The sequence below is a fragment of the Alosa pseudoharengus genome, unplaced genomic scaffold (genome assembly GCF_046254945.1).
Source record: "Alosa pseudoharengus isolate Yale_2024_CS ecotype anadromous, Long Island Sound unplaced genomic scaffold, YU_APseudo_1.1 YU_APseudo_1.1_scf_2, whole genome shotgun sequence".
Lineage (NCBI taxonomy): Eukaryota > Metazoa > Chordata > Actinopteri > Clupeiformes > Clupeidae > Alosa > Alosa pseudoharengus.
The window spans coordinates 13832494-13893441 of NW_027468663.1; the positions used below are offsets into that span (position 1 = coordinate 13832494).

At 43.2% G+C, this 60948-nt stretch overlaps 4 protein-coding genes across 7 annotated transcripts; 3 read left to right on the forward strand and 1 right to left on the reverse strand.

Annotated features, from left to right (window-relative positions):
- Positions 1-7962: 7962 nt before the first annotated feature.
- Positions 7963-24347, forward strand: atcayb (ATCAY kinesin light chain interacting caytaxin b). Of its 3 annotated transcripts, none has more exons than XR_012988564.1 (13): positions 7963-8001; positions 11068-11174; positions 17092-17141; positions 17450-17686; positions 18585-18755; positions 19021-19123; positions 19468-19599; positions 19859-19985; positions 20294-20392; positions 20878-20913; positions 21360-21407; positions 21644-21690; positions 23249-24347. XR_012988564.1 is itself a non-coding variant. In XM_076293812.1 (13 exons), exons 2-12 carry the CDS (start codon positions 11098-11100, stop codon positions 21675-21677), a joined length of 1074 nt encoding a protein of 357 aa, XP_076149927.1. In that variant the 5' UTR covers positions 7963-8001; positions 11068-11097; the 3' UTR covers positions 21678-21690; positions 23249-24347. The 3 variants fall into 3 exon arrangements, 1 of the variants encoding a protein (XP_076149927.1); XM_076293812.1 differs by having other exon boundaries at positions 19859-19945; XR_012988563.1 differs by lacking the exon at positions 23249-24347 and having other exon boundaries at positions 20878-21407.
- Positions 24348-28240: 3893 nt separating this feature from the next.
- Positions 28241-31256, forward strand: nmrk2 (nicotinamide riboside kinase 2). Its single transcript, XM_076293813.1, has 8 exons — positions 28241-28411; positions 28521-28611; positions 29596-29644; positions 29853-30021; positions 30181-30252; positions 30448-30554; positions 30766-30851; positions 30950-31256. The coding sequence occupies exons 1-7, from the start codon at positions 28386-28388 to the stop codon at positions 30846-30848; spliced, it is 597 nt and encodes a 198-aa protein (XP_076149928.1). The 5' UTR covers positions 28241-28385; the 3' UTR covers positions 30849-30851; positions 30950-31256.
- A 7506-nt stretch (positions 31257-38762) lies between these two features.
- On the forward strand, positions 38763-42635 carry loxl5b (lysyl oxidase-like 5b). Its single transcript, XM_076293816.1, has 7 exons — positions 38763-39826; positions 39951-40059; positions 40326-40463; positions 40758-40911; positions 41274-41369; positions 41605-41720; positions 41816-42635. Exons 1-7 carry the CDS (start codon positions 38932-38934, stop codon positions 41820-41822), a joined length of 1515 nt encoding a protein of 504 aa, XP_076149931.1. The 5' UTR covers positions 38763-38931; the 3' UTR covers positions 41823-42635.
- Positions 42636-42854: 219 nt separating this feature from the next.
- LOC143133885 (uncharacterized) lies at positions 42855-60303 on the reverse strand. Of its 2 annotated transcripts, none has more exons than XM_076293815.1 (3): positions 58708-60303; positions 57349-58092; positions 42855-42948 (listed from the first exon to the last, which is right to left on the reverse strand). In XM_076293815.1, the coding sequence occupies exons 1-2, from the start codon at positions 59863-59865 to the stop codon at positions 57484-57486; spliced, it is 1767 nt and encodes a 588-aa protein (XP_076149930.1). In that variant the 5' UTR covers positions 59866-60303; the 3' UTR covers positions 42855-42948; positions 57349-57483. The 2 variants fall into 2 exon arrangements, with proteins under 2 accessions (XP_076149930.1, XP_076149929.1); XM_076293814.1 differs by lacking the exon at positions 42855-42948 and adding an exon at positions 52110-52903.
- Positions 60304-60948: the final 645 nt, after the last annotated feature.

The window sequence follows — 60948 nt, forward strand, 5'->3', positions numbered from 1 at the left end:
CTCCCCTCCAGCCACCTCTGCCAGCAGTCCACGTCCATCGGGCACGGTCTGCCTACCACATCATCTTCCTTCAGCCACCGCCACCAGTTGGTCCCCGTCTCGTCGTGGGGGGTAGGCTCCCCGCCCCTGCCTTCATCCATCGGCAGGAGACGAGATCCGCTCATCGCTGGACGGACCCGAGACGGGGCCTACGCCAAAGACTGTTACCTATTCAGGACTCTATCATGCTTGCATCCAAGCCGTTCCTTTACTAATTAAATTGTTAACTGATTCTATTCTGTCTACTGAGTCTTTCTGGTAGAACTAGGGTTAGGTAAGTCGATGGTCGCAGCGCTGCCTTGAAGTCTACGCCGTGACTAAAACACTGTCACAGGCCCGTGGAATTCTGAGGCCCCTAAGCCTGCGACCATACTCCAGGTCTTAAGAAAAAGGCCTCAGCTGAAAAAGCCTTAAGCAAGTGGTATGCTCCACCGTGAATATTTGCGCACATCAAAGACATGCGTAATTGACAATCGCAATTGTTGGGTAGCTGTGAAGATGTAATGTACTTTTTTTTTGTCTGTGCTTGAAACTACATTTGCAAGCTTAACAGAGGGAGAAGGTAATTCGCAATTCTCGCAATTCTCATCACGCGCCGTATGCGGACAGAGACACGGGAGCATGTCACTGCCTTTAGGCTGTCTTGGACTTTCAGGGGTCTTCCCGAGGCCCAGTTTGGGTAGAGCGCTGATTGTCCCTTTACTGTAAAAAAATATTTTCCCTTTTAGTCATGTTAACTTGTAATATTTAGCCAAGTAGACTTACATTTAACTCTGTTGTTCAGATAACTTATATATTTGGGTTTTAGTGGTGAAAACCAATGACACAATTGGTACAACTTATTTTTTCTTGTCATATCCACTTGTTATCATAGTTCACCTCCGTTTCACCTGCGTCACGTAAATGGCGCATGCGCAGACACCTAACCGCACCTCGAAGTAATTTTTCGTGAGGGTGAACCAGAGCCTGTGGTGGTGACTTCAACCGTCACTTTTCTGTCATGCATCTGACTGCAAGCTGTACAAACTCTGCCGTCATCATATCCAAGGTAAGAACTACAGTACTTTTGTATGCCAATTGAAAACTGGAATTAATTAGGAAAATACTGTTTTTATATTGTAGCATTAATGTTAACCAAAACCGTTTGTTAACCGTCATGTTAGAATTAGCTAACGTTTGCTAGCTAGCGAGCTAACATCGCTAACGTTAGCTGTTAATGTTAACTTTTCCAATAACTAGCTTTACCATTGTGTGAAATATCTGGAATGGTAGTAATATCATATCCAACAATAAGTCTGTCTGAGATTTCGTTATGGATGTAAAGTTTTAGTTTGAATGAAATGGCCAAGGCTATCAGGCACGAGTACGTTAGCTAACCTAGCTATAACTTAGCCTGCATGGTCATTAGGAGCCACTAAAGTAGGCTAACGTGAACAGGTTGTTGACCTACCTCAATATGATGCCGACAAGTCAAGGGATCTTTAGTTTGTGAAGGGTACCTATAGTGTTATATTTAGCCATCCTTACACCAGAAGACTTGACCAGATTTGGGTAAGATTATTGAAAGATTGTAGTCTTTTGAGTAAAGCTTGAAAGGGGGGCATTAGTTAAAAAACGCCAATCTTTCCCAAATCTTGTCAAAGTATTCTGATGTATGGGTAGCATTAGGCAAAATGTTCTTCATTCCATAGCCCTTATTTGGTTGTACCTGACTTGTGCCAAGGCATGTGTTCATTTAAGATGCATGTGAGGGCAGTAGTGCTTCAGTGATGGTCTTTTCATGTTATGTGTATTTTGCAATTTATTAATCTTAATTTCCCTCTGTTCCCTGTTTGCAGGCAGTGAGTTGTGAGGACTGCTTCCCTGAGAACACTGAGTGCATTCTGGAATATTCCAAATGTGTGCCACTTCCATACAAAAGAAGTTCGAATCCCGCAAGAGTTCACTCACCAGGTAGAGACAGACAGACACACACACACACATAGAATAGCAAATAACATTATTTGCATGTATTTGTGTCTGTTACTGTGTTTAGTTTATCCCCTTTTTTCATGTGTCTGTTTGTTGTTATGACTGTAGTGGGCTTCATCAACAGACCAGGGCAAAGTCGGTCTGTCCCGCTATTACAACATGCTACTTGACTATGTCTGGAAGCCATGGCTGCTGCCCTCAACATGCTGTAAGTGTTTGTGTGTTTTCAATGAGGGCTATGGAGTATGTCACTGTGCACACTCTAATTTGTTTGACAAATGTGCAATGTAATGCATTAATACAGAAACTAATCATCATTATTGTAGCTTTTTATAATAGGGCTTATTCACAAACACCGCCACGGCCATATTGTTGATATGACATTCCAGTTCTATAGACTATTCTATGTGACAATCGCCTGTAGCGCGTAGATTTGAGCTGAGCAGAGCACATAGCCTACGGCTTCATCTCGTCAATATAAGTAGATAAACGTATGGACCCATATCTAATAAACTCAAAAGCATTAAGTAAAGACCCGTCATTATTGTCAGCTGTAACTTACCCCGATATTTATTTATAGCCAGAAGTATCTACTGATATCTTTCTCCGCTGAGTTTGTTCCTACTATTTGCCACATGCTGTGCCGCTAAGACGAGCTGAGAAGGGCGCATCATGAATAAATATATAGCCTATAGGCTACTGTAAACGTTGGCTAACATTGCCTGGCCCACTGGTTAGCACTCTGGACTTGTACCCGGAGAGTTGCCGGTTCGAGCCCCGACCAGTGGGCCGCGGCTGAAGTGCCCTTGAGCAAGGCACCTAACCCCTCACTGCTCCCCGAGCACCGCCGTTGAAGCAGGCAGCTCACTGCGCCGGGATTAGTGTGTGCTTCACCTCACTGTGTGTTCACTGTGTGCTGTTTGTGTTTCACTAATTCACCGATTGGGTTAAATGCAGAGACCAAATTTCCCTCACGGGATCAAAAAAGTATATATACTTATACTTACTTATACAATATGTCCAAAGCACATCACATGAAGTTTAGCCATGTTTACCATTATGTTGGTGGTAATGTAAATAAGGTGTTGAATATATGCCAAACTGAGCATAATCATAATTTTGTTAAATCTTGTTTTCTATTGACAGAAACTGAAACCCTCACAAATAAAGTCACAAATCAAGAATTAACATTGATGGTGGCAAGGGTGCCTTCATAAGGTAATTTATAATTTTTGTTTGTACACCTGATTCACTTACCAACTTATTTTGTAATGCTTTGATTTATATCTTAATCAACAATAACATAATGTATAGCAATTGCTGTTTTATTTTTTTAGGTGCCATCCAGCAAGTCCCAGCCTGGAGCCAGAGGCTGGCACTGCACGTCAGATGGGGGAGGATCTATGTTAGGCATCAGAAAGGTGGTTTAAGCAAGAAGGCAAGAGCTTCTGCAGACAGTGTTGCAATTAGGTATGATACTTTTGGAAATTGATCTTGATGCCTTAATTTAAAAAAAAATGAGGAAAAATCCAGCCTTTAAGTACAACAATTTTCTTTGTGAATGAATAATGTATCGTAAATAAATAAGTGTTCCTTAAAGGTTGGATTTTTCCTCATTTTTTTTAAATTACGACATTAAGATCAGATGATTTTTAAATGTATGTGTATGCTAAGGTTATGTTAACTTATGAGCACAACTGTAATACATATCTCCATTACTTCTAACTATTGCACCTGACTTCTAGGCTGCTATTGTGGGTTTGCTTTTATTTGTCACACAAGCTGAGTTAATTATATTCATGGACAGGGTCAATTGTAACATATGCTTTCTTTCTCTTTTTACAGACACCTGACTTTTACTGAGTCCCTTTTCTGGATTGTTTTGGATGAACTAGAGTGGTGGGCACAGAAATTTTGTCGATGGGTCAAACATTCACACACTCACACTCACTCACACAACCACACTTGTGGATTTGTCAAGCAACAAATCTTTGTATATAATCTGTTGCTCATAGAATATGCTTAATAAATGTTGTCTTCTTGACTTGTACATCATGTTTACGTATATATTTTTGTATTACAAACCAGTTTGGTTAACACATTGCATAGCAAAGGGCAATTGTCATGTTCACTTAAGCAAGAGTTAGGACAACTTAAATTTTCAAGGCAACCAGGTTACTTATGTGAAAAAAGTTAGATCAACTTCATAAAGCTTGTTGTATTAAGTAAAATGTTTGGTCAATACAAATTCAAAATACTAGTCAGTACGACTTCTATGTTGTTAAGTTAATGACTACTTGAGTTGACTCAACTCAACTAGGTTAGTTGACATGATGCATAATTTAAGTTGCATCCACTAAATAGAATGTTGTGTCAACAATGACTCCTTAGTTGATGGAACAGGTCATATTTGTCAGATCAACTAGCCATCTCAAGTTGACACAACTTATTTGCCTCATTTAGTTAACTTATTGTATTATTTTCAATTAACTCAAAATTCCAAGGCAACCAGGTTACACACGTTTTTAAGTTGAATCAACTAATATTTTTTTACAGTGTTGATCATACATTAGGCCTATCACTAGATGGCACCCCATGGGTAGAAATAGCCCAGGAGCTGCAAGACTGCACATCAAGATGTTGCTCATTGTTGGACTATTCACGATTGAGAAATGTTTCTAACCCTAGCATCATAATAGGTGTAGACTTTGCATTGACTTTGAAGTCATTGTCCCAGCCTAACCAATCACATTGATCAGGGATTCCTCATGTTCCTACTTTACCTAACCTATTCAAACTGATAATAAACTACATCAGCAGTCAAGAAACAATGTGTTTACCATTGTGGTATACATTTACACATTCTTCCGACTGCAATTTTTTTTATGTTTGCAGGCATTCCTGCTACTGTTAACCACATCCACTTTCAACTTCATCATCAACATCATCCCATCTCGTCACTGATTGGTCTGCCACCATGCCACCATGAGGGAAGCGTAGACATATTGACAGAAACCAGACTAGTACAGTATCTCCGTGAAATAAAAACGCTCAAAGCTCAAAATGGGTTGCTACACAATGCAAATTGCAATGAACCATACTAGGTCTCAGATGTTGGGAAAACAAGCATTGTGGGTTGACACTAGGTAAACAAGGGCAGGATACAGAATGCAAAGACCTCGTGCCAGACACTACCTTAAATAGCACACACTCTGGTTGATACAGAAGGCTCAGACCTCTTGCCAGTATAAGCACCCCAAAAGGAAGAATGAGCCCACCCTGACCAAAATCCTCCCTGTCATTTTAGATTGATTATTTGATTGATTGGTTTATTGATTAATTGATTGATAAATCTGGATCAGATAGGGGTAAAATCTCACACATGGCATCTGTTATACTGCCATTTTAGGGTAGTAAATGGATGACTGCATTTACTGTATATTGAATACTTAAAGCAGGTTCCATACCAATGGTGATCACCAACAGGGTGATTCAGCCTGAAACCAACACACTGTCAGCAAAATAAATGTTCTTTCTATAAACAGATATATTAAATAATTGCATAAGTGATATGATCACAAACACATCTCAAAATGATTGTGCAAATGCATTGTGCACACAGGCTCACAGAGTATCATAAAGCATTGAGCAGATGGCTCTACAGGCTGCACTGCTTCAAAATAGGGAGAAAGAGATGCACTTCCTCCTTATTCTGCAGATACAGTGTGGTATGCTGTCTAGTCAGGGACGTAGCACAAGAACCTGGGCCGCTGCATAAGCAGTCCTGATGGGCCCCCGTGTTCCTCAACCCAGGTAAAAAAAATATATTCCAGACTTTTCAAGGGCCGTCTTTCCCCTTGGGCCCCTATAATCAGTAGTGGTTTTAGCCCCTGTGTCTAGTGATGAGTAAATCACTACTGCCACCTTGTGGCAAATTAGCATAAAAGTATACCAGTGCTGCTCTCAAACGGCACAATTTAAATATAAATTTTCCTGATTTTATGCTGATGTAACCACGACTAAAGTGTGTATTCATGACTATGTCAGATATTTTGTATAAGTAATAAAGTAATGTAAAGTGCAAAATATTTGTAAATAATGTTAAATATTTTTGCTTACATTTCCTACATCTGTGACATACTTGCACACCATGTATTTGCAGAGAATTTCAACAGCAAATATCCATGAGGAAGTGCAAACACTGCATTACATTCCCAGGAATTTTCCCTATGTTGTTTGATTGGGTTATAACAGATACTTTCCCCTATGTTGTTTGATTGGGTTATAACAGTCACTGGTTAGTTACATTCACTTTGTGTTGTGCGTCTGTTCCACATGGCTTCCCCTGATGAGTGAGGCTGAGGATGAGTCTCTATTAAAGTGAAAGCACTCAGCTGCACTGGCCATTTTAGTTCATGACCGACCAGCCCCAGGACACTGCGGAATTTGCAGACTGGTCTTCATGGAACCGATGTCTATTTTATATTACTACACATCAAACATGGCTGATCTTCTAATGACAGAAGAGATCCCTGTTACCCCATCTTGCCATCATTCTCTTTTTTCATGTTCTTCATCTTTTCTTCTCTTTTACTTTCTGATCTTCTCTCTTTTAAAACACTAGAGAGACCTGTGCTGTGGCAGCAAAAGAGAGAGAAATAATCATTAGAGTGCACATAATTTTGCCTTCTTGACAGGTAGTCTTTATCTATCAGCTCAGCTTCATTTGATAGTAACCTACAACAAGGCAAAGGAGCTATTCCCATTGAATGCAACATGCACATCTGCATCTTACTTCATTGGTCTTTACTCTAAGCTCACTAAGCAGTGGGTGTCATTTGGGCTCACACTATATCGTGGCAGCATTAAGACAGCTAAAAAGATGACATCATTCTTAATACAGACATCCCGTAAACAACCTCAGCCAATGAGGTGCAGGCATATTGAATGGTTAAGCCAATCAGAGGGCTTGCTGGGCTGATCACTGGGTCCCTCTGTGTGCTGCCACTGCCTAGAGCGTCAGGCAGCTGTGTGTGTGTGTGTGTGTGTGTGTGTGTGTGTGGGGGGGGGGGGGGTCTGATGGGAACTGAATGAAGGAGGAGCCTGTGAGGCTGGAAGAGAGAGAGACATAGAGAGAACGTGTGCACGCGAGAGAGAATCACAGGGAGATGCTGTTGCCAGGGAACAGGGAAAATGATGAATCGCCTGATGCTAACAGTTTATGTGTGAGCAAAACAGATAGACTGACAGACAGAGTGATGGACCAACAGACAAGCACAAACATATTGGCTTATGTTAGCTGAAGAAGAAAACAGAAAAATGATAATGTTAACCTTGTGAGAGACAAATAGTCAGAGAGAGAGGGAGAGAACCAATGAGGGATTGAAGGAGAGAGGAGAGGGTGGGAAGCAGAGACGTACCTCAGGTGGGGATTGCATAATAGCAGCAGAGCACAGCGTAGCGTTCAGCACACCACCCAGCCTCTGTGGGATTACTGCCTCCTCCATCACCACAGCAGCTGAGAGGATCGACACACACACAAACACGACGCAACGGACACCCCCCATCCTCCCCACCCACGTCCCCTACTTTAGAGATGGAGGACTGCAGGCTGACCGGCGAGCCGTCTAGGAAACATCAGAGCGGGCAGTGTGTCGCCATGGCCACAGGCTGAGGATGGGCATCTGTGGTGGAGAGAAAGCTGAACTAGGCGTACGGATCTGAGCAGACCAGCTCCCGTCCAAACGGACCCCCCCCCCCCACCACCACCACCACCTCCAGCCACCACCACTACCACTACCCCCTCCTCCAGCCAGCCAGCCACCACTTCCTGCCAGGGGCTGCCTGCTTTTGTCTCAGCGCGGGTGGGCAGAGAGGCACCAGGGGCTCCCCCCGCTACCAGCCGCTCCCCCCGCTACCCGCCGCTCCCCCCGCTACCAGCCGCTCCGGCGACGCAGAGGGAGATACGGAGATACGGAGCCTGAAGCTGAGGTGAGTCTGATCTCAATGTAAACAAGCTGCTGGATGCTATGTACTGTTATGTATGGGCCAGGCAAGAGAAGATGACACCAACTCAACATTTCGAAAGAGAGAGAGAGAGAGAGAGCGAGAAAGAGAGGGATGAAGATGAAGAGAGAAGCGAGAGAACACACAGAGAGGAAAGTGGAGGCAAAACTGAACGCCTTCACCCTCTTCTCTGGTCCGAGAGTTAATCCCACTAATTGGGTGAGCTGACGTAATGTTTTTGTTTCTCTGTCAGTAAATTGAGTGAAAAGGGGGGCTGGTGCAGACGGTGGGCTGATTAAGATGGGGACGCAGTGGGAGCATACTAGCCCACGTGAGGAGGCCTGCGTGCCCTCTCTGAGCAGCTCCTCATTTCACGCCACATTTGGTGCCTCTAATCAGGGTTAAATAGCACAGGCAGTTGTCCGATTCTGTTCATCACGAGATATGGATCTGTCATTTTCTAATGACCACTGGCTTCCATCTTTCTCTCTCTCTCTCTCACTTTCTCTCTCCTTTTTTTTCTCTATATCCCTGGTTACAATATAGTTTCTCCAATTGCGTCTCCTCACTATCAAGCTTACCAGTGAGCGCACACATCTTTGCTCGGTCCTGCACTTGAGGAATGTGGTTGTTTTTTTCTTGATTCCTGTCCACCTGTGAGCAATACTGTACATAAAGGAGCATCCCTTTTGTATTTCCACTATGAAATGGTGATTTTTAAGAGCGGTGTTAAATTGTATCTGATGTATGTGTTAGTGTGTGGTATGTAGGGTTGTCAGAAATGTGTGCATGCGCCATGCATGTATTTATTATGCATGTGTATGTTCATGTGCATTTCTGTGTCTGTGTATATGCATGTGTGTGTGCGTGTCTGTATGTATTATTGTGTATGAGAGAGACAGCATGTGTGTGTGTGTGTGTGTCTGTGTGTTTAATTGTGTACGTGCATATGTTTACATATGGGAGGGAAAGCCATCTGCATGTTGGTGAGCATGTGCGGCTGAACTGCTTACTGCTGGGCTGTGTGAGCCTCAGACTCAGCTGAGCATCTGCCCTGAAGTGCGCTAACATCTGCAGAGGCAAAAGCAGCTCCACTAATCTCCTGATGCCATGCTAACCATATACACATAGGAGTCATGCCTTATGGGTGGTGATGTGACTTATCTTTGCATTATCTAGGATATTGTAGGAACTTGCATAACAGAATGACCATAAAATACACTATGAAATGTATTCAAATACCTTAAACCTTAAACTACCTTAAATTATCCCTAAAACAGTTTAATTTGTTAAACAGGCCATTAATTTTACCTTAAATGGCATTTTAAGGCGTGACCCCTTAATCTACGTGTCAAGTCAGGGGTTCCCTTTATGTGTTGTGATTAAGGGGGTTATTAAGGACAATTTAAGTATCTTAATTATATTTTAAGGTGTTAATTCAGGGATACCTTAATTAAGGAGGGAAATTAAGGGAAAATCAAAAAAGTAAGGGGTAAATTCAGTAGGCTTCTCTCCTTAATCAACCTTAAACTATGCACATTTCTACTTAAAAACTACTTAATTATTAAATAAGGGGTCAAATGATTTCCATTGCAATTTCATCAGGTGCTATTACTGTACTGCTTGAATGTTGTCATGCAGTCATCTTATGTGGTATTCAGTGCAACCTCAAATGTCACCAGCGCAATAAGTAGAACTGTCTCTACTGTATTTTTAAATGAATGGTGGTGTTGTATTTGTTTGTTGCTGTTGTTAATGTTAGATACTATTTTTGGCAGTGACTTTTTGATGTCAGTGCAGCACAGGGCACGTTATTGTTTGCTCGTCCACCACGTGTTGGTCAGCGTGCGCCTCGGGGCTGCACTTTTACTCAGCGTGTGTTGCTCTTCCACATGGCCACGCTCACGCATCAATCTCATGCATCAGAACCGGCCCAGTGGCCACTGAGCAGCGGAGATTGATCCATTGTCTGACTGCAGCACAAATCAGGCCCCGGTCTCTCTGGAGCTGAGTGCTCACCGCTCTGCCCCAAATGCATTAAGCTTCGCTTCTGTGTGGAACAGGAGAATAGGACTGTAGCTGTTGTAACTGTTGGGGCAGCCGTGGCCCAGTGGTTAGCACTCTGGACTTGTAACCGGAGGGTTGCCGGTTCGAGCCCCGACCAGTAGGCATGGTTGAAGTGCCCTTGAGCAAGGCACCTAACCCCTCACTGCTCCCTGAGCGCCGCCGTTGAAGCAGGCAGCTCACTGCGCCGGGATTAGTGTGTGCTTCACCTCACTGTGTGTTCACTGTGTGCTGTTTGTATTTCACTAATTCACCGATTGGGTTAAATGCAGAAACCAAATTTCCCTCACGGGATCAAAAAAGTATATATACTTATACTTAGCTGCCCGAGATACCAGAGCAAATTAAGTGGTGGTGTAACATCTGGAATGAGTTGATCTCTGCAGCACTCTGATCAACTTATGTTGTTTAAAATAGACCTATCATCACCTTTCTAAAACAATGGCATAAGTCACTTTTCTTTCAGGTTTTTCAGAAAAAACACAAAAAACTTGGATTTAGTCACGATAAGTCGAGCAACGAGTACGAATTAACAGGTATGAAAAGGGACCAGATTCCAAAAATAATTCTGTGCACTGAATTACTGTCTGTATAAAGCGTCTTGTAAATAAACTACCAGTGCTTTTTCAAAGATCTCAATGTCTCGTTTTAAATGTCAAGGCCCTCGGAAGTCTACCAATGAAGTATGGAGCTACTTTGAGCCTCGTAACTGGTGTAAAACAGTGATTTATTTGCATGGCTAGGCTGATGCCTGAGGTACCCCCATTGAAAAACTGTTGGTAGCATCGGCTTACTAGCGCCAGATTTCTGAGTGCAGGGGACAGGCCAAGATGAGCTATGAGACATACGTTCACACTCGGTATCATGTTTCAACTAACTTTAAGTCAATATCACACCGGAATTCTCCTTTAATGGAATACTTTACAAAATAAGCAAAATAAAATCACAGCAATGTGAATCATCTCTCTCTCTCTCTCCCTCTGTCAGTGACCCCAGCCCTGACCTCCTGTGGAGGGTATGGGTACAGCAGAGGCCACCTTACGCATGGAGAACATGGAGGTCAAGGATGAGTGGCAGGACGAGGACTTCCCCCGGTAGGCCAACCAGTCAACCCATCCCCACTGTGCGTGTGTGTGTGTGTGTGTGTGTGTGCGTCCGAGTGTGTGTGCATGAGAGGGGACATAAGGGTTTAAACTTAACACACTCTTATGCTCACTCTTGTGTGTTTAGGACATAATATGTCTACTGTGGAAATAGGCATATCGTGCTCACCCATATTTGGTTGATACTTTGCAGATACAGTAGTAGCCTATTCTTGCATGGAGGTAAAATGAGTTCAGAAGTTCTGACCCAATGTATTCATTCATTAATTATTAGCTCCATATTGTTAATAATAAAACTTGTTGGAGGTGTGCACAAACGAACTCTACACTCACAATGCTTAAGCCATTGTGTCATATAGCTAAATACCAAACCACCAATAACAGACATACTATATGTTTATGACTGGTTGTAGTAGCCCAGGTAGCACGTGAGGTGCTCTCTGTCTCAGTATTACTCAGCACCTGGTAGTAAGAATGCATTTTACAACACCTCTGAGGAAGTTGTAAATCATGATAGAGAGGACTGCCCACCTACAGAATAGACTGAGACTTTTGTCTAAAACCAGGAAAGGGTGATAAAATGGAGGAGTGGAGGAGATAAAAGGACTGTGTGGGAGGCAAAGCTAACTCTAGAACGCTCAAAGTCCTCAAAGCTTGTTTTGAAGAAAAGGAAAAAAAACATTCAACAGCAAACACAGACAGTTGCATTTCTTGGAATCCCTTTCAGTAGGTGAGTTCACACAGAACAGACCCCACCACCATTAACACCATCAATGTTAACAGGTACTTACCAACAGACATGGGCAATATTTCAATTATATGTATTTAAAATATGTATTTAATTACTTTAGCGTATTTAGTAATTTGTATTTTGCAGGATTGGAAAAACTCAAATGTAGTTTGTAACAAAATACTTTGAGGGATTGTATTTAAGTATTTCAACTACTTAAATACTTCTCAAATAAGCCAAAATGTCATCACTCAATTAAATATACTACCCGGCCCAGTATAACCATGACAATAGGCAATGCTTATCATAAAGCCAAAGACCAGAATCTTGGTGAATCTGGTTTTAAGAATAGGCTGGGTGCCTGGAGATATCCTTTGGGCAATTCTCTATATTCAACTGTAAAGTTGACCTAAACATTTCATTACCCTTTTGGAAGAAATTTTGGAAGAAAAGCATGAAATGTTTACACATTTTCCATTTTTCTTGCTGTGGTATGCCACATTGTGACCAACTTAAAAGTGTTAGATCCAACTTTCTTCTATATTACGATCCCCTCTGAACATGTGTAAAGTTGAAAAAAAATAAAAGAAAAGTCAATTGTGGGAGCCAAAATTGTCAACAAAATGGGGTGTAAACCCAATTTGTTTGTTTATGTCAATTTTTGTCACCCTGTAGACCAGGGGCAGAGTGGGGCACTAAAATCCACCGGGAAAATTCGGACGGCACCCCCCCCCCCCCAACCCATCGTGCAAGGATATATCTGGGTATCATAGCACTCCATAGTTGCCTGTAAATTTAAAAAAAGGCCTAGCCTAGACAATGTCAACCTAATAACACAGGTAATTAAATAATTGAAAAAACAGGCACTTTGAATAGTTTTGTACAAGAACGATTAAAGTAAGTCTAAATAGGCGAGTTCCACAAACCATTTATCAGCCTGAGTGGCCCACTAATTAGTCATTAGGCTAGGCCTAGGCTACATATCAACATAAGACTAGCTTGTGCTAGTTTCAATAACGTCAATGCTTTAGCTCCTAACCTTTCTCTCTGCCTTCCATCCATATGTAAAACAGCAAGCAACCACGCAAATCCGTCGACTGTCAAAACTCCTGTAGCTTTCCTCGAACTTGATCGTTTGTAGGGTCATGCCATTAGATGAGGGGCCGCTCATTTATCCCCCTACATTTCTGTAAATAGACTTGACCTGCAATCGGTTCATTGGATAAACCAGAAACACATTCCCCATTCCCAGGAGGCTTTGCTCCATTCTAGTTTAGGCTTACGTTAATTTAAGTACAAACAAACAAATTAAATTGTCATTTTTTATTTGTGATGAAAGTTCTGTAACGCCTAAATCAGACAAAAATGAATTAAGATAAAAAACTAAGGCTAGCCTACACAAAAATCAGCATGGGAGAGATGAGTGTGCAGGGTAACCATGAATGACATATAGACAGTGAGCAAGTGGTATACTGGTTGGACTTTTTCCAATTGATAGTGTGAATCTCGGAGATTTTCGCGGAAGATTCTTAGTGCATCAGCCGAGTCGATGGCCGCGGACGACTTAATAACTCTATGGGCCGGCCAGCATCACGCAGACTCATCGGCCGGTGAAGCACCCGATTTTGTTCCCCATACAATTCATGTTTCCCCTCTCTTTACACGGAATCTCTAGTCGGTTACCGTAGCTGAAAACACGGAAAACGCAATACAGCACTGTGAATACGCACGATAACCTAGCAACAAGCAAGAACTTCAAAACAGTGGCGTAAAGGAAACAGGAATTCCGGGGGAACCAAATCGGGTGCTTCACCGGCCCACCGGGAAAACTCCCGATCGTCCCGATTGCCACTCCGCCCCTGCTGTAGACAACGTAAAGCCCCTTAGAACCCCTTAGAACATGTCAGGAAGTTGAAAGAAATGAAAAAGTAACTAGGAGCTTGAATTGTCAGGTGTGTTAAGTGTTACAAGACTACAATTTGAAAACGATACAGATAAGATACTGAGGGAGAATATTAGGACCACGGCATTTGACCCCATGACCTTGAGTACCTAATAGCTGATGTTCATTCTTACTATAGGACAGTATTAAAACTTGGATTTGACATGAGGATTTATGTAAGGAGTAACATCCTCTGAGTTGTCCTGATATGCATGAGAGTTCAAGAGTGCAGCACGCACATCCAAGTAGTTGAGTACTGGGTGCTGGACAGTAAGGCACAAGCAAGAAGAAGAATGTTGAGTCTGCACACCTGGTGTGTGGACTCAACGTTCTTCTACTTGCTTGTGTCCTGATATTCAGAAATAATGGAGACGGAGACAAAGACCTCCCGGAGTGGAATTCTCTCCCAAGTTAATTAATTCCGTATATTGGGACACCTTATAGGTTGTTATTCTGTTTATCCCCTATGTTGCCAGTAGGCATGCATTTATAGCACAACAAGGGAAATGTAGTTCAGTTTAAAAAGAGGCCGACCTGTTCAATTTGTTGTACTACTTTCATTGGTTACGGAAAATGATGGTGGGTAGTTTGCTTTGTTACAGTTGATTCCACTGTTGCGAAGCCTGCTTGTCAGTTCAATCATTGTTTACATTGATATGGGATGGTGATTACATTTTTTACCAGATCTACTTCATAGTGCCCCAATGTACAGAATTAATAGCCCCCTGCCAGCCAATCAAAAATAGTATTTATTGTCTCTTGGGGATACATTTTCAATAATATGCCTTGTTAGTATACCATGATTATTGTGTATTTTTGTATTTCCAAATGACCAATTACTTGTATTTTAATTAAATACATTTTTCACATCAGTATTTTGTATTTTATTTTGTTACATTTCATGAGCCAGTATTTGTAATTTGTAACAAAATAGTTTTTGATGTATTTGTGCCCACCTCTGCTTACTGCGTGTCAACCAAAATACATACAATTACCCTATCATGTCTGAATGCAGTTGTATCCTTGAGGTTTAGTATAAGAGATTATGAGCCTTTTCTCTTAATGTTTGAAGGGGTGAAGAATGATTTTGGATTGCATATGGCTGGAAAGTGCCTGTAACCAGAACAGCATTAATCATTAATCAAAATGAATGCAAGAGAGCTGCTTATAATGAATTAAAAAATAGCCTGTGTGTTCAGTTGATGTTTGTTCAGGCACTGAGGGATGCTGCCAGTTATTCAGAACTGAGGGAGGCCAAATAACACAACACTGATTATTATAGCCAAAGGGAATCAGCAGAGAACCACAATCCAATGTCCTCTATGCCATTTGTAATCAAACATAGGCGTAGAGCCAAGAAATGCCTGGGACTCAATATCAGGGAATGACGCCAGTGTTAGTTCTCTGTTCACACCACACAAGATGAGAGCTTGCCTCTGGTTTTCATCTCGGGCTGAGGCACATTTCAGAGGAAGACAGTGAGGAAGCCTCCTGAAAGGAGAAACAAAAGAAAGAAAGGGAAAAAAAGAGAAAGAGAGAGAAGGGAGGAGGATAGGATGGGACCGGAGGATTAGAAAATTAGCACTTTTCAGTGAGCGCTGAATTGCAGCATATCCAGGGGGAATGTGGTAAGCCACTCATTAGAAGATCACTCTCCCATGTCTGGCCTGATGCTCAGCGTGTGGCCCTGCTGCCTCACACAAGCAGACAGCATGTAGGTCAGGATTAAACAGCTACACTGCTGATCATGGTTCACACACACACACACACGTACACACACATACACACACACATATGCACACACACACACACACACGCATACATGGACATGCACAAGCACACACACAAGCACAAAAACACACACACTCACACTCACATAAACCTGAGGTTTACACAACACACACACACTCAACACTCACCTGAGGGAGCTGAATGCTCCAACAACAGTCATTTAGGAGGAGAAAAAATGTAACTGTTCATAACCAAAACGATGTTCTGAAGTTCTTTACTGTAATCCTTCTCATATCCTGCTGTACAGTTGTTACCAAATCCTTTCCTCTCTTATTTCCCAGTGACAGAGCCTAGTCTATGTGAATGTGTCTGTGTGTGTGTCTGTGTGTGTGTGTGTGTGTGTGTGTAGATGTGATGTGTGTGTTTGGGAAGAGGGCTGATATTTAGAATGTCAGTGCGCTTCCTGCCCCTCTCCTCTCTCTGCACACATGCTGACAGGCTTGGCTGTGAGACAAGCCCCAGGGCGGGTGCATAATTACTGTTGTCCTCCACATACGCTCGCCAAGCTATTGTTCCTTCAGAGGCAGAGAAGCAAAAACCAGATTCAAATGTTTCAAATGCTCTACTCTTTTCAGTTATATCTTTCACATCTGAGTAAAAATGATGCTCTCTCTCTCTCCCCTGTTTCTAACCACATGATGGTGTCTCCCTCTACTGTATGTGGGACGTTTGCTTCGTGGCTGTTGACATTGAGCTTGCTCTTTGGGACCTGGAGGCCATTCCCTGTTCCAGAATAACAGCCTGGCTTGAATCTATGTTAACGGCAGGTCAATTTACTGTAAAACGTAACTCTCGCCAAAATGCAACCTAGGGTCTTTTTGTGAATGTTCCTGATTCAAACGTTTAAAAGCATAATTACGTTGAAAGCGCCACTTTTAAGACTGACCGTATTGTCATTTTCGGGTCAAATGGCCTTTTGAATGGGAGTGCTAGGGACACTACTATTTTGATGCATGACACTATTTTTAATATACTAAGAAGTCTCAACACAACATGAAACTTTGAAGTATCACCAGGGTCTCTACACATGCACATGAACTCGAGCATTGAGAACATTGTTTGTGTACACAGAGTTTACTAAAAAGAAAGAAAGAAACTCACTTCTGGACTGGCAAGATGGCGGTGACCGGAAAAAACAAGTGAGTTGTTTAAAACCTTTCTTTTTAGTAAACTCTGTGTACACAAACAATGTTCTCAATGCTCGAGTTCATCAACTTCAACGGTAAACAGTAAAATGTTAACCTCACAAGTTAGAGTTTCCTTGACCCCTATGCAGTGGTCACCAAGCCGCTTGTTCCTACAGTCTCTCTCCCCTCCAGCTGTGTTGTGTAAAGACCCTGTCCTTTGCTGTGGTCGCAGCGATCGTGGTTGTTTCGGTCTCGTCCCTCTGTGTGCTGGTAACAGTGTTGTGGTAAAGTCTCTCCTCTGTATGTCCTTCCCAACAGGCCTCTGCCTGAGGATGGAGAATCATGTGGCCTGACAGACAACACAACCTGTGAGTAGACAAGCATGAGCCACCATGACTCACACTGAAAACTGTAATCAAATGCATGTCCAAATATAGACACAGACTAGGAGTGTAAACATTGGTAGTCTCCGGTTTATTTTATTTTTCCTGGCAATCCACCAACAACAGCGAGTGTGAAACTATCCTCTGGCATTTTTTTCAATTAATGCAGATTAACAGTTTCAAAACATTTACTTTTGCAAAACAACAGGAGTAGATCATTCCAAGTATCCAGGTATAAATAGGGACATTTTTATTCTGTGCTGGAGACCATGATAGTCATCGTGCTTTTGCAGCTCCCGCTGGCCCTCTACATGTTGGAGAGGACATGGTGTCCTCGTCTCGTAGGAAACGGCGGACTCTGATCGCCCCGGAGATGAACCTGTCTCTGGACCAGAGTGAAGGTTCTATCTTGTCTGATGACTTCCTGGAGACACCTGACGACCTGGACATCAACGTGGATGACATTGACACCCCAGATGAGACAGACTCTTTGGAGTTTATCACCAACAGCAACGAACTGGAATGGGAAGGTTAGCACAAGGTCAATTAGGGGTCACTATGTTACTGCGACATATTTCAGTCTCCAGTTGGCAGGGAAGTTAGGTAACCTTTTTAAATCAATAACAATTACCACATAAACAGGATTGTATATGAAAATCAATACTACTGTACTCTTTTAGGGTGTTTTAGATTAATTAAGCTTAATTAGTATAAACTTAAAGACCCTGTGAACCAAAATCTGAGATTTGTTTTGAAACACCTTGTATAGGTTTGTTTCAAGACTGTAAACTGTGTGGTACTGAATTGTGGAGTTAGACCATTAAACAGGACATAATAATTTTGTAACTTGCACTAAGTAGTAGGTTAGCTCTCATGTAGCAAAAATCAAAGTTTGCTGTCTTAAGGTATCAAAGGTAACAAAACCCATTCAAGGTCAGCTTACAGAACTGTGTAGGGCAAAACGTCTACATTTCAGACGTCTTCATCACTGCAAGAGTTGTGTGATGTGATAACCAGGTGTGATTCAAAATTCAAAATCCCCAGATTATTTTCTCTTTGGAAGAATCACAAGTACCCAAATCTGATCTGATCGGGAGTGGTTAATGACAACCTTCTCTGTGATGTGAACTCAAAACACATTTATTCTTGGGTTACAGGGACTTTAAGGACCTTTCAAATCTGTGATATTCAATTAATAACTTTACTCGCACTTTATATTACAGTCCAAATTAAGCCATGCATATGTTAAGATGCATGTATAAAAGCTGCAATAACAAATTCAATTTAAACAAAATTATAGCAAATTTCATGCAAGAATGCAGCCAGATTTCTTCAGTGGGGGCAGGGGGGGGCACAGGAGATTTATACAGGAAAGAACTCAAAATTAAGATGAAACTGACGTGAGCCTTGCTAAATCCCCTCTGACAGATGACACCCCCGTGGCCTCGGCGAAGGGTCCCCCGGGCGACAGCGCGGGGCAGGGCAGAGAGGAGGCCGAGGCGGCCAGCCGCCTGTGGAGGACGGTGATCATCGGGGAGCAGGAGCAGCGTATTGACATGCAGGCCATCAGGCCGTATCTGCGCGTCGTCACCCATGGAGGTCAGTCTGCATAAGGGAGGGGGAGAAGGCCGTGCTGATGCAGACACATTTTTTGTTTTTGGAGGATTAACTTTTGATAAACCTTTGATCGGTGCTTCTACACCTCATAAACAAATGTGTGTCTGTGTGTGTGTGTGTCATGTGTGTATGTGTGTGTGCGTGTGTGTGTGTTTGTGTGTGTGTGTGTGTGTGTGTGTGTGTGTGTGTGCGGGCGTGGGTGCACGTTTGTGAATGTGTGCCTCTTCTCCTGTCTTCTCTCACTCAGGTTACTATGGCGAAGGCCTGAATGCTATCATCGTGTTTGCAGCTTGCCAGCTCCCCGATAGCAGCTGTACGGATTATCACTACATTATGGAGAACCTCTTCCTGTAAGGGCACTCTTCCTCTCAAAAACAGCTCTATGGCTGTTTCCCAAATGGCATACTGCTCATATACTGATCTTGACAGAAAAGTTATATGTAATATTCAGTAAGTAGTAAATCAGTATGGCATTTCAGAAACAGTCTATGGTATTCTTCACCTTCCTAAGCCACCCAGAAAGAACACATAGTGATAAATGTGCACCTCACATCTACTGCAGGTCACTCTAGATAGTGTCAGGTCAATAAATGCTAATATGCATATATGACATATATGATATAGTATACACACTCAGTTTGTATTGTTATTTGCATGGGTTTGATACTTTGTGTGGTGTGAACTTTAAACGCAGGTACGTTATCAGCAGCCTGGAGATGTTGGTGGCAGAGGACTACATGATTATTTACCTGAACGGAGCCACTCCTCGGAGGAAGATGCCTGGCATCAACTGGCTGAAGAGGTGTTACCAGATGATTGACAGGAGGTACAATAGAGGATGACTCTGGCACTACTGTTCATGATGTAGAAACATCACTGATGTCTATGATAAATCTACTATCGGAAGAAAACATTAAGAATCTTCATATTTCAATTCAAATTGATCAAGCATAGCACAAAATCACACAATGTACAGAAATACAGACTGGCAGAAGGATAAGGTTATTTGGTGCAGTGAGTTTATGCTTGTCTTGAGTGCTGCACTCCAAGGGCCTCTGCATTTGTTCCTTTCGTGCTGCTCTCAGGTTGCGGAAGAATCTGAAGTGTCTGATTATCGCTCACCCTTCCTGGTTCATCCGGACTGTTCTAGCCATCTCAAGGCCTTTCATCAGGTCTGCTTACGTATTTATCGTCTTTCCTCTTTCTTTGAAGGTGAAAACCCCAAATCTTTGTGTCTGTTTGAAAATAGCCTAGATAAAGGATAGGCCTATTTATTCATGTTCTTGCAGCAACATATATGCAGTGTTTGAATTGCAGATTTTTCATCTCAGTTTTATTTAAATGAATGGATCACTTTAACCCTAGTTTTTCAAAGATAATCCTCCTGTCTGATACAGACCTAGCCAATTACTCATGTAGGCCTATAAGTAAAATAGGTTGGTATTCTCACGTTGTCTGTATCTCTCTTGTGAGTCACAGCCGACAGCTCATTTGTCATTATCATCATCACCTCTCTGCAGCGTGAAGTTCATGGAAAAGATCCGTTACGTGCAGAGCCTGGAGGAACTCGGGCAGATGGTGCCCATGGACCACGTGCAAATCCCGGAGTGTGTGCTGCAGTGAGTATATTCAACCAGCAGGGGGCACTGAGTAGACAAACAAATGAGCACAGGGCATCTGCAAGCGATCAAGTAGTGAGTTGCAAACGCACAGCATGCCAGGTCTGTGTTCCAGATCGGCGGTGGGACTCAGTCGGGTACTTTAATCCACAATTAATCATTTTAATGACGCACGGGAGTACCTTTGAAGCATGTCTCTAGGGCTCTAAAATATTGTATTTCTATTCATCTGTCTGATATGTCCTTGATTGAAACATGCCAAAGGAGGTTTAAAGCTGTGTGTGTGTGTGTGTGTGTGTTTTCGAGTGGAGGGGGGGGGGGGGTTGCCCTCCATTGACTTAAAGGGGAAATTGAGATAGAAAAGAGAGAGGTGAGGATTGTATGACACGAACACGGGGTTGAGCGTCAGGCAAGTCGTGGTCACACGATAAGGTCAGACGCTGCGACATCTGGCTTAACGTTTTTTTTTTTTTAACTGCCTTCAGGTACGACGAGGAGAGAATGAAGGTTCAGAGGGAAAGGTAAATAAAACATTAGTTCATCCTTTGGTATTACACAAGTATGATTTTTTTAAATAGTCTGCAAGTCCATGCAAGCAACATTCAGTTCAAGTTTCATTCTTGTCAGGCATGTCTTTACAGTAGCCAACCCCCCTAACAGAGCCGGCCTGGTCTGGGCATAAGTCCATGGCCAGATCAGGATCATTCCCCCTGTATCTGGATATATATTCTATTCTGCTGTTTGGACATGCATTGCTAATATTCAACAGTGTGGTTTTGTGATGGGCACAGGCATGCTTCCCAATCATTTGCCATATACTTTTTGTAAGTAATGTGCAGAATCAATTCGGAGAGGAAACACGAACACCACATTTTATGAAATGTTATATAGTTATACAACACAGTGAAGAGCACATCTTTATTCACTCATTGGTTTGTTTGTTTCTCATTTTCTCTCAACGCTGCAGTTCAGAGCGGGAACAGCAGCAGCCAGAGGCATCTGCCACTAAAGAGAGGTGAGCATGTGGACTGTGTGTCTGTGACACACACACACACACACACACACACACACACACACACACACACACACACCTCATGCGTAAAGTCTATGCTGTGCATGTTTGGTGGTGGGATGAATAAAGTATCTATCTATCTATCTATCTATCTATCTATCTATCCACATTCATGTACATATGCTGTCATGGTAACTGTGACCAAGTGCTGTTTGTTTATACCCTCTATTTCCCGGCAGTCCACTGTCGATGGCAGAGGAGGCAGCGCCGTGAGATGACAGAGAAGGTGAGTGAAGAGGCGTAGAGGTGGTGAGACTGGCAGCACCGCCCTGGTGGCGCAGTAACCGTAGATGCCCAATCGACAGTTTAACGGCCTCCCCGGAACAGTCCACCATATGAGGAATGTTCCTGCCAGAAAAAAGCCAGGGGTGGGCAACTCACCTCCCTCCTGACCTGAAACTTTCCTATGCTCTCTCTCTCTCTCTCTCTCTCTCTCTCTCTCTCTCTATCTCTCTCTTTCTCTCTCTCTACTGTTACATAAACCCACATCTGCTGGGCTCTTTAACACAGAGTGGCTGCACCCCACAACCTCTATGCCCACCACCACCACCACTGATCAATGCTATTTTTATGGGACTGTGCTGCAATACAAACCTTTCAGACATACAGACAGCTCTACTCTCCTTTCCTCTGCTTGCCTCTCTCTCTCACACACACACACACACACACCAGGGATGGGGAGATTTATTTTAGAATGCCATGCAATGCAGTCACGCACTGTTCTGTCCAGAGCACTGGGTCGTGCATCACGGGGATGTCACTTAGCCCTTGTGCCCATGGGCCTTATGTAACATGTCCAATGTAGCCCTGCAGAGACCGGGTCCATTCTTTCATTTCTTTGATCTCAAATTTACGCCAAAGAGGGTTAAAATGTCAAGTATTTCTCAGGTGGTGTTCACAAGTGCTTTGGAATGATCTCTCACATTGTAGGTTTAAGTATTAGTATAGTAGTCCACTCCATTAACTATCAGTAGCATTTATCTGCTACTGAAAGTGTATCTTTAGATTATGAAATAGTTTAACATTAGTGCTTGGATTCAGTGCCTTAATATATGATGACAGAAACATTTCCACCACAGACAAAATGGATGATGGTCTGTATGTCAGACCCTTCAGTCTCATTCTTTGAAAGCTTTACCGCAGGTCCCACCCAGAAGTAAAGTTGAGCAACACTGCCTACACGTTCGACCTCATCCCTGACACACATCTCACAAATTAAACAGCAAGCCATCAGTTCCACAACTGGCAGGAATGCCTTATTATTGATTGATTTGAAAATGCAATAAGTACATATACTTCAATCAAGCAAAGATAATATGAAATATTGATCCAAGACCCAAGACTATACATTACTGAATACTCGTGGTTAGACCTTCCAGTTAACTAGTGCAATTTTCCACTTATTTCTCTGATTACATTCAGCTAGAGTCATGGTAATAGTGGAGGTCCATGTACCAGACATACTAACCTACATAAATAGTTCTGTCTGTGAGAAGGCTGGGAGCTCTGGCATATACAAGCTTCTTGATTGGATCATTAATCACTATGTGGAGAGAAGGATCATCTTTGGAAGGAATGAATGACCATCTTTCCTTGCACGTGAAGTCTGCTATCAGTTTCAGTGGAAAAAATAGGTCTCCTGTGGTGAAACACAAACTGATTCACATCATATTAATAACACATCTGAATGCTATTCCTTGGTGCTGATGTAGAGAAGCATTGCAATACTGCTTTTGTGTCAGTTTCTGTCAGTTTTGTAATTTTTGTTCCTTTCTTAAAATAAGGGTCCTTGAAGATGCACCTGCTTCTTAACCAGCAGTCCTGCATGAGTTCAATGGAATGGAGAAATGGACAGCACACTGAAAAGGAAACGTGACTGACTGTCAACTGTATCGTCATTCTTGTCTTCACTGCCAAAAGACCCATGTGGTCTAGTCAGCCTATACTGAACCAGCTCTTTCCTACAGACACCCTTTGGCACACATCTTGTCGAACTCTGACCTACAATGAATTTTCCATTGTAAAAAAATGCTTTCCATACCGCACGGTCTTCAGGTGCAGGTCAATCTTCTGTGGAGGAAAGTACTTTTCGAAGTGTCCAACTTCTCCTCTTTTCAATGTCTTCATCTTTTCTGTGGAGGCTCAGTGAATGTTCACCGCACACACACATCAGAGCACAACGAAGGCCCACTGCCACCATGGACTGATTCACAACCTTCCAGACCATAGAACTTGGTCTTGTTCCAAACTGCGTAGGATACCCCAGAGCTCAGCTCCTTTTTGTGCATCTGTTTTAAATCTTGCCTGATTACGTTTCCAACTGATTTAGTCAAGTCCTTTCTATGAGGCAGCTGAGGGGTGGGGGGGGGGTAAGTCTCTGTAACATAACATGTGCAGTACTATACATGTCTGTAATGTAACATTTGTGGTTAAAAACTAACTCTGTCCATTGCCATGCTGCTGCATGTCTCTGAGATCAGTGATTTCCTGGACACTGCAGATCGCCGTGTCCAGAGCACCTCATTAGTAGAAAGTGACCAGAAGCATCAAGGGACTATTATTACAAATCAAAACAGACTCATTGTGGTAACAGGGTTGTTTCTCAATGTCTGTAATTAATGATGCAGTTCATTTAAAAGTGATCTTAACTTGTTTGGTGGTTGAATTACTGACAGTACGTGTCTTGGCCTGGAGAGTGTGAGATGAGGTGGTTGTGTTCTGTAAAATGCGGTATTGTATGTAAACTGTAAGACTTTTGCCATGTGAAAATTAATTTCTTAATCTTGTACATTGACAAATGCTTCAACTACCTGAGGAGGCCTTTGAAAACGATTCAGTGAAAATAAGAGACATAAAACTGAGGCTATCTGGTGTATTACCCTACTGGTGTTCCTCTGTCTGGTTCTGTGAGGATCATCCATGTTATCAGTACAAACTATTGTTTGAATGCCATTTTAAAGATAAACTGATGCTCCGGCCAGAAAATCCTCTAATTGGAATTAACGCACATTGACTTACTGACTACTGATATACATTTACACTCACGGACACATACACATAGACTCATACACACTCTCTCTCGTTCTCTTTCTCTCTCATACACACACTCTCTCTTTCTCTCTCTCACACACACACTCACTCTCTCTCACACACACACCCTCTCTCTCACACACACACACACATGGTGTTACTCACTCTCACTCTGTCTTCCTTTATCTAGAGTACAGTATCACAGGGTATTTGGGGTCAAAAACAAAAAGCAATCCAAACCAAACAACATACAAATCAGCATTTAATACCCTCTCATAAGATATCCTAAATTACAGTTTATACACCTGAGGCTGGCATTTTGTTTGTGGTTTCTTTTCCTGTTACCAAGTTATGACTTGATACTCACGAGACCCACCCCAACACAAATACACGTGCACACACACCAATACAAACAGAAACCACTAACCTCTGCCCTCCTTTCTGTCTGCAGATGTATCTGTGTGATTTTTCTTGCCCCAAAGTAAAGGTATCAGATGATTTTGTACGCATACTGTTAATACTGCCCTTGATTTGGAAGATAAAAAGGTATTTGAAAAGTTGGTAATTATTACAGATTTTCTCAATTGCTTTGACCTGCTTAAGCAATCTGAGATCCACTTGGTTTTCATGAACACTTTCTTTTTTCATTGGGTTCACAGTTCTCACACCCTTTTGCAAAACAGTTATCACAGTTGTCATTCAAAGTCCCCAAACTCGATTGGTTTCCCCGTGCTAAACAAAAGGAAAACATCTTTTCACACTCAGCAATCATTCATTATCCATAAGAGATGCCATGTCTTGTTCTGTGTTGCTATTTCCAAGTAGGCTATGGATCTAAGGCACATTTAGAGAAATTATTGTATAGCCTATTTGGCAAAGAAAACAATACAAAAGGTGTTTATAGGTCTATTATGATGAAAAATGACAAGTTGTAGTTCAATGTAATTTGTCTTGTTTAGGTGCTTACTGTACATGTACTGTAAGTCTTACATGTCAATGACAGTTACATCTTGGGAGGAATGAATACAATTATTTTTTATTCAGTACATTTAGTCTTTTTCTAGTCTTCTGATACCATAAAAATGAAAAATAAATGGAACAGGCATAGCAAAAAGAAAAAAAACAATATATTTATACCAACAATATACTGTAAATATATGCTATGTCAAGGTTAACAAGATAACAAGATTTAGTTGTGGTGGCCATATCCAAATTGAACACATTTAAAGACTGTGGGCCACATCAATGTATTGCAAGCCATTTTCAGTCAATTCACAAGTCATGGAGAACTTCACACGGGCAGACGGCAAGGTTAGAAGCACAAGACTTGCTCTTCTTATCAGGTTCCAAAGTTCATCTCCTAATATCTGACCATGGCTAATTATAAATAGCAGAAGGTTAAAGACAGTGTAAATGGTGGTGGTGGTGTGTATAAAGGCAAATAAACCTCACTGAGTCACAGCAACAAAGCTCACCGAAAGAACTTGGAGTAGAGTCAACTCATATGCATTGTCAATAGCCTAGGGCTTTGGAGGGAAAACACGTACAAGTGTGTACACACACGTACACACACACACACACACACACGCACACACACACGTACACACACACATGCACACACACACGCACACACATGTACACGTATCCTAGTAGACATATTTGCACAGAGAGACAGAGACAAAGATTAGATCACATTATTGTCATTTTTGTAACTAAATGCTTTATATCACTCACAGGAAGTCTAGCCATACTATTTTATATGTTCATTTTAAACTTTGTATGGTTATGGTTATGGTATTTAGCAGACACTTTTGTCCAAATAATATCATATAATAGTAAATAGTATGTCATGAAATGTTGTTATTATTGATAGAGGCACCAAATAAGTCTTGGGCTTTCTGCCTCTCCCTGCACTGTATCACTTACTTTCCTCTTTCTCATCTAATGTATTTAAATTTGGGCAAATTTATCATACACATAAATCAACACACACACACATACACAGTGATTCAGTTTTGCCCAGGGACACAATGTTGAAAGTACTTCTGACTAGCTCTTGACCAGACCGGTATGGTCACATGCCCAGGGGGCAGGCTAGTATTCCTACTGAGTGCATCAGGCGGACGTGTGACGTTGCCACACACACACACACACACACACACGCACATACATACACACACACACACTCACACACACACTCTCTCTCTCGCGCTCACTGTGCCAAATATAGCATTGTTCCTCTCATCTAAAGAGAAAGCGAGAGCATGGAAATTCCTCTTCAGCTCAAGGAAAATCTGCATGCTAAGGCCACAACAAATCACAGTGTAAGGGTCATTTAATGGAGTCGATCTGGAAAGCAGTCAAACTACTCAGGTTGTCCAGACAGCATTTCTCCCCAGTTGCCAAAAAAAAGGCTGCCAAGTGAAGAGCCAGACGTGCAGAAGTCCTGTGCTGGACATCTCAAAGGGCCAACTATGAAACGCTGGCAGCTGGTAATATACTGCTGTATCAAATCCTCCAGAGGGCAAACTGAATGATGGCTTCACACTGTAATTCAGAATTACTTTCATTAAACATAGAATCTTGCCATTGGGTGCTCCTCATGCAAATGTGATTGACGTTTCATTGGCCACAATCCCACTGACATGTTTAATGTGAGCTACGTTGCACTCTGCCAAATGTGGAGAGAGCTTAGTAGGATAGCATTGTATCGATCATATACAGTAGCACTAGCTGATCATGAAACCGACTGCTTGTGATATTTGATTTGAATGTAATCATTTCCTAAACATGTAATCACTCTTAAAACAAATGTGTTGAAAATAACACAACTTCAAGAACCCATTTGTTTTAAGAGTGTGATTACATGTTTAGGACATGATTACATTCAAATCCAATATCACAAGCAGTCATTCAAGAGTGCATTCAAATGTGTAACATCCCCACATGTATGCATGGGTTATGTAGGGACTGAACAGATATTAGATGAAACATATATTTCCAGAAGTGTTACATAGTACTATTATGTGTCCTGCATACCAATGATGCATTAGGCTTCTAGACTTACAAGTCTAGAAGGGATAGCTTTCAACACTTTCCTAACTCCACACATGAATGGAGAAGGATAGGATTCTAATAACATTATAATTACACATTGGAAATGTAATGATGATATTGCAGAATTTTATAATAATGTATCTTTACATTACAGCCTTCAGTTAAATAGCATATATACTGTATGACAGGTATCATTTTCATAGCCTACTCTCTCATGATCTGCTGTGATAATTCTTGGGTAGCAGATGTTTTCAGAAAGGATTAAATGTATTGAATCATAGTTTTCACTAATCTTGAGTCATGAGTCACAGCAAGCTAATAATATATGTATCAGACTCTGAGTAATGGAATTGGTATCTGTGATGCATATTAGTAAAATAACGTCTGTACATTTGCATTATTTGATAACCTCAACCATAATATTAAAGCGGGTATGATTGGCATTCTAGTACCCACCTGCATTTGACGAAGGACGAGAAGTAACAGGTGCAAAGTTGGACGTGGGCTTCATGCAAATTCAGCACAGACTTTGTCATCGTTGATTGGACTACAGTAGTAGGCTCGAATTTCTGATAGGCTGGCATGCAACCGACCCATTGGAGCCCTGAGTACGTGGACCGGTAATTCTCCGTGACGCAAGGACCAGTGGGCTATATATTGAAGAGGGAACTCTATTCTATCAATGAAATAGTAAGGAGAGGGAGATTCTGGAGGAACAGAAAGACAGGAGCAAAGCATTCCTAAGCCTTCTGAAGTGTTAGCTTGTGTAAGGCTCTCTAAGGCCCCATCGGCTTTATCCGCATTTTATAGACCAAGACAAATCAAAACTTCAAAATGAAATACATCATTGGTATTGGCGGGTAAGTAGCCTACGATCGACTACTTTACAGGTATTTCATATAACACAGTTGTAATTTGTTTCCTTTTTTAGATGACTGTCTGACTGTTTGACTATTTTTAATATTCTAGCGTGACCAACGGAGGCAAAACCACGTTGACGAATGTACTGCTGAAAACATTGCCTAATTGCTGTGTAATACACCAAGACGACTTCTTCAAGGTACACACTGTTCTTCTGTAATGTTCCCGTGTAAAGTTATATTAATTAGAGGATGAAGTTCAATGTTTTCTAATTAATGTGACAGTTATTTTAAAGCATTTATGTTTTAGACCTTCACATAGGCTCTTATTCATTGCTTAATTTGTTAAAAAGTCAATTATTTGAGGGTAATTGATTTAAAAGTCAAGTATTTGTAAGGGCACTTCATTAAGATAGCCTACTTGTCCATACTTAACAACAGCTTTGAGACATGTGAAGGTCTCCATTCATTTTCTTCAGTATTTGGCATGCTATAACTAAAACAATATGCTGATTAATTCCTGGACAGCCAAACACAAACGTAAACATAAACTTTACAAAAGTCCATATTTCGGACAAAAGTTCATACTCAATAATGGATGCGTCTAAGTCTCAAGAACAGATGCATCCATTATTGACTCTGTATTGAGCTTCAAGTTTAAATAGAAACTTTCTATATTCAATCTTCTCAGTGAAATGTTCCCATGGAATTTGGTGTCAGCCATGCCTCAATTAAATTTACATTTACATGTATTCATTTAGCAGACGCTTTTATCCAAAGCGACTTACACATGTCAGTTACATTACAAGGGCCATTGTCCCTGAAGCAACTTGGGGTTAAGTGCCTTGCTCAAGGGCACAATTGAACCCACAACACATGCTACTGAATGCTAGCCCAGCTCTTTAACCACTATGCTACCACCACCCATTCTGCGCTTTCACCGCCCATTACATACCCTGAAGAGCTAAATGCAGTCACCTTTTGTTGATAATGTCAACTATGACACCACTGATGACAACAACCCAATCAAGAAACCAGTAAACCTGCAGTTAAGGAGACCTTGGCTACTTTTGAGCCAATGGTCTTGCCAGGTGTATGGTAGTGCTTGGTTATCCATGTCCAGGTGTGATCAGCACTGTCTGATACACAATGCAGCAATGTTTTATTGGTCACTGTTATTTCAGCCCCAAGATCAAATAGAGGTCGGGGAAGACGGCTTTAGGCAATGGGATGGTAAGATCGGATTTCGCTGTAGAGAAAAAAGAACAGTAATGTACAGTATTTTTCTGTTAAATGTAACACTGTTAATGCTCTATTCTTAACTAACATAGCAAAAAAAAAAACACACAAAACCAAATAAACAAAGATGTTTATTCCACGCCTTAGTGTTTCGTGTGTGTAAAACAAGGCTTTGTGCTCTCTGTCTCTCTATTCTTTGCAGTCATCGAAGCCTTGGATATGGAGGCAATGGTTAACACGGTGAAAGGCTGGCTGGAGAATCCGGTGAAATTTGCCCGCTCCCACGGTGTGACAGTGTCACCTTTATCTGAGGACCCGGAGAGGGACACGCACATTCTCCTCGTCGAGGGGTTCCTAATCTACAACTACAAGTAGGTCTACATGAACCCCTGAGCAGACTCCCACATGGCCCACATGGCGTCACACACGTGATCTCTTCTTTCTAACATGTGTCACACACATGAGGCTTTTTATTTGCTTTTTGTGTATCATGACAGTAACTGTGTAATTCTGCTCTCTTTCTCTCGCAGGCCCTTGGCTGAGATCTACGACAAGTGCTACTACATTTCCATTCCGTACGAGGAGTGCAAGAGGAGAAGAAGGTGAGTTTGGAACTCGACTGTACAGTGGTCTCATCTGCAGACGTGCCATACAGTACATTTCCACGCTGCCTGACCCTGCTCTTACCTGGTACACGTCTGCACCAAACCTGAGCCAGATCTGTCCATGGGTAGCAAGTGTGCAGTGTGACATTCTGTTTGTATGTTTACAAACACATCCTATCTCTGTTACTGCAGCTCAAGGACGTACACAGTCCCTGACCCACCTGGCCTGTTTGATGGCCATGTTTGGCCCATGTACTTGAAACACAGGAAGGAGATGGACAACAACTGCAATGCTATTGGTAAGGCTTAGCTTAAGTTGTCCACCTAATAAATGCCATATCAAGATATAAAGATGAAGTAGAAGCAGCAACAGCAGCAGTAGTAGTAGTAGTAGTAACAACAACAACAACAACAACAACAACAACAACAACAACAACAATAATAATAATAATAATAATAATAATAATAATAATAATAACAATAGCAACAACATTCTTTTTTTTCCTCTAGTATATCTGGATGGCTTGAAATCGAAAGATGAGATCTACAGCCAGGTGTTTGGAAACATTCAGAACACCTTGTTGAATAGCTAATAGGTAAAATACTACACCTTCACATAACTTTAACACTTACATTTTTCCATTTTGATACCTGATAAGAACTAAGTTCTTGTTGTCTTTCTTCTTGTTTACAGTGGGACCATGGGCCAAAAATGTTGTGTATAGAATTGTAAATATCATACTTCAGTTAACAAAACATAACTTCTAAATCTAATTGAACCTCCTTGTATATACTACAATGAAAGATAACTTATTCACTATAACTAAAGACAGAAGCTAGGGATTTTGTATTGTTACGTATTGTGAACTTTTTTTAACTGACTTACAGTACCTCTGCCGCTGTACTGGAGCTGGCATGAAGGCTGACTTTTTTGTTTTCATATAAACGTAAACCTTTGCTTGGAGGATTGTTGTCCCCACCCAAAGAGACGTTTGAATCGATTTGCACTTGTGTTTGGTTTTTATTTCAACCTCAACATGATTACAAAACATACAGTTCCATGATTTAAGGTTTCATCATCTTCAAAAATAAAATTCAGAACATGGGTGAATAAGAGAAGCCTTGGATCACAAACAAATAACATAACAAAATATAAACAACACTGTTATGAAAGTAAGAGTGAATAAGAGGATTAGTCAAAAATAGAGGCATCATAATTCAAACAACCCACTTCATTGCTTCTGAGAATTAATTAAATATGTTGCACTATGATGGAACGTACTGATTTGCAATTTATTGTATTTCATACAATGAATGACAACAGCAGTGATTAGAGGGTAAAACTCTCATTTATTTGACCTGAAAGACAAGTGATGCCCACACAGATGGAAACATTGAGTCATTAGCTTTTTATCAACTTCTTTTGAAAAGATGGCTTTGTTGGCTTTATTTCTTCATTCAACAATCTCCTAAAAGTCAAATGAACCTACATTCGGCCATGAATGCTTCCTTATAAACATGGTTATATCAAACTGATCCCCATGGTTATATAATGCTGTTACTGATTTATTTATTTATTTACTTAATACTGATGCTGACAAAGTTTGTGTCGTCATGTCAAGAGTCTCAGAAGCTCTCCAGTAAGACATCAAGGCACGAGGTGCGTAAATGTGAAAAGCCAACTTCTCACCGTATGGTCAGACATTCAAAAAGTAATGGTCGCCATGGCAGTATCTTGTGATACATTGTTGGGAAGCCCTGAATGCCCACTCTTGGCATGCTGTGCGAGGCTGCTGGGTGTTGGCAGGCATGCGGGTGGATTATACATAGGCCAGATGCCTACGGTGTCAGGAGGGTAAAGTGGGCGCTTTAAATAGAACGGGATGTTTCTGATCTTGACGTGTCCTGACCAGTGCCCAGTCTCACCATGGACTCAAAGGCCAATTGCCACCTTACGAGAGCCATGCCAGGGGGAAAGGTGAGAGACTGCTTGGCATGTGCCACCTCATGTTTGCATGGCAGTGGAAAAGTTTCCATATGCAAATACATTTCATCCATGTTTGGTCAAAAAGGAAGCCTCGATTGGGGAGGCACCGACTGACCATGTGCATTTTTTTAAAAATAGAGGAAACACTCATGGGAGTCAATATAGACTGTAGCTCACTGTCCAACCTATAGACTGCAGTGCCACAAATCTACAATACATTTAGGCAGTGTTCAAATCACTATCAAATAAATTAAGCAACATATAGAAAAATGTATCAATACATGATGAGTAAAGATCAACATCTTTCCATGTCTGATGGTCAGTTTTAAGTGGACAGTGATTCAACCAAATTATCTCAGTAAATCACTGCACTTGAAAGGAATTCTGGTCACCTCTGTCAGGGTCATTTAACAGAGCAATTTATTTAATAGCTGTGCTGTGTATCAATAAACGGTAGTGCTTGCCCCACTGAGTTCTCCTACACAGGGAACATCATACATAGGGCTTGTCAATGTCACTCATAACTCATATCGTTTCACAGCCAGGCAGTATACTGCCTAGCTGACAACTGACAGCTGTAAATGTTTCGAGCCCATTTTGTTGGATGACAGCTGGAGTACTGGGGGCTTTCCATTAACACTAGAGTTATGGAAGAACGTGCTCAAAAGGGAATGGCATAAAATTACTAATATAAACAGAGTTTTAAATCATTATGTTAATCCTTACTTTTGCCACATATTTCATATGTTGCATTTGTGTTGTGCTTAACAGGTGTCACTCTGGCAAAATAGCAAGACTCAGAAGCTCTATTTCCAATCAATGCACTTTCGCAACTTTTCCCAAGAGAATTTTGCCCATTTATGGACGTCAACAACCCAGTGACAGTTTTCTACCAACAATGTTGATATACCATCTGATGTTGTATAAATAGATTTACTTTACTTTAAGAGTGTGATAGAACACTTGAAAAAGTCTCTAATGCAAGGGTGACAGTTTCAAGCCACGAGTCAGGCACTCATTAAATGCGCTTTAAGTAGGTCACATTCTTATAATCTTGGTTGCACGAGGGAAGTCGTCACGTGTGCTTCTGATATCAGCAAGGCAATCATAAAACCGGACTATCTACTAAATTAACTTCAAATCTGTGGTTGAAATGTAACTGCTGAATGTCAGAAAGTACAAGTACAAGGTCACCACAGAGTAAATGGTAACTACACAAAAAATAGGGTAACCATTTTTTGTGTTAGTGAAAAATAGATTTGTTTTTTTCTTCAATAACACTACATTTGACCAAAAATTGGGGGGGGAAAGAGACTGTCGTGGATAGGCCAACTGACAGTCATGACAAATGGTGTATATTTTACTCCAATGTTCATTCAGTCACTTTATGTAACACATGGTAAATTACAGCAGGTTCATTGTCTCATGGCATTACAAAAATCACACAAGTACAAGACTCAACTGGTCTGAAATGCCCCCTAAGGATCTAACAGGCTATTAATCATTTGTCCTTTTTCACCTGCTGGAGAGTTACATGTCCGTACAGTCCTTTCTTGAAGACTTTCAAAGGGTGTGATGATTTGAAAACATATTGTGTCCATTTTAACATAGTGTTCATTTCTCACCTGGCATATTGTTCCCCCATGATCAGTAGTAATGTGGTAGTAAGGTGACCTTCAGACCTCAGGATATATCATAAGCTTGGGTATTCCTTTGTAGGGTAAAGTTTCTCTACTTGGCTTCGGTAGTAACAAGAGAGAGGTAGGTATATTCCGTTTGTGGTTTCTTGTAGTAAAACCAATAAAGACCGTCTTCGTTTTATCACACAAGATGCAAAGATCAGAGCATCCGGGGATACCTAGATTTATGAAATGAATATTCAGAGCGGTAGAAACATTAGTTCGATGGAGGGAGCAAAACAAGGGGAAGATTTTATTCATCGAAACAACCTCTTTTTTTTCGAAACAGCCAGGAGTGTCAAGCAAATGTGATTTTATTTCAAGCAATCTTCCAAATAACCGACATAAAGCATTCAGACCTTTGGTTGTGTTTTTACTGATGTACACTTCAGACACACAAGTAAATACTCAATGCAACATTCATACTTACTCGACTAAACTTTGTATCTTAGCATCCAACTCAGGGGGTAGTGTCTTGTGCCAAACATGTCACAAGGCTGCGTCGCTCTTATAGAGACTTGTGGAGGGGGGCGTGACTGCTGCTAATCTCAGAGAGACTCGGGTTCCTGGATAATAATAGCCGCTGGTAGTGAGTGTGCTCTTGCCCTATTTGGCTTGCATGTCCGTCGCATCATTTCTCAGACTTGACGGGGTGGACTTTTGAGTGCTGACCCGAGCTTGCTGTCAGGTGTCCTGTGTCCTGTGGCACAACATTTGATCCACGTCAGAGTTTCTTGCTGATGTCTTGGGAATGCAAAGAATGTATAAGCTTCTGTATTAAGACAAGAAACTAAGAAAGAAATTGGCTTAATATCTGCCAGCACATTGATTTATTGGGTGATAATTCTGTACTAAGTTAAATCTAATCTAATCTAATGAAACAGTAGTGTTAAATCAAGTGTGTGTGTGTGTGTGTGGTAGGGACAACGACAGATCGAGATTTCAAATTAGAGTGGTTGTGATGTAAATCATGTGGCAAGATGGGCACAGAGAGTGAGACATTGAGGGTTTTTTTTGTACTTGTGTGAGGAGAAAAGGATCATTGAGGGGGCAAAAGGCTGAAAGTCTCACTGAGCAGGGAATGCCCCCCCCCCCTAAACACACTGTAAGTTGTTAACATTCTCAAATGTCTGTCCAGGTCTTGACTCAGCTACCCAGAGGATACACCCCAGCCACCTGTGAATCACTAAGGTGCTTATTAAATTATAGAGAGCTAACTCATTTAGACTAAGTGAACTGAGAGAGAATTTTATTCCCATGTAGCAATTTCCTTAGAAAATTATGACCACACCAATGTGACATATATAGTAGGCAAAAACTCCTTTCTAAATTGAGCTTTGTATTGCAGAGATTTGAAAATGCCCATCGTATACATTCATCTGTCATTACTTTTGTTTTATTGATTGACACCATTTTACTACCCATAATTAAATCAACTCATTGAAAAGTCCCTAAAAGCAGAATGGCAGGATAGTGCCATCTTCTGGCTGACCTTGATAATCATGAGGTACATAATGGGTCTTTATACAGTGACACAGACAGGACCAACATCAGTGTTTCAGTGTCCATGTCCAAAAATAATTAATGACTCATATTTGCTTTGTTTTGAAGGTGAAATGGCCAGGTTTGATTGGCTAACTAGGCTATCGCCAAGGGTGAGGTGAGGTGACATTTTGACAGAGACCCCGAGCATACACACACGAGCATACATGCACGTGCTCAACACTTTTTACTGAAGAGGTGTTATAAACTGTATTTGCTTATGGCACCTACAAATTAAACTGTATGTGGCTGCACTGAAGCAAATAAATGCTGACCTATTAAACTTCGCTAAGGTTCAGTAACCACCTCTTCAAAGCCATGCAAAGTGTGTTAGGACAGGAAACAGACTCTTTTCAAACTATGTCTGGCGATCAGGATGAAGGAAACCTCTCTCACTCCAAAGGCATTTTTCAACAGTGAGGGAACAGTCCCCCCTACTGGATTACCTGGCACAGTCTGAGTATATCAGTCCTCTGGGTTTAAGGCAAGTCTTTCGCCAGCACAAGCAAACCTCTCCTTCCTTGAGGTTTGGCTCGCAGCGTCCCCTCGCGGGTCAGGGTGAGAGCACCCAGGCTCTGGTGGCTTTCGACCGGTTTTCAGACAAACCAGAAACGTGGGCTGGAAGGCCACAGAAATCCACCTGAGGACAGGTCCCCCTGTCATCCAGCTCCTTTGTCTGCTACACCACTGCTCATGTTAGCCCACCACATGATGTAAAGTTAGTCTGATGAATGAGAGAAAAATGTTGACATAGACAATAGCAGTATCCCGTTGGAAGAGTATCTCCCACAACCCACTTCAATAATCAAGGCAACATGTTGTGCTCTGTCTGCTTGCACAAGGTGATGTGTCAGACGTCTGAAACTGAGACTCTCTCTCTCTCTCTGTCTCTCTCCAGGATACTCCTCTCTTCCAGTCTCTTCCAGTTCTCCCTGAGAAACAGGCTGAGATGTGCTTCTCGGATAACATCAGTGTGCTTCAGTTCAGATCAGTCCAGATCAGTTTGAGAAAGTTCTTGTTTTGACGGTTAGCCTATTCCAACATCTCAGCAGACTGAGGAAGCCTCAGTTCCATTGAGCTGAACAAACAGTTGCAGTTCACTGAAATCCTCTTCAGAAAACCTGGACTAATTATGTAGTAAACTCTTGGAAGTCTTACAGGCAGTCGAAAAGCTGGAGGAAGAAAGCCGTTTTTGTTTCCATCATGAAAACACAAGCCATTTAATAAATATAAGGAAGTCTGCTGAATGTTTCTTCTTTGCTAATTTCCTGCAGTGCGTCACATTCTTGTATTCTGAAGAGATATCTTGCTCCATGGTATACAGCTAGCCCATATTTGCTGTGTTTCAGTGGATTTAATCAAATCTAAATAAACATCCGTAAAGACATCCTCTGGCTATTACAGTTTTTTACAACTGTTTACACACATTTTCAAAACTCTGTGTCTATTTTTCAAAACTCCACACACAAAACCAACAATTGCTCACACAAAATGCAAAATGCCTCAAATCTCCAGCAAAATGACACACAACATTCAAAATGTCATAAACACATCTTTAAATCAAACATTTGCCTCACATTGCAAACACTTTTGTCATAATATGACATTTTGGATACATCATGTACACACTGTTGCTCAAAACCTAAAGCTCTTCTGTCTTAGGCTTTCTATATGTATTTCCATACAAGAGTGAAAGTTACGATATCAACAAAGAGAAGTGAAATACACAGTAAAAATGCAAGCAATATTGAAACCAAAAATAGTGATTTTTCCCAAATAATTTGTTGCGAATACAGTATTATACAGCAAGAAAAAAAGCAAAGAAGAATACAGTGACCACCAGATGTACATGGAGTTTTGAAAACACTGATTTTTTCCCCCAAAGACAAGTGTGTGTGTGTGTGTGTTTGTGTGTGTGTGTGTGTGTGTGGGGGGGGGGGGGGGGGGGGGTCGTGTACAGTATGTATTCATAGGCCTATAGACCCTTTCAACTGCAGAAACAAACAATTCTACAGTAAGCGTTCCTAAGGCATTTCTGGAGGCACAGAAAAATGTATTGAGCTAATGGTACTGTAATATAGGGACAAACAAAAATAAAGTAAAAAGACAAATTTTACAATTTTTTGTAGAACATTACTGTAAGCTAAAGTCCGATTACTGTAATTTTCAAAGTATCTGCATTGGTTCTGAATATTTCAACCGTAAATCCTCTAGGAGCAGATTGAAAGGGTCCATACATCTATTCATAGACCTATACTAAGGCAATGATTGGATGGTGTTCAGTAAAGTAAAGAGTGTTTACAGATGTGAGGAGAAAGAGTGAAGCACTGGTGATTTAGTGTGGCATTTTGAAGGATTGTGTTTGAAGAACGAAATCAAGTTACTTCCTGTTAGATTTTTGTGTGTTAGGTAGAAAATTGTGTGTGGTGTTTTGCAAAATGTGTTTTAGTCAATTGAAAACTGAGTCAAACACTGAGAATTAGTGTATGGTTTTGCAGATTTGGTGTGGGGTTATGATGTTTAGAAAACATGTTTAGAAAATTGTGTGACAAGAAAAGATTTAGTGTGTAAGCAGCAGTTGAAAAAAACTGTAAGTAAAGCTCAATAGCCAAAGCTGCTGATACAGCACAATGCCAGTCTGATGGCACAGAATGACACAAATGATTTAGGGTTGTGTGCTAAGCATTGCTAGTCACTCAAATATGACTGCACTAAATGGTTTCCCAGTCAAGAGTAACCCAGAGTGTAATATTTGTTGACTAACTTTGACAAACCATGCATGCTTTACATACCTTTGATATATCACCAGAGCATCAGATTATCTCCCCTCATGGAACCATATAAGAATTTAAAAAGGGTGTCACATGCATATTCCAGAGCTAGGAGTTTACTCATAGCTGTAGGTCTGGTTTAGTTCCTGTGCGATAGAATGGCGTGTTACATAAAAACATCTGTCTGTAAGCACCTATTAAGAAATTCACCAGTAGCCTATTTCAAGATTTAATTCGTACCACGTTCATGCCTTGAACAACATCCCTATCATAGTGTTCTGGGTAGATTTAACTCATGTAGTCATTTTACTCATGTAGCCTACGGTTGAGTTGAATTATTCAACTATTCATTCAGGAAACCTCACAAATATCATATAATGTTGTTGAAATGTTCACAGTTTCTGTTACACAAGTTTGTATAGACAGTTTTACGTTTTGTGTAAGGCTGAAATAACCAATGAGTTAAGCCTTGCTCTGTGCATGCGTAAGTAAACTGGCTCAGTTTGATAAATTTACGCACGGAACCAGTCTGCCTCCTTTCACGTTGTCAGAGTTACAGAAGGTTATGCGGGCTACGCAAGGAAGCAGACTGTTTGAGTACGTCGCAATCTCTCTCTGACAAAAGGATATGACCTACAGAATGATCGTAATATAGTCTAATTAAGAATATTAAATATTTTTATCAGCTCTCTCCAAAATGTCAAAATTCGTAACGCTGCTTGCGTACGTCCTGTACGGCTTAGTTCAAGTTATCATTGCACAGCAGCAGCAATCACGGGATAGATCGGGTCAGTGGAGGCAAAGGATCCAGTGGCAAAACAATGGACAGGTATATAGTTTGTTTAGCACTGGTTCCGAGTATCAGCCACCTGTGCAGGCAAGGGCGCAGTCCAGGGTGTTCCTGAGTTCCCGAAACGATGCCAGCCGACTCTCTTCCTCTGGAAGAACACAAAGAGCCGGGTCAGGAGCAACAAGTGCTGGGCGACAAACCAGAGAACAAGCGAACTATTTATCAAGCCCAGGGGCTAATGTTCCAGGGAGGGAGAGTAGGCAAAATATGCTTGCAGCAAACAGCCGTGTGCCTGGAGCCAGAATTCAAACGGTGCCATCTCAAAGACAAGCGCTCACGGGTCCTCCAGGGGCGCGCCGTTATGTACCAGAGTACACGTACAGGACAAATTTCAGCACCCATGGGATACTGCCTGACTTTTCAGGTAGCGGTGTGCCCAGGCGTGGAGGTAACCCCGCCGTCGAAGATAACAGTGCGAGAGGGACATCTCATTCAGGCGCTGTCGATAATCAAGAAACTGCATTCCTGCACGCAGAATCCGTTCCTGTTGCATTGGAGGATCCAAACTCTTTCTCAAACCCAGAATCGACCCCCCAGAGATTCCAAGGGCCGAACGCAAACAGGGAGGAATTGCCAGTCGACGAGACGGCTATCACCGAGGACATGGTCAATGATGATCCCCGGAACCCTCTGAAAAACCATAGAAATAATATTTTTTACAATGCGCATCCTTCCAGAACATCACCCAGAACGCGCCGTCCGCCGCCTGGGACGGGATACGGCACCCGATATTTCCACAATGGTACGATAGAACACTCCGGGCCTTTTCCAGCTATATTGTACTATATATATATTGTATGCGTAATGAAATACATGGTTGGTTTGGTTGGTGTAATCTAGGGTAAGTCACTGTGTTCTATCCTTAGGTCTTCCGGACCTTGTACCTGACCCGTACTCCATCCAGGCAGGTACATATATTCAGCGTGTGCAGATGTATGCGCTCCGGTGCGCTGCAGAAGAGAGCTGTTTGTCACGGTAAGATTGTCTTCTTTCACTTTCATCTTTAACATTAAAAGGGGCCTGTAATTAGCTATTTTGCTTTTTTTCTTTCTCTGACCTCATCCGACCATTCTCGATAAACTTGTCCTCTTCCAACAAAACTCGCTGGTTTTTACGCGTGAAAAATCCAAAAAAGTCTGTCTTTGTAAATGTTAGTTTGCTAATATAAGGAATAGTTTGATTGTTTGATGTTTATGGTGGAGGTGATGATAACGATGGTGATGGTGATGCCCCATTTCTAGGTCGGCATATAGACCAAGTGTGAGGGACATAGACTACAGGGTGCTGCTGCGCTTCCCACAGCGAGTGAGAAACCGAGGAACAGCAGATTTCCTTCCAGTGAAGCCCAGACACCAGTGGGAATGGCACAGCTGCCATCAGTGAGTAATACTAGCTTCCTCTGTGGGTTTCACACTTACCTAAAACGACAACTTAACCAACGCTGAGGTAGTTCACACAGATGCTGTGTGGATAGGATTGGACTGAGATTAATGGAAGCAGTCAAGTTGATATTAAAATGTGAAAGGAGTTATTATTATTATTCTTTTTATTATTATTATTATTATTATTATTACAAATACATAAGAGTGAGTATTAATTATGATAATGAATCATAATATTAAGTTAGTAATACATTTCTCTCTCTCCCACCCTCACCCCCTTTTTTTTCTTAGGCACTATCATAGCATGGATGCATTCAGTAACTATGATCTCCTGGATGCACTAGGCAGGAAAGTGGCGGAGGGACACAAAGCCAGCTTCTGTCTGGAGGATACAGGCTGTGACTCTGGCTTCCGCCGGCGGTATGCCTGCACCACACACACACAGGTAACAAGGTAACACAGAAACACACACACATGCACACGCGCGCGCACACACACACACACACACACACACAGCAGTACAGCAGTTACTGTTTCAAACATTTGAATAAATGGTTGATCTTGACCCTTGACCCAAAGCAAGATACTTAAGGAGCTATTAACCGTCTTCATTTAACAGATCATTTTATCCAAAACAATGTAAGCCACAGTTACTGTAATATTAACATTTTACCTGTGGGCCTGTTGAGAATCAAGACCTCCTGGTGTTGTTGCCACTTTGATCTACCATTTTAGCTCCAGGGCAATGGAACAGAGCTGTCTTGAGAACTGTGTAATGACTCCGGCACCTTGTTCTGTGTGCCACAGGGATTGAGTCCTGGTTGCTACGACACGTACGCTGCTAACATTGACTGCCAGTGGATTGATATTACTGACGTTCCACCGGGGAGCTACGTTCTCAAGGTAACACAACTATCTGTTTTATGTCAGTAGTCAGAGACGTAGATGTCAGTACAGATAATGACCACTCGTGTGAAGGACCATCAGTTTTTGTATTTGTGTGGTTGTGAATGCCAGTGGAATGCCACTGCATTTGTTAAAAGAATGATGAACATGTGTTCTGGGCCTTTTTCCAGCATCTTTTTCTTGAGCATGTGAGCTCAACAGTACATCTCACACATATATTCTTTGTTTGTAGGTCACAGTCAACCCCAATTTTCTAGTGCAGGAGTCAGATTTTTCCAACAACGTGGTGAGATGTGATATTATATATTCCGGCTCTCACGTACAGACACGAAACTGCCGAATTACCAGGTAGGACCACTACTGACATTGCAGAACATGCTGACTATAAGAAAACAGTGGTCTTCTCATGACAATGACTGATTTAACTTCTGTTCACCTCACAGGAGCTAGACAATCTGGAGGAGACAGAGTTGAGCTCAGCTGCTAGGAACAAATGGTTCCTGGAGGCTTTGCTGGTGAGATATATATATATTGTTATAGCTCCTGTTTTGATTTGTCCATTAGGACTTTGGAACTGCCAATTTTGAGGCACCACCATTTTTATGAGTGTTTTTAATAGGAGTGCTTTCAGCCTAAACTTGACACACGACCATGAACGAACAAAAAGTTTTCCATAAATAATGTTTGCACCATAGGTTACTGCAGTGCAGCATACATTCTGTAATTTTCTTGCCAAGGAAAAAAATGAAATTATGGAATATAATTTGCTTTTATAACAAGGAAATGTCCTTACACGAGGGTGCAAATGCAATGTGTTAGCAAATAAGCTTGTTTGTCTTTTGTTAATTGCCCGTCATAATTGCTTGAATATGTATTTATTTCTCTTATGTATTTTTAATACTGAATGGATTATTTTTAATTTATGTATGATATGAAACACAATGACAGCCTCAATTGTTGCATTTGGTATAAAACTTAATTATTATGAAGTGAATTTAATATTTTCCTATAAACCACTTGGCGATAATAAAAACAGTAACATAGAAAATAAATTCTATTCATTACCAATGTCACATGTAAGGATAACAGCATAGTCTTATCTCATATAATTACACAAACTAATGTAATAATTACATTTTCAATTCAATTTAAGATGTACTGTAATGTTTCGAGGCTCTGGATTCTCACTGGATAAGTTGTATTTTGCCATATTCTTTTGTTTTGCTTGCAGTCAATAAACACTATATGAGGTTTACATAGTTACCAACAATCTCATCTGATTCTGTTACAGTACATATTCCCAGATTTTTGTAGCACTGTACGTTTCCAATATCTGTGGCTTTCCTGTGCTCTACGAGGTGCCTGCTCGGTAGAGTGAGTTCCGTCCAGTGAAGTTCAACAGGACGTGTAAATGAACCAAAAATGGACACAAAGCTGGCACGGTTCAGCCAAAGATGTGTTTTTCCTGGACTCTCTGATTTCCTGGACATTCTGGGTCTGCAGTGGTCTTCGGATGTGATGCTCACTTGTCTTGTAAATTCAGGGTCAGTTCTTGCTTACGTGCACCCATCTGTAACTGAGAGGAGATACTTTAATCTGTTAATTATGCAGTAATTCAGTTATAACCATTTGCCTACATAGTGACAATTAGTAACATGTATATACAGTAAACATGGAGAAAACATCCAAGGTCACGACAGAAGATGTCTATACAGTCATTCCTCATGGGCTGGAAGAGCTACACATCTTAGTTGAGTATATGAACAGACAAAGCAATTGATATTACTGCACTGTGATCGAATGTTTTAACTGTTGATACAGACTCTGCAATGAGTTAGCTAATTTAGGTAGTCATTTAGATAGTCATTAATCTGTTTAGATAGTCATTAATCTGTTTAGATAGTCATTAATCTGTCAGGATAGAGCACAGAAGGAGATGTGGATGGGGTGAACTTAACACACACACACACACATACAGGCACAGACATAGACACTCTCACGAATACACACATACACACATACCACATACACAGTTATAGTTATAATCACAGACATCCTATTCCATACATTCAGCATCTCTAGAGTGTCTGCATTTTGTGGCGGCTGAGTCAAGCTGGGTGCGGTCGGGTGGTGGTGTGTGTGTGTGTGTGTGTGTGTGTGGGGGGGGGGGGCGGTGCTGTCCGGGTTCCTGAGGTTCCCTTTCAGTCACGGCACATAAAGAGCTAGCGGCGCGGCCGGCGTGTTTGCTGACACGGCCCTGTGAAGGGGAGAGCTCGGGGGACTCGCTGTGAGCCTCGCTGTGTCTGTCTCAGAGCCAGCTGCCAGAAGAAGCATGAATAAGCTCTTTCTCTCTGTCTGTCCGTCTCTCTCTCTCTCTCTCTCTCTCTCTCTCTCTGTCTCTCCGTCTCTCTCTCTCTCTCTCTCTCTCTCTCTCTCTCTCTCTGTCTCTCTGTCTCTCTGTCTTTCTCTCTCCGTCTCTCTCTCTCTCTCTCTCTCTCTCTCTCTCTCTCTCTCTCTCTGTCCAATCCCTCCCTTTGTCTCTCACTCTTTCTCTGTTTATTTTTATGACCCCCCCCTCTCTGTGTCTCTGACCCCCCCCCCTCTCTTTTTCTCTGTGTCTAGGTTAATAGGAATCTGCTTGTTAAGAGACATGCAGTCAGACAGAGAGAGAAAGAGAGAATGGTCTTTATGCACCTGTAGATCTCAGCTGCACTGTTTTCCTGGTTTGCAAAGATATACGTGAAATACGTGCCCATAAAATTCGTAAGAATGACATATCTCATAAGGGCATGCTCCTGGTATTTCAGGCTTGACGTCAACCTGCACCCCCATTTCGAAAAACAGTGGATGCAGAATAACATTTAAAGCATTTGAGTCTGTTGGCTGGCCAAGCTACTCAGAGAGAAAAGAAATGGATGAAGCTGAGACTTGCTCTGCTTTTAGGGACGTTTGCACGTGTGTGTGTGTGTGTATGCATGTGAGCGTGTTTATATATGTGTGTGTGTGTGTGTGTGTGTGTGTATTGAGGGGTAAAGCCAACCAGTTGATGAGAGGTGAAAATGAGTGTCAAACGTAAACCCAAACAGTTTACACTGGACGTGGCCTAGGTGCATCCCTGCCAGAATAGATTCGGTGTGTTATTCAAGGTGTCTGGAAAATCCCCTTCCTCTCCACTCTACTCCATTCTTGTCTGTCTCGGAATTTCGCTCCAATATTTGCCTCGGGTGACGCTCCCAGCAGAAGGTCCATCTCCCCCCGAGGTGTTTATGGGAAATGTGGCCCTCCAGAGCCAAGAGCTAATTCACTGTCTCCCCCGCCAGGCAGGCAGGGTCAACAGAAACTATGCTGAAAATGGCCAACGACATTACATGACATTGGACTGACCAATGCAAGTCCTGGATGCAAGAGGAATTTTTTCTTGAAGACAGAAAGAACGTAAGGGGTTGGAGGAGATACTGAAACTTTTTAGATGGTGCTTTCTCTTTCGCTCTCTCTCTTAAACACACACACACACACACACACACACACACACACACACACACACACACAGAGCAAACGTCACACATTAGAGAGGGGTGGCTGTTTGTTCAGCTGGGGAGAATGTAGATAGAGTCTCAACTCAGGCATCTGGAGCGAGCCTGTCACTGTCTCTGAGAAGTCACAATGGGACAGAGCACAAGCGCCAGCCAGCCCGTGACTTATACTAATCACTTTAGACAAATCATAACATTTACTTAACCTCTCCAGCCAGCCCGTCACTTATACTAATCACTTTAGACAAATCATAACATTCACTTAACCTCTCCAGCCAGCCCGTCACTTATACTAATCACTTTAGACAAATCATAACATTCACTTAACCTCTCCAGCCAGCCCGTGACTTATACTAATCACTTTAGACAAATCATAACATTCACTTAACCTCTCCAGCCAGCCCGTCACTTATACTAATCACTTTAGACAAATCATAACATTCACTTAACCTCTCCAGCCAGCCCGTGACTTATACTAATCACTTTAGACAAATCATAACATTTACTTAACCTCTCCAGCCAGCCCGTGACCAGCCCGTGACTTATACTAATCACTTTAGACAAATCATAACATTCACTTAACCTCTCCAGCCAGCCCGTCACTTATACTAATCACTTTAGACAAATCATAACATTCACTTAACCTCTCCAGCCAGCCCGTGACTTATACTAATCACTTTAGACAAATCATAACATTTACTTAACCTCTCCAGCCAGCCCGTGACTTATACTAATCACTTTAGACAAATCATAACATTCACTTAACCTCTCCTGCTCAGGCGCCAATAAGCAACACACACTCTGGAGTAGATGACAGAGACTTAACCACAATCGGAATCAGTCAGTTTTAATGACTGAATACAGTCACATATATAAGGAATGTGGTTCCGGCAGTTGATGTCACTCTAGCCTAGACAATATATAGGCAATAGACAATATAGAGACAATGCACATTTGTAAACATAACCAGCACGAACATGGAAATCAGTTATGTTTTGTTTTGCATAGTACTCAGGTATGTCTGTATCCTGCTTTTTGCATTCAATCGATGTGATTTCATGTCTGAATTTGTGACGAGTAATTCAGCTGTCATGTTATGAGTTTGACTGATGTTCAAAACTCTGCCAACTGGAGCTTTCACTGCCTCCCGGTGTCATATGGAAAAGAATGGCCTGGCTGCACAGGGCTGCAGTGCAGAGTGACCAGCTTGGATCTGTTATCCAGTGTATTTGGACAGGAGTCTGTTTAGACTGCAAATTCTGGCTTCATGAGCATATGTGTGTGTGTGTGTGTGTGTGTGTGTGTGTGTGTGTGTGTGTGTGTGTGTGTGTGTGTGTGTGTGTGGTGTGTGGCATGTGTCTATGTATTTATGTGTGCGTGTGCATGTGGTGTGTGCCATGTGTCTGTGTATTTGTGTGTGTGTGTGGTGTATGGTGTGTGTGTGTGTGTGTGTGTGTGTGTGTGTGTGTGTGTGTGTGTGTGTGTGTGTGTGTGTGTGTGTGTGTGCATGTGTGCGTAGCGTGTTTGTGTGTGTGTGTGTGTGTGTGTGTGTGTGTGTGTGTGTGTGTGTGTGTGTGTGTGTGCGTATGTGTGCGTGTGTGTGTGTGTATGTGTGTGTGTGTGTGTGTGTGTGTGTGTGTGTGTGTGTGCATGTGTGCGTATGTGTGTGTGTGTGTATGTGTGTGTGTGTGTGTGTGTGTGTGTGTGTGTGTGTGTGTATGTGTGTGTGTGTGTGTGTGTATGTGCATGCACGCCATGGTGCAGTAGTGAAGTCATGGGATGTCCTTTGGCGAGAGCTCTCGCACGCCTGGCTTATTTGACGGGCCGCTTGCTTGAGCGACGCTTGCAGAGCAGCTAAAAAACGTGCAGCGGAGCCAAGGGCTGCAGTTGGCCGGACACTTTAGGCAGCGACCAGAGAAATTCCACAGGCGCTGTGTCACAGAGCAGGAATTAGGAAAGGCATTGGGTTCAACTATAGCACTGCAGACAGTATGCCAGTCGCCCCTCCTGTCCCCCAGCCCTACTGCAGAGAACTTCCAGACATACAATGTACATCAGCAGACATATATGTTAATGTACAGTCTACCTTAGACACCCACAGACACCACATAGACTGCAATATAAAGGCCAGCCTGCACCATTACATACACCTCTACAGATAAATGGCTCCATAAATCACCGCAAAGACACCTCTGCTGATGTTTGGTACAGTTTTAACATTCACAGACAGTTTGCGTAGCATACAGAGCAGTATAAACACTGCTCCCGTGTGAGAAATCAAATCTACTGAGTATGTATAAACAGCAGAGCCTGTGGCTGTGGCCTGAGCTTTTCCTGGGCATGGTCCATGCATTGCTTTATGGTTCAAGTAGCTGTGTAAGCTACTGTAACTTTTATTACAACAGAATGGGGATTAACTTCAGGCCCTGATATATGTAGGTCTGAGTTACCATGAAAAGCCACAGTGGTTATAAACAACCTTTTCTTCTAAATCTTATACCCATTTTTCTTCCCCTTATTTACAATTGCATTGTCAGTGAAAGATGCACAATAGATAGATCGATAGTCCAGGAGTATATTGTTGAGAAATTTGCTTTTGCAGTCTGTACAAAGCCTCACATTCAGTATATTACAGTAATAAATGGAAGAAATGGCTGATCATCATTTCAGCTTCTGACTTTCTTGTGCTCCATTTGATCCACAAATTCGGTGCTTTTGCACAAGGCAGACAAATATGTGTGCGCCACTCTCTTGCCCGTGTCGTAAATCGTGGCGCGCAGCTTCCTGGGCGGTGTGCGTGGCGGGCACTCTGATGTGGCCGCTGATGCGCTGTCGGGGGATAGCGAAGATTGGCCGGGGCCTGGGCGGCGGTCACAAGCTCCAGCCCAGGAAGGATATTTACCTGCTTTTCCCTGTCACTCGCATGACAGAGTGAGAATATTTAGTGTAGGTGAGAATGACATCAGCTGGAGAAAACACATATGCCATTGCCTTCTCCCTTCGCTCTATGGAGCAAGGACACAGCTGTACTCTGCAGACTACGGCTATGACTGACTGTCATAATGGCTATTTGTGTCCAGGCACCACCAAACATCCATCAACTTAATTGGAGTTTTGTGTGTGTTTGTGGTTGTGTGAATGGGTGTGTGTGTGTGGGGGGGGTGTCTGTGTGTGTGTGTGTGTGTGTGTGTGTGTGTGTGTGTGTGTGTGTGTGTGTGTGTGTGTGTGTGTGTGTGTGTGTGTGTGTGTGTGTCTGTGTTTGTGTCTGTGTCTGTGTCTGTGTCTGTGTGTCTGTGTCTGTGTGTGTGTGTGTGTGTGTATGTGTGTGTGTGTGTGTGTGTGCTTTTCAATGTTCCTGCCTTTGTGACGTGTTTGTGTGTTTATTTTGTTTATTTGGGGTAAATTCTTGGCGAGAGCACCAGGTAAATCCTAATGAGTACTTTTCCGGCAAAAATCACTGGGACATTAAAACACATAAACAACTTTTACCTTGTGCTTTGGGTGTGGGGAGGTGGAAGTTTGTGTGTGTGTGTGTGTGTGTGTGTGTGTGTGTGTGTGTGTGTGTGTGTGTGTGTGTGTGTGTGTGTGTGTGTGTGTGTGTGTGTAGGGGGGTGGTGGCAGGCCTGTCTGTTCTTTGTGGATTGATCCAAGAAGGCCCATGTTTAGAGGGGCTTCTGCATAGGCTGTCAGTGTAACTCTTAGCACACCCTTGTCATTCAACAAGGGAGCGGTCGGGGGTGGGGTGGTGGAGATGACGGGTGGAGTAGAGGGGTGGAGGGGAGGGGTGGAGGGGAGCTCAGAACCTGGATCTCGGTATTTTTCTCTCCCTCTACTCCACCTCTCTCCTCCCTCCCTCCATAACAAACAACTGTCTACCCACATCCTCTCTTCTCGGGTAAGAAACACGCACCTATTCTTAGCCAAACTTTAGAGAGGTTATGGCACTGAGCGGTGTGCGTGTGTGTGGGGGGGGGTAGGAGGAGAAGGAGGGAGATAGAGACAAAGAGGACTGAGAGAGGGGAAGAGCTGTAAGGACAGAGAAAAAGAGGGAGGGAGAGAGAGAGAGAGATAGTAAAAAAGAAGTAGAATCCTCTGTGTTTTTGGAAGGGTGGTACACACACATGCATAGAGAGAGAGTGGTAGTGAGAGAGAGAGAGAGAGAGAGAGAGAGAGAGAGAGAGAGAGAGAGAGAGAGAGGAGAGAGTAAGAGAACAGGGTGGGACGGGTGTACGTTGTACTTGTTAAAATAAGAGTTTTGTGTTGTTTTTGGTTCTGTTTCTGTCTGACATACCATCACCACTTGTTCTCGCCTTTACTAAGGGTGGGGCAGCTGCACAGAGCAATCCGTCTGTCTGAACACAGGAAAACACAGAGACAGACAAGGATGACCAGGGAAAGAAAGAGAGGGAGAGAGAGAGAGAGAAAGAAAGAGAGAGAGAGAGAGAGAGAGAGAGAGAGAGAGAGAGAGAGAGAGAGAGAGAGAGAGAGAGGCATGGGGCATTGGGGTCGTGCTGGGTGCCACCCCAACTCCCCGACTTCCTGACTCACAGTGAAGCCTGGCATACACTTATGTCCAGCCCAGGCATATTTTCTTATTCACAGACCAAACGAACGCTTTGAGTCTGTGTAATAGTGCGGTCATACTGTGCATTTTAATAATCTGCATGCTGTCTATCTCACCTTGTTGCCACCGCACTCTGTACCAGTCGAGAAACAGAAACGCAGGCTATGTGCCAACTCCAACCCTTACATTCAGTCATTTGGGGTAATCGTGGTGCCATGTCTACATACATGTTGTTACATATTTTAGCACAACCCTTTAAACTGACTTACAGAAAAATTAGGGTATGTTTTTCTATTCAGGTTGAGTGTTCCTCTGGTATCGAACCCGTGACCTTGGAGTTATTAGCACCTTGATTGGCCAGGACGAATTCTCAGAGCACTATGGTAACACAAGAACACTTAATTTCTGTTACCACAACAGCACTGTGAACCGTACTGTCTGCTGTAACCAAATCCAGAGTTTTGTCACTGGCAGCTAACTGTAACATATGAGTCACTCTTTGGCCAGTGCTTTTCAGACATGCTCAACTTTCAGGGCCAGAGTTCCTGTCCAGTAAAGTCATTAACTTAATAAATACAGTAGAATTGAGTTATGCTGCTTAGACATACATGCTAATTAAAATATTAGTTTAGGTTGAAATGTTGACAGTAGAATTACAGTAAATTGCTTCAACATAACATTGACATTGGCTATTGTATAATACCTCATTCAGTCTACAACTCAATGACACTTTCTGTCAATGGACATATGTTAATAATTGCGTTGGTTTTATAACACTAACGTCTTGGCAATGAGAAGGTTCTGTCAAAGAAATATGCACAACTACAATATTCTGGAATTCATCATGCTTCACAGGTTTAGGTGAGACACTCTGCATATCTTTCATCTGTAGCGTCTCTCCCAATGCTGTGTAAAAGTGTTGGCTTGTAAGTCATTTTGTCTAAATAAAGGTCAAAGGTAGACCTCAGCGCGGTGGACTTGGCCTTGGCTAAGATGGTTAGCAGCTGTTTATAACTTGCTAGAAGCCGTTCTCCACGTTGCCTGTTAGTCTTTGACCATGGCCTGGGTACGTGTGATCTGGGACTTCAGGCTATAGCTGCTAAGCTAGCTGGTCATCTAGACTTACAGTAAAATGCTGTAAAAGAGAATTTGCAGCTTGCATGCCAAGTTTGAGGCTATAGCAGCTATCATCTCACAAAGAGAAGACATTTCTCTGTCAAAAGTCCTGTGCAGATGCAGAACAATTGCCGCTCACTCATCTCTTCAGAAGTATATTAATTCACCTTACTTTACTATACTTGAGTCATAGTTTGGAGCCAGAATAATGAAGTTTTCTCAGGGCATCTTAGAGTATGTTTTCTTAGAGCATATACATTTCAAAAGCTTACAATCTCAATCTCAATATTATCACCAGCAGAATGTATGTCGAGATGGCCATGTGGTTCTAGATGGGGTGGTGGTAGCAAAGTGGCTAAGGAGCTGGGCTAACATTCAGTAGCCTGAAAAGTTGTGGGTTCAATTCCTGGCTTTCACTGTTGTGCCCTTGAGCAAGGCTCTTAACCCTGAGTTGCTCTGGGGAGAATGGCCCTTGTAATATAATTGACATATGAAGAATTTGGTTCCAAAACGCTTGGTTCCAGATAGAGGTAGACTTACCGTACCATTAAAACCTTTTTTTACAGGTTTTTGACATTGTGTGTCTGTGTGTGTGTGTCTGTGTGGGTGTGTGTTTGCGTATATGTGTGTCTGTGTGGGTGTGTGTTTGCGTATATATGTGTGTGTGTGTGTGTGTGTGTGTGTGTGTTTATGTGTGTGTTTATGTGTGTGTGTGTGTGTGTGTGTTAGGGGCAGCGGGCTGGGGGGCTGCTGAGAGAGCAGTGGGGAATATCTCAGACAAGACTTAAATAAACAGAGACACAGACACTGCCAGCACAGGGGCCAGAGGCATGATGGTGAGCAGTGGGGCAGGGGGTGAAGAGGGGGGCAACTCTGGGATACATATGAGCAATCCTGACGGCAAGGGAGTGAGAAGCACATTGAACCTCTCTCTGTGAATCTGCTTGCTATTCAGAGCAGCCACATGCACTGAATGACAAGTGAATTCCTGGATAAATTAGAACCAATAATGTTTTAATAAACTAATGCAATCAATGTTTTATTTATGAAATGTTTCAGAGATGGAAATATATTTTAATGAAATCACAGGAAGAGCGGCTGATTTGATTTGGAGTGTTTGAGCTGGAGTGTGGAAAATGTATCAGGGCAGACTGCATCCTGTCTTCATCTTGAAGCTATTAAAAGACTCACTTCCAAGAAAACAAAATCCTTTTTTCCCCCTCAAATGAATTCTTTGTCTTTGCTCTGACTAACTCTTTTCTGCTGTGTCTTTAGAAGTAGATACTGAAATCTGAGAGTGAAGTTTATTCATGTAATTGTCTTAAGCATTAAATTACTCCTCTCAGACCACTAAATCTTATCTTAACTGTTCCACTTTGACATCTCTGTCTTTTCCCCCCCAAGAACAATATAGACCCGCAGACACATTTGTCCAGGATTGCTGAATTTGGCTCCTGGTGGGTGCAACAGTGCCCTCGCCTGGTGGCAATTAGAATTGAGTGAGACACTGAAACAACAGGAAGACCAGTTACAACTCTTTTATCTCAGGATTAAGTGCTTTGGCTACAGTTCCAACACATTATTTGTGTAATAGCTTTTGTATGAAAACACCAATCCAAAAGTGGATAGATTATCGCCATTCCTCACAGTTTATATATCCCCTCAGAAGAGTGAAGTTTGAGGCGTGTGCTCACACCAGATAAGGTGACATTAGCCAGGAGGTCACTGGCCAAGCATAGCAGAGCTTATTTGAAAATATCAGAGCAGCAAAAATACAGACACTTTTTCATCAATACAGGATTACTTTGTGCCTAAGAGAGGATTTGTTTTCTTTTTCAAATCCTGAAACTCAGAGAGTTCTCAGATGTTTCTTTGGTAATATTTGCATGTCCATCCTCAGTCTGAGGTAACTAGAAATGTGTGTGGACACACACATACACACACACATATGCATGTATCACAGACATACACAACTCTCTGAAACACACACACACACACACACACAGCATGGCACAGAAACGTACAAAGAACACACACACACACACACACACACACACACACACACACACACACACACACACACACAGGACAAGCGCCTGTGCTCAGTAAGTGTCCCCTTGAGGAGTTGTAGTTGAGCTTGACTGAATGAACACTGGGGAGAGTTGGAGTCTGCCAGTGCATTGCAGGATGTTCCGGAGTGTTCCATTCCTTTGGAAATGCCTCCCCCTTCAGGCTGCGTGCCTCCTCCAGCACTCAGCACTCCCCCAGCCTGTCTCTCTTCATGTCTCCCACTCTCTCCCCCTCTTTGGCCTCAATACCTGTTACAAAACAGACATTTTCCAGCAGTGAGCATAGATCTGCCTTTGGAGCAGTGTTCACATTTGCTCTAGTAATGGTGATTCTTATTATATTACAGCCGTGTACACGTCTTAGTGATAGGAGGATTATGAGAAGTGTAGCAGGAACAATGACTTACTAGCACCTATGATCTATTATGAAGGAAAAGTGACATTTGCCAGTTCTAAAATGTGCCATAATACTAAATAAATACATAAAAATATATATTTATATAAATAATAAATTAATATTTTTTTATTAGAATAAAAATAAAAACAGTTTATTATTTCCACCTCTATAACTAACAGTAGAGGTTCCTGTAATACGTGCAGTACCTGTGTAAGTGGGTTCAAATTAAAGCTTTCTATCACATGCCTCTTGCATTACCCTGGAGATAGTCTGTAAGTGATTATGTTGAGGGCACAGAGTGAATCTTAGTTTTTGAGAAATTGCTCTGGGAAAAGTACATTGCTCTTGGACTAAGTTATAACTGATACAAGTTATGGTGTATAGCCTGCCAGACACCTAAACCAATTCTCAATTGAGAATTGAGAAAGATTTCTCTAATTTAAAATAAAGATTGCAAACACTTACAGTACATATATGATATCATACCGATTATTTGCCTCCACTGAGATTTAATCACGGATTGAATTAAATGAGCATGTGTGAAGGTGTGCTTTGTAAAAGTCCAAGTGTATGTAAGTGTAAGCACAGTATATGTATTCTGAAGCCTACTGTGCTAGTATAAACAATGCAGAAAATTACCTGCCCTCTTGTTTTCCCAGACTGGATTAATATCCATATAATGCCTTTTATTCATATACCTTTTATTCATATAATGTCTTTTTTCATATAGCTTTTATTCATATAATGCCTTTTTGACCATGCTCCTATGAAGGATTTTTCAGAATACATATACTTATACTTAAGCTTAAACATACACTTGGACTTTTAGAAAGCACATCTTATAAAATGTTTTTTGGTAAAAACCTGTGAAATCAGTCAATGTAAACTTGCACCATATCAGCTGGATTGAATGTGACTGCTTGGGAAGAGAGCAGATCTTACATCTGGCAGATGTCTTTCAGAGAGGGCGTTTTATTGGTGCACCTGGTTATGCTACAGAGGAGTTAGCTTAAGTGAGGCTGACAAAAGGCTCAGCAGTAATTTCCTGTGGTTCTTGCACCAATGCCATCAGTTTTTATCACATGTATGTTTTTCAGACAGAAGATACTGTGATCGGTTACAACAGCTGAGTTGGAGTGTGTTTGGTGCCCAAACTAGGTAAGAGTGGCACTCTTGAATGACCCCTTGACCCCACCATACCCCACACACACACACACACACACACACACACACACACACACACACACACACACACTGCCCCCTATCCCTAACGCATTGTTAACCTGAGGCCAGAGACAGCTTGCTTGGGGGATGGGACATTACCCCCCCAAAAGTAGCCATTTATATTATGCACAGGAAGATATGAGAGGCCTTTTGGCAGTTTGGGACTTTGAAGGAATCCACAGACTTGGGGAGGGGATCAAACAACCCAGCCCACCCCCTCACGTGGCTACTCCCCTTAATAACTCATCAAAAAAGCACTCAGACTCATTTTCAGAGTGTATTGCCGAACAATCACATTCTTCCAGTCCACTTGTATATGGAAGAGTCCAAATGGCAACGAAGCAACAGGTCAAATATCTGAACAATGCTCGTACCTCAAATCCAAAAAAGCCACAGGCACTCTATCCCACCCCTCCAAATTCTCAGAACGCTTCCTCTCTCTCTCTGCCTCCCTCCCCCTCCTCTTCCTTCTTCCTTCCTTCCTTCCTTCCTTCCTCCTCTCCTTTCTTCCATCTGTCGTTTGCTTGGCCCAGCCCAATGACGGATATGGGTGTCATTGTGTGGGAACTCTCAATGAATCTGGCTGGCGCCTGCCTAACGAGTGGCGCAGCGCGTAGTAATTAACCCGTCACTGTGGTTACCAGTTGGCCACCAGACGAGCACTGGCCTCGGCCGCCGTCGCGGTCATCACAGCACCCTACCCATCCGCAACACAGGAGATTAATGTGTAAACATGGCCGACGTCCAAAACACTCTCTGGCTGTGAGGCTGATAAAGGCTCTGAGCTTGTTGGTGCAGTTAAGAATCACTTCAGAATCAGTCCTAATTGTTGTTGTCTTTCCATCTTTCCCTCTCTCTCGCTCTCTCTCTTGGTCTTTGTTAAAAACGCTCAATCTGTCTGACGCAGTTTCCCTTCCTCTGCTCCTGAAATAATCAGCGAGAGTGCTTATGTTTTTATGCGACCATTACAAATACAATATGAGCTGGCCTTGTTCAGTCTGGCTTTCCGCCGAGAGGTTTATAATTAAAACCATACTGAGCACTTGGCTCCGGCAAGAAAAATAGACTGCACTTCCACATAGTCTTCACTAGAGGGCCATTCAACCTGGGCGCACACACAGAACCCCCACCACAAAAGGAAGGAGAGGCTATTGTTGCACCAGTTGCACTCTGAATCCTTGTTCTGACAGTTTGCTCTGTTTATTTATTTGTATTAAAAAGTAAAACTCACTCGACAACACATGTGAATCATAATCGGAAGATAATCTCAGATTGACACAGATTAGATAGAAACACACTGGGCTCCTAACATCTTGATGGTGACTAAGAGAGTGAGTCATGGGACTTGAGAATGCTCCTTGAGAATGCTCCTATCCACGGTGAGTGTCGTAACAGGGCGCTGTGTTGGAGCACAATACCTTCAGCCAGAGCACTTTTGCACATTTACAAAACGATTCCCAGAAACATGATTCATCCCCACCCCACTTTACAGCTTCCCAGAAAACGCAGTGAATGACCAGCGATGTTGTGTTTTGGTATTTTGAAACAGGACCTGTTATTGTAACATATGTGGCTGCTCCCTCCCTTTCAGGCCAAACACATACCCTCACACCCACACAAACCTCGATCAAAACTCAGCCACTAAGCATGCCACTGTTGCAACAACACTATTTCAGGGAAACACATAAGTTCAGGAGTTTGCCCTCTGGTGTTTACTAATCTAGCCAATGTGCACAGTTATGCAAACCAAATGAGATGCTGACATAGGGCAAATTGCTATTTACATGGACGCCTATCCCTCAATGATTAGACACATAAACTGTATAGTTTATGACATCAGCACACAGGCATTTGACTACATTTCTCTGTCATGGCCATAATGACACATAATGGCATTGTGGTGTGTGAGCGTCAACATGCATACTGGCAGGATAAATGATCTGACTGGAGCATTAGAGACTCCAGTTCTGGATTAGCTCAGGCCCAGAGTCCCTTTCTATCAGGACAGGAGTGGCACAACCTACAGCACAGTGACTTGGCTGTTCATTTGTGTCATGAGATGTGTACTGAACATAGCATAACATGTGTGATCACAATCAAAGCTCCCACCACTAGGACCCGCTCCTCCCCAGCAGGTCTAGTCAATAAGGGGCATTGTGGAGGATACCCAGGCTCCTGCGGGCCCTCATTCCAGCCTTAATCTGATTAGCGCTCATCAGATGCTACTCATCTCCAGCACTAGTGAGATCTGGGGCTGCTGCTCCCAGGGAACAGTGAGGGATCAGGGCCACAGCTGGCCCGCATCTGGCTCAGTGGATGCCCAATCAGGGCCATATGGGGTCCAGAGAGACAAGGCTCTCTCTCTCTCTCTCTCTCTCTCTCTCTCTCTCTCTCTCTCTCTCTGTTTCTCTCTCTCTCTCTTCTCTGTTTCTCTGTCTCTGTCACTGGAGCTGAGGAGAGGGGAGTCCCCAGGGTCTGGACTATGCATGACTAACTTACCACGAGAGGAGTCGCACATCAATGCAGGCCACATCTGATCTGACAAATGAAGAGTGACTGAAAAAGTCCTGAAGTGAAATGTGTTTTGAATAGCTTCGCTAAGGGAAAAACTTCCATACCAAGTTGGGAAACATCCTTTTGTCCAACTTTTAGAGTGCTTGTTTCTCAATGAGGAGAGAGTACAATTGCACAAGAAACCTCCGATAAGTAATTTCTGTGGGTCACGACATGTATTTAAAAGCTCATCAGAGATAAGATTGCAACATTCCCCCTTTCTCTGTGGAAGTACGTAAGAGGATTTGAAACTTAATGTTCCTGGCCTGAGAGTAATGAGAACACAACATCCTATTATTTTAGCACAGCAGATTAGTTTAACTCCTGCCCAGTTAAAGGTCCCGTTCGGGATTCTACTCTAGTACATGTTAAGTCAAATTCCTTTTTTGCCTGTTTTGTGTTGCTACCTACCCATTTCATGGTACCAATTTGATTGGGCTATTGATCAAATATCTTAACGGTTCATCAGAATCATGGCCCGCACCTCCATGGAGCCACTGCCCCTTCCCTCTATACTCACCCTAAGTAGCCCAGACACGTGGCCGGCTGGGCCGTTCCTCTCCAAGTAAGCCGCATAGTCGTGTTTATGGCAACCAGGTGGGAGACTCCATCTCCGGAGCATTCCTTGCACAGACCCCCCAACCCCACCTCCACCTCACATGGCCGTGGAGAGCTGCCTGCCCTTCCCTGCATGGGCAGTAGTCCGCAGGGCGTTCATGGACACATCCGAGTCCTCGTGGAGGGTCTCCACCCGCCCGTTGTGGTTGGGGTAGGGTGGAGACTTGTGGCCCTTGACAGAGGTGGTGGCGGCGCCGTTGGCAATCAGCGAGCTGGACGGAGACGACAACTCTATCCGCCGCCTCTGGGCGTCTTTGACCCGGTCCCGGGGCGGGCGAGGGGCCAAGCAGCTGCCGTTCATTTTACTCTGGTCCTTGGCGGCCTCGTGGCCCGGGATCAGGGCCGCGGCCCGGGGCAGGTGGCCAGCAGTGGTGTGCCCTCGCCGTGTGACAGAAGGGTGGCAGGTGGAGGGCTTGGAGGTGGGGGTGGGGGTAGTAGGTGTGTGGTGGCCGTTGGTGCCCAGCGGCTGCTGCTGCTGCTGTTTCTGCTCCTGTGACCTGTGAGCGCCTGCCGGCCTGTGGACGAGGGCCTTCACCTCGTGATAGACAGTATGCTGCTGAAGCACGGGCTCATGGGAAGTCCGTCTGCCTGGCTCGTCTTCGTCGATGTCAATGCTAGAGGTCAAGACGTCAATCTGCTGCACAACCTGAACAGAAAGAGAAAGAAACTCATTCCTGAGACTCAATCCTGTTTTTTTGGGGTACAGTGTTTTCCAGATTGTGTGTGTTTATAAACAAAGCATCATCTCTGTGTTAGGCATATTGTATAACACTTCTATCCTGAAGATTAAAGCTACAATATGCAGTTTCAAGGGAATTACATCACTGCTCCTACTAGGGCTGGGCCAGAGGTGAAGATGTGCCTGCAGTCAATGTAAATCCTATCTCAGGCTGATAGGACTGTAATGGGAATTTTTCACTATGTCATCATGTTAAAAATGGATGATGTGGGCCTTGGCTCCAGACAGAAAAATAACCCTGCATGATCAACCTCTGGCTTAATGCCAAAAAAGCGGATTAGGCTGATCCTGAACCTGTAATCATACCAACAAACCTAAATAATGGGAAACAACAGTATTTAGAGTGCAGCGTTTAGCTTTACCTTTTGTAGGTTTTAGTCTACATTTACTTTAGCTAAATTATGGCTACGGCGCAGTTTTCTTTAAATGTGAAAGACTGAGAAAGTCTATGTATTCAAACACTGCTGCTGTTCATTAATGCTTTAAAACACCATGAAGCCACCTCCACCACCTCCTCCTCACCTCCTTCATCTCCAGGTGAACCTGCTTCAGGCCTCCTAGCACCTCCTCCAGGTCGCCCACCACCCTCCGGATCTGCTCCCTCACATTCCCCTGACTCTGGTGTTGACCCACCGCTCCAGACATACTCTCCTTCTCCATCTTCTTCTCCTTACGACCGTCTAGCTCGGGCTCTATCCTCTGAGGCCCGTTCGCGCTCTTAAGCCGACAGGAAGCGAGTTCCTCCTGGTAGGACCCTCGTAGCTTTGCCGGGGGAACCTCGGTGGCGAAGAAGGTCCTTGGGCCCGGGGTGGGCCCGTTAAAGTTCCCGTGCTCAGGGCTCGTCTGCCTGCTGAGTCTCTGGTGCTCGCGGCCGTATGAGAGCACGGGGCTGAGGGCTGGATGGTGCTGCCCGTTGTACCCGCACACAGGGTCCACAGCTATGAGGTCAGGCCTGTGTGCGTCCCTCCAGTAGTGGTCTCGTAGGCACTCCCAGCAGGGTTCCCCCAGGCCGCCGTGGACGACCGCCCTGTGCCTCGGATGAGCCCTGATCTCCGCTGATGGCTGGTGCGGCACGTGGCTGGTGCTGGGGGGTTGTCCCTCGGGCGAGTAGCAGCATGGAGGTCGTGGCAGCGGCGACAGCGGTGGCGGGGGCAGAGGTGTCCTCTCCCACTCTGGCCAGACGTCCCTCGGGCAGGCGCAGCGCTCCCGGCACGGCTCCACCGCCGGCCAGTTCCACAGCGGAGGCGGGGAGTAGCATGGGCCCCACTCCCGCGGGAAGCCTGGCGTGTGGTCCCCCAGCACAGAGCAGTGGTCCGGCCCTAGGTAAAAGTCCACTCTTCTCGACGTGTTCTTGGGCGGGATATGGCCTCCGTTGACGCCGTTCCTCTCCGGCCCTCCCTCCCGGCTCCCCCTCCCCCTCCTCCTCTGTGAAGGGAACGGCCGTCTGGCACGGGGCCCCTCCAGCGCGGCTACTCCCTCCTCTTCCTCCGGCGAGGCCCTCGCGCGGGGCCCAGAGCGGAACTCGGGCGCCAGGGCAGCAGGGGCCGTGGCCGAGGGCCTATCGCGGGCGCAGAGGTGACAGTAGCAGTGCGGATCGGCCACGGCAGGAGGCCGCCGGACTACGTAGCCGGGTCCTGGACCCCGTGCTGCTGCGGACACGTCCGAGGTGGGGGAGAGCATGCTGGTGGGAGTCCGCAGGCCACTTTGACTCAGGAGGTGAGCGGCAGGAGGAGGAGCAGGAGGAGTAGGAGCCGGAGTAGCAGCGTCGGCGGCGGCGGCAGCTTCCTCCTCTCTCCAGCTCCCCGCGCTCCTGGCCCATTCACACGGCCTGTTTTTCTCATCCACCCCTCGGCTTCCACTCCCCCCCCCTTCTTTCTGCTTGTTTTCCTTCACTCTCTTTCCCCCTCTCTCTCCTTCCCTCTAACCTCCCTCTCACATTCACCTCCCCCTTCTTCCTTTTTCTATCCTTTTCTTTTGTTTTCTTTTTTCCACCCTTCTTCTCTCCCGCTCCCTGCTGCCGTTGTTGTTGGACTTTAATGACTTCTCTCTCTCTCTCTCTCTCTCAGTGCCTGTTGCCTGTTCTCCTACTATGGGCCTCCCTCCACCTCTCTCTCACTCCCCCCCTCTCCCCCCTCTCCCCACCTCTCACTCATTCTTTTTTTGTCGCTCATTCTCTGCCTCAGAAGTCCCCCCCCCCCCCTCAGTATCCCTCCTTTTCGCTTTCCCCCTCCTCCCCTCTTTTCCTTCTCTACCTCTCCTGTCGCTCTGTTTCCTCCTCTTCCGCGGTGCTCACGCTTCTTTTCCCAGCTTTTCCTGCTCGACCCTCACAACAGGAATTCTCTGGCTTTCTTGCCGAGTCGCTCTCCACTGAAAAAGTCGCTCCACTTCTCTTCGGGAGGGTAGATCCAGGGTGTGTGTAGGATCGCGGCGAGTGGCTGCGTATGCATCTGAGTGCGGCTCTCTGCCCTCTCTCTCTTTCTCTCTCTCTCTCTCTCTCTCACTCTCTCATTCTCTCTCTCTTTCTCTGTCCGTTGGCTCCCAGCTCTTGTTTCCCCTTTGCAAAAGCTCTGGCACTCTTCAATTAAACACTGCCCAGGAATCTACAGCCGAGACAGCGGACGAGGAGGTGGGGTTTCAGGCAGGACCTAACATGAGCGAGCGAGCGAGTGAGCAAGAGAGGGAGGGAGAGAGGGAGGTAGTGAGAGAGCAGAGAGCCGGAGGAACGGGGAGAAAAGAGGAGGAGGAGGAGAACGAGGGGCGTGA

Bases quoted from the DNA above. Each gene is read 5' to 3' on its own strand.
- LOC143133885 (XM_076293815.1), bottom strand. From the start codon at position 59,865: ATGCTCTCCCCCACCTCGGACGTGTCCGCAGCAGCACGGGGTCCAGGA. The intron at 58,093-58,707 runs GTGAGGAGGAGG...CTTTCTGTTCAG, and splicing joins TTCACCTGGAGATGAAGGAG to GTTGTGCAGCAGATTGACGT.
- nmrk2 (XM_076293813.1), top strand. From the start codon at position 28,386: ATGAAATACATCATTGGTATTGGCGG. The intron at 28,412-28,520 runs GTAAGTAGCCTA...TTAATATTCTAG, and splicing joins TACATCATTGGTATTGGCGG to CGTGACCAACGGAGGCAAAA. The intron at 29,645-29,852 runs GTAAGATCGGAT...TATTCTTTGCAG, and splicing joins CGGCTTTAGGCAATGGGATG to TCATCGAAGCCTTGGATATG.
- atcayb (XM_076293812.1), top strand. From the start codon at position 11,098: ATGGGTACAGCAGAGGCCACCTTACGCATGGAGAACATGGAGGTCAAG. The intron at 17,142-17,449 runs GTGAGTAGACAA...GTGCTTTTGCAG, and splicing joins CCTGACAGACAACACAACCT to CTCCCGCTGGCCCTCTACAT. The intron at 21,408-21,643 runs GTGAGCATGTGG...ATTTCCCGGCAG, and splicing joins GCATCTGCCACTAAAGAGAG to TCCACTGTCGATGGCAGAGG.
- loxl5b (XM_076293816.1), top strand. From the start codon at position 38,932: ATGTCAAAATTCGTAACGCTGCTTGCGTACGTCCTGTACGGCTTAGTT. The intron at 40,060-40,325 runs GTAAGATTGTCT...CCCCATTTCTAG, and splicing joins GAAGAGAGCTGTTTGTCACG to GTCGGCATATAGACCAAGTG. The intron at 40,912-41,273 runs GTAACAAGGTAA...TGTGTGCCACAG, and splicing joins CCTGCACCACACACACACAG to GGATTGAGTCCTGGTTGCTA.